The 60,948-nt window shown below is 53.3% G+C and overlaps 3 protein-coding genes across 5 annotated transcripts; 2 read left to right on the forward strand and 1 right to left on the reverse strand.

Annotated features, from left to right (window-relative positions):
• Window positions 1-33,197: 33,197 nt before the first annotated feature.
• On the forward strand, window positions 33,198-42,007 carry LOC110477964 (endothelin receptor type B). The gene is made up of 8 exons (XM_021544232.2): window positions 33,198-33,315; window positions 35,728-36,234; window positions 37,075-37,187; window positions 37,634-37,838; window positions 38,405-38,554; window positions 39,218-39,351; window positions 40,188-40,296; window positions 40,903-42,007. Exons 1-8 carry the CDS (start codon window positions 33,301-33,303, stop codon window positions 41,050-41,052), a joined length of 1,383 nt encoding a protein of 460 aa, XP_021399907.1. The 5' UTR covers window positions 33,198-33,300; the 3' UTR covers window positions 41,053-42,007.
• A 151-nt stretch (window positions 42,008-42,158) lies between these two features.
• On the reverse strand, window positions 42,159-45,130 carry LOC110477965 (DNA-directed RNA polymerases I and III subunit RPAC2). Its single transcript, XM_021544233.3, has 5 exons — window positions 45,064-45,130; window positions 44,370-44,467; window positions 43,335-43,411; window positions 42,937-43,019; window positions 42,159-42,341 (listed from the first exon to the last, which is right to left on the reverse strand). The coding sequence occupies exons 1-5, from the start codon at window positions 45,091-45,093 to the stop codon at window positions 42,294-42,296; spliced, it is 336 nt and encodes a 111-aa protein (XP_021399908.2). The 5' UTR covers window positions 45,094-45,130; the 3' UTR covers window positions 42,159-42,293.
• Window positions 45,131-45,232: 102 nt separating this feature from the next.
• On the forward strand, window positions 45,233-60,612 carry VAMP7 (vesicle associated membrane protein 7). Of its 3 annotated transcripts, none has more exons than XM_077786578.1 (8): window positions 45,233-45,270; window positions 50,192-50,350; window positions 52,535-52,592; window positions 53,103-53,240; window positions 56,029-56,119; window positions 56,399-56,466; window positions 57,944-58,036; window positions 58,886-60,612. In XM_077786578.1, exons 2-8 carry the CDS (start codon window positions 50,205-50,207, stop codon window positions 58,952-58,954), a joined length of 663 nt encoding a protein of 220 aa, XP_077642704.1. In that variant the 5' UTR covers window positions 45,233-45,270; window positions 50,192-50,204; the 3' UTR covers window positions 58,955-60,612. The 3 variants fall into 3 exon arrangements, with proteins under 3 accessions (XP_077642704.1, XP_077642703.1, XP_021399912.1); XM_077786577.1 differs by having other exon boundaries at window positions 50,195-50,350; XM_021544237.3 differs by lacking the exon at window positions 45,233-45,270 and adding an exon at window positions 47,379-47,461 and having other exon boundaries at window positions 50,195-50,350.
• The last annotated feature ends 336 nt before the right edge of the window (window positions 60,613-60,948 follow it).

Below are 60,948 nucleotides of genomic sequence, written 5' to 3' on the forward strand. Positions count from 1 at the left end.
AGGGGAAGGCTCCAGCTCGTCCCAGGGAAGACAGCCCCAGGAACAGCTTGTTGGTGTCTCACAAGAGCAGCTTCCAGGACTGTTTTGGCACAGCCCAGCTGCTGCTGTGGGCACTGTCCCCGTGTCCCCAAAGCCCATTTTGGTGGCCATGCACACAGCCAAGCCCTGGGGATCTGCTCTCACAGGGTTCAGCCCAAGCACAGAGCTCTGAGGTGACTTCTCAGCTCCCACTCTGCCTCCCTGCCCCAGCTCCCCCATAGCTGGCCAGAGAGGTCCCCTGGCCAAGGAAAACGTGCAAAAATCAAGCTAGTGAGTAAAAACTCCACCAAAAAACAACTTTTAGATGTATTATTTAATTTACAAATGTCTTGAGAAGAAACATTTGAGAAGGAAATTAATAAAAGCACCTGAGTCCGGGTGACCCTCTGAGGCAGCTGGGGGGTCCTTCAGGGCTCTGGGAGACCTCCACCACCCTGGCAGGACCTCTCCATAAAAAAGTGGCCAACTCAGAGCACTCCTCACTCAGATCTGTCCCTGCAGCCAGGGACGGGGGCAGGAGGGTTGAGTTTGGGTTGTGAAATGATCCCACTGAAAGTGGAGAGGGAAAAGCCCCTTCAGACAGCGAGTGTTTAAGGAGTTCTGGACAAGACCCCACTTTTCCTGAAGCTGCTTTGAGAGAGCCAAACTCCTCTCTTCTGTGAATTATCATTTCCTGACACCCTGTATCTCCTTCTACTGCAAAATCTCCCTTCAGTGCCAGCAGGAGATGGATAAAGTTGATCCAAGATTAAAAGAAGCCCCACAAGGAAGTGTGATGTGAACCTGATGCTGGAAAAATATCCCTGAAGGAATCTTTTCCCTCCCTTGCACCAGGAAAGTTTGAAAGGAACCTCCTCTCCTTTTCTCTGTTGTGGGGTGGCTGGGGAGGGCATCGGGGGCAGAGGGTTACAGCAGATGGTGACACCACGAGCAGGGACAGGACTGAGGAGGGGAAGGAGCTCCACTGAGGCTCTTGGTCTGCCCAGGACTTTTGACCTGAGGAAGAGCAGAGAGGGCTCCAGGGGCAGCTGCCACCCCTCAAGTGTCATCTTCAGGTGAGTCCCTGCTCACAGAGCAGCTTTTCAAAGGGACACATGGAGCCTGGGACAGCAACACTGATGGGGAGGTGGATGGAGGGATGATGGATGGATGGATGACGGATGATGGATGACGGATGATGGATGGATGGATGGGTGGATGGATGGATGGATGGATAATGGATGGATGGATGACGGATAATGGATGATGGATGATGGATGGATGGATGGATGGATGGATGATGGATGGATGGATGGATGGACGGATGGATGATGAATGGATGGATGGATGGATGGATGGATGGATGATGTATGTATGCATGTATGTATGTATGTATGTATGGATGGATGGATGGATGGATGATGGATGGATGGATGGATGGATGGATGGATGGATGGATGGATGGGTGAATGGATGGATGGATGGATGGATGGATGGATGGATGGATGGGTGAATGGATGGATGGATGGATGGATGGATGGATGGATGGATGGATGATGTATGTATGCGTGTATGTATGTATGTATGGATGGATGGATGGATGGATGGATGATGGATGGATGGATGGATGGATGGATGGATGGATGGATGGATGGAGAAAGAGCTGAGTTGTGTCTCCACCCAGCAGGGTGTGGGTGGTGAGAAGGGGGATGAGCTACATCTCCTTGGTTGTTCATCCAAGAAGAACAATATCTGCCATGCAAAATGGGGTCTAAGAAGAATTCCAAAGGCCATTGTGGTGTGGGAGGGTTTGGGATCCACCCAAGGGTCCATGCAGAAGCCAACTGGAACTTCCTGCTGCCAGGGAGAGATACAGCTGTGTGTCCTCAGCTTGCTTGGCCTCAGACTCTGGCACCTTTCCCAGATGTTTGCCTTGCCCAAATCCTCAAGTCAGACAAGTTTTACCCCAAATCATGGATTTTTCTCCACTAAGAGGAAGCGCAGCTGGTTCTGGATGTCAGCAGAAAAACATTTTATCTGAGGAATTTGGACCTTGCCCTAAACCTCTGAAGGCCACATGGGCTGTGCCTTGTGTGGTGATGCCACTGAGGACACAAAGTACTGCCCAGCTCTGATCCTGCTGAAGGCTGGCCTCACTGCCCAGAATTCCCACTGTCCCACACTTGGGCATGGTGTGGAAGCCCAGCAGGCAGTAGAGGGGCTGGTGAGCCCCTGGAAAAGCACTGAAATCCAAGCACATCCTGCCCTGGAGCTGCTGTGTAAGCTCCTTTTGGGAAGGATTTTCCTGATCCAGGGGGATTAGGCCAGGAGCTCTCCTCCACGGCACTGCTTCGCTTGGGATGTTGGACAAGCAAATCAATCAGTCTCAATCCAGCCCTGAGGAGGGGATAAATGTTCCTTGCCTTTATCAAGGAGGCTGGGAAACTGAGGCACAGGGGGATTTAAGTGGTTTTAAAGGAAATAAAAGAGGAAATCGGGAAGATAATCCCAGAGCAAGGCAGGCACAGGGAGAGGGAGGGAATACAAAGCTCCCACTTTTCAGCCATCGGTGCCCAAGATGTTCCTCTGGTGGTGGAGGGTCCCTACTTCTGTCACTGCTGCAGAGCCCTCAGCTGTGGGATGAGAGAGGCTCCAGCCTCTGCATCCCCTTGGGAATGGGCTGAATCAGAGGGCTCCTGGCCAAGGACACATGGGCAGGAATGACAGACAGACAGATGGACAGAGCTGAACTCCAGGCAGGGATGGGAAATGGGGGGAGAAGACGAGGTTTTGTTAAGACAGTGGCTGCACCCTCAGGACTGAGAGCTCATCCATATTTCAAACACCAGTTAGACAAACAAAACAAGAACCAGAGAGCCAAGCAAGGAGCCCGTTTGTCATATCAAAAGGGGTTTCAGTGGTACCTTCCTTGCCCTCCTGTCCCCTTGAAGTTTGTAGCTGGGGGGGAGAAGGGACAGCTCCCTCTCCAGCCGAACGGCTCCGTGCCACAGCCGGAGCCGGGCTGTGTGTAATTAACCCCGGAGCCAATCCCCCAGTGGGGGCTGCCAGGCAGATCAAAGAACTCACACATCTTTGTCTGCAGCCAAGGGGAGCTGGGAGGAAAGCAGAGCAGGGGTGGGAGAGAGCCAGGGAGCCGCGTGTGTGCTCCTAATTGATAAAAAGGGAAGAGCATCTTCCTCCGAGAGATCTCCAGCCCCATCAAAATGCAGCAGGAGAAGAAGAAGGGGAAAGAAAAAGGCTTTGCTTTCCCTTGCAGGAGCCGGCCAAAACCCAGCTGCTTCCAGCAGGAGAGGTGGTCAGTGCCCTGGGCAGGGCTGGGGGCAAAGGATGCCTCTGGTGTGGGGGGCACATGCCCAGGGTCAGGGGGTCTCCAGGGTTTACCATGGGAGCCCTTGGCAAGGTGGGGCATTCCAGGAGGACCCAGAGGGCTGAGAGGAACCCTCTGCCTCACCTTGTCCTGCAGCACCAGGAGAAAGAAGGGTGAAACCAGCACATCCCACACCTGCCCTGACCCAGCACATCCCACACCTCTGACCCAACACATCCCACACCTCTGACCCAGCACATCCCACACCTGACCTCCAGGATGAGCTCTGGTCCATCTCTTTGACACCAGCCTATGCTTTTTGGAGAGTGCCCCAGACAGGTGAGCAGACCATGGATGAGCACCTGGCTGGAGCTCATCCTGCTGGTGTGGACAGAAGGAGTCACCAGATGTGCCAGATGTGCCAGAAGATGATGGAAGGAAAGCATCATGAGGGGTGGGGGGTTTTCAGAGGTGGTTAAAGGGAGTTGAGGTGAGAAATGGCCAAACTCCACAGACAGCCAAAGGGAAGGGAGGGCTGAGGACCTTCTGGGTCTGACAGTGGCCCCAGCCTCTTGTTCTGACCATGGCATGGGTGTCTCAGCTGCTTCTCAGGATGACCAGGTGTCTTTACCTGCTGGGACAGATCAGAATCCTGGTGTCACCAAGCATCTTCCCAATCAATTCCAACACTGGGGCTGCAGGACAGAGCCCTTCCCTAAGGCCTCCCACAGCTCCACCCACCCAAAAATGAGGTGTCTGAGCCCAAGCATCCCTTTGTCCCATGGAGAGGGACAGCAGTGCTGCCCAGAGCTGATTCACTCACCCTGGACTGAGGTGTGAGACAGAAAGAAAAAAACACCTGCCAAAAGGGTTGGTCTTCCAGGAATTGCAACAAAAAAAGCCTGGATTTCCCAGGGATTGGGAGGTACTCCAGGCTTTTCTGCCCCACAGACCATAGGGCTGCCCCTGAGCTGAGTCCCACAGTTAGTGTTTGGCTGAAGCACAACTTCAATAAATTGCACATTCCCTGATCCACAGGATTCAGTGGGGTTCGTCCTGTCCTGACAAAATGCCAAAGGCTCTCTCCACAGCAGGGTGTGGGGGTGGAAATGCAGGAATCTCCTGATGGCCCCTCCTCATGTTCTGCAGCCATCCAGGGGCAGAGCACATCCTCACCCCAATCACCCCTCACAGCGTTATCTACACTTGGTTATTTTCCTGCACACAACGCCTCACTGGGGAGCCCAGCAACATGATTTGGTTAATTTTTAAGTTGCTATTTTTAAAAATGCACAAAACAGAAGAGTAGGAGCAAAAATTTCAATTATTTACCAGAATTCAAATTGGGGTGAGCACCATCCCAGCATCAACTGGCTCCAAGCATGGGGGAGTCTGTGGTTTGGTTGGTGGTGGTTTCCAGGGCAGGAGTCTCATTGCAGGAGCCTCTTGGTTTGTTTTTAATCCAAGAAGACACAAATAGAAAGGGAAGGATGCTGGGCACTAGGTGATGGAACATTTGGATTGGGGATGTGAGTGAGAAAGGAGAAAGTGGGAATTGTTTGTAGATATTCAGCTCTAGAGACAGCCAAAGGGACTTCAAAGGGAGAGGGTGGTCTGATAAAAGAGCAGATTAAAACAGGGCAAAGGGTCACTGGGGAACTCCCACTGCTGGACTGTCCCAGTCAATGGTGAGGAATGGGATTGCCAATACACCTCAGCCCTGTGCTCTGGAATTCATGCTGCCTTTGCCACTTGGGTCAGGAAAGAAAGGGAAAAGAAATAATTGAAATCCAAACAGAACCTCACAATGGTTGGCTTGGAAGGGACCTTAAAGCTCATCCATCATCCATCTATCATCCATCCATCCATCCATCCATCCATCCATCCATCCATCCAGCCATCCCTCCATCCATCCATCCATCATCCATCCATCCATCCATCCATCCATCCATCCATCATCCATCCATCCATTATCCATCCATCCATCCATCCATCCATCCATCCATCCATCATCCATCCATCATCCATCCATCCATCCATCCATCCATCCATCCATCCATCCATCATCCATCCATCCATCCATCCATCCATCCATCCATCCATCCATCCCTCCATCCATCCATCCATAATCCATCCATCATCCATCCCTCCATCCATCCATCCATCCAGCCATCCATCCATCCATCCATCCATCCATCATCCATCCATCCATTATCCATCCATCCATCCATCCATCCATCCATCATCCATCCATCATCCATCCATCCATCCATCCATCCATCCATCCATCCATCCATCATCCATCCATCCATCCATCCATCCATCCATCATCCATCCATCCATCCATCCATAATCCATCCATCATCCATCCCTCCATCCATCCATCCATCCATCCATCCATCCATCCATCATCCATCCATCCATCCATCCATCCATCCATCCATCCATCCATCCATCCATCATCCATCCATCCATCCCATCCCACCCTGCCATGGGCAGGGACACCTCCCACTGTCCCAGGCTGCTCCAAGCCCCAGTGTCCAACCTGGCCTTGGGCACTTCCAGGGATGGGGAAGGGCACTCAGTGGTTTGGTGGCACCCAGGAGCTCACGTCAGCTGGTTGGGATTTGACAAGTTAAAACTCCCAGCTTGGTCTAGAAGAAAAGGCATCTCCTGGATCAGAGCCTGGGCTTGGGGATAGTGCAGCTTTTCCAGTGTCATCCCTGTCCCTGCTGAGGGAAAACCAGGAAACAGCATCCAGTTCTTGGTTAAAAGAAGTAATTTATTCTTGTAGTTTCCGGACAGAAATCCCCGGGGTAGCAAAACCAAAAAGAGCTTGGTTGGGGTTTCTGTGACTTCCCAAGCCCTGACAAGGAAGAGCCAGATTCCCAGGAGGAAAAGGCAGAGTATTTTGGTATTTCACCTGGTTTCACCTGCTCCTGCTGATTTTCCTTCTCCTGTGTTGGGATCCCAGCCCCTCCTCAGTTAAACTGCAGGAAAATCCCTCTCCCAACCCTGATGTTGCCCCAGGTAGGATTTGCAGGGAATCCCTTTTAAATGATATTAATGAAACAACTTGGACTTAATTAAAGCCAATTATTGACAAACCCATATCCTCAGTCACTGACCAGTGTGAAATGATTGGATTTCCTCTCTCACCACCTGACTCCAAGCATGGATTGCAGATATTTCCTGGATTTCTAGAAATCACTGTGCTGCTCATGGCAGGCAGCCAGGCTTGTGGAGAGCCAGAGCTCCGTGGCTTCTGTCAGGGTGGAATTCCTGGCTGGGAGGGTGGGCAGGCCCTGGCACAGGTGCCCAGAGCAGCTGTGGCTGCCCCTGGATCCCTGGCAGTGCCCAGGGCCAGGCTGGATGGGGCTGGGAGCAGCCTGGGACAGTGGAAGTTGTCCCTGCCCATGGCAAGGCAGGAGATGAGATGAGCTTTAAAGTCTCTTCCAAGCCAACCATCCTGGAATTCCATGACCTGTGATTCCATCAATAAGATCAAAACTTGCTCCTCTTCCTTCTCCAAAGACGTTGCTTGTTGCTCCCTCAGGAGGAGCCAAACTGTGGCACCAACAGCGAACTGCGAAGCTGGCAGAATTCCTGGTGGGAAAAGGACAATGTCCCCAGTGCAGTGGCAGTCTGGGAGCACAGGAGGGCTGTCACTGGAGCAGATGAGGAGGAAGCTTGGTGTCACAGTGCGAGGATGGGGTGTGGCCCTTCCTGTGGCGAGGAAGCGTCATTATCAAAATCAATAGCTGCGGTCCTTAGGCAGGGGAATGATCTGAGCAGGGAGCAGAGCTTCCCTCGCAGCTGGGAATGGTTGGGGTAATCCATTATTGATGCTTGGCTGCCAGGCCTGGCACTCGGAGGTGGCCTTGGTGTAAAAACACATCTGCTGTCCCAAACATTCCGCTGTTGCCGTGGCCAGGGAAGTTAAACTGGGTGTTTCTGTCAGGCTTTGCCTGGGGCCTCTCTCAATGAAGGTCTCCAAGAAGCCTGATTCAACAGCCCTGATAAAATCTGGGCATGAGGATTCCAAACCAAGACCCACCCCATCCCTCTGGGGCTGCAGGAGGAGAACCCCATGAACAGAATTTTGTCTTTTTTTCCAGAGCTACTGAACAGTCTTCAAGGGAATCAATGGCATTATAGACAGGGAACCTGAACAAGAGACCTCAGGATGCAATCAAAAGCAGGGATGAGGAATTTGAGTGAGGTCATGGCTGAGTTGAGGAGTTTTGATGATGTTTAGACCCAACTCACCTGCCCTGACACCAAACATTTCTGTGGCTTTGAAGCAGGTGGGTGAAACGCTCTTATATAATTTATTCCATCAGATTTCCTCTGCACATCTCCAAGGAACATCTCCAATTTTCCAGGAGCAGCTGTGTCACAGCATGGAAGAGTTCCAAACTAAAATCCCAAACCCTGATCCTGCCCCAGGCCAGGGCCTGCTGCTCAGTCCTGGTTTTGCTGTTGAGCAGCCCCAACAAACCTGAGCTCTAAGAAATGGTCTCTCAATCTGAGTTCAGAAAGAGAAGAGAGAAGCTCAAAAAAGCTCTTGACTAATCAATAAATCAATGGAATCAGTCACAGTCTAAGGAACTCTTCAGACCCAAGCCTGAAGTCACAGTGCCAGGCTGTGCAGGGTCTTGTGCTGGTACCCAGCTGGGCACCAGCCCTGAGCTGAACTGGGCACAGAGGGTTGGGAGGTGGGAGATCCTGAAGAACAGATTCTTAGCTGGCTGTGGTTTAGGTTTGATCCAGCTTCACAATAAAGGAAGAACTTCCTGAGGTCATCGGCACCATTCACCAGAATTTCATTGAGTTAGGAAGTCCTCCCTCTACAGAAGCTGTGGACAAATCCCATCTCCACCAGCATTTCAGGCTTTGTGCTCAGCCCTGCTCAGGAACTGATGACTGAACTCTGCCTACAGAATCCATATGGGATGGGGGGACAGAAGGGAGAAACCAACAAATCCCCCAGTTTCCATGGAGAAGTGGAAAATAGAGCTGAGAGCAAATTCCAGCCAACTCTTTGAGCACATTCTCCCTTTTCCAGAGGAGCTGGTCACTTCCCCTGCAGCTGTGCTCAGAAATCTGCTCTTATCAATAGCTGAATATGCTCAGGGCAGCATTTAAATGCCTCACATCGGTGTCCCTGTCCCCTGAACCATGTCACCAGGTCACCTCCTGCACATGTTAATGACCCCCAGGGTGAGGAGATGCTTTCTGCAGGCTCACTCACACTCCTCTTTATTCAGTCCCTGTGCATGCCCCAGGTTTGCACCCTTGTCACTTATTTTATTCTGAATCCAAACACTGCCACACAATGCACTTGACCCTTGCCCTGGAGAGAACACTCCTGGGACGAAGGAAGAATTCACTCTTTATTCCTTTCTAATTCAAGTTGTTCCTCCACCATCCTGGACAAATCCCTGCTTACACAATAGGAATCCAGGCGTCTGTTCTCCCCAGAGCTGGGACTCTCACAGGGTTCCTCCTCCTGCCACAGACTCTTCTGCCTTCGCCCACCTCAGTTTTCACGAGCTGCATCTGTCCATCTGTCCTGAGTGACCCCGGTCACGCCAGGGCAGCAGCTCCAGGAGGGGTGGCTGGGATGGGCTTTGTGCCCCTGCCAGGCTCTGCCATGGGCAGGGAGAACACCAGAGCCATGGAAAGGTTTGGGCTGGAAGGACCTCAAAGCCCCTCCAGTGCCACCCCTGCCATGGCAGGGACACCTCCCACTGTCCCGGGCTGCTCCCAGCCCTAGTGTCCAACCTGGGCAACCTTGGGCACTGCCAGGAATCCAGGGGCAGCCACGGCTGCTCTGGGCACCCTGTGCCAGGGCCTCATCATCTTCCCAGCCAGGAATTCCTTCCCAATATCCCACCTATCCCTGCCCTCTGGCACTCAGTGGAAGCCATTCCCCATCTCCTGTCACTCCATCCCTTGTACAAAGTCTCTCTCCATTTTTCTTGGAGGCCCTTTTCCTGGAAGGCCATGATAAGGCCACCCCAAAGCTTCTTGCTTGCAAGAGGTCAAGCACTGAGCTACTTCTGAGGATGTTTAAACTGAGCTCCTCCATCTGCTGGGACTCACCTGTCTCCACAGCAGATGGGTGGAAATGTCCCAAACACCACACCTTGGGCCATTCCACCTGCACCAAACCAGCTGATGGAGAGCCTTGTATTCCCTGACCTCTTAACTGCCCATGCTCTGCGTGGGACACCCCATGGGAGACTCATCCAGAGCCAAAACACTTCACTGCTGAAAGACCAGGCCCCTTTTCCCAGAGAACCTGGGAGCAGCCTTCTTCAGCTCCAAGCATTTATTCATCCCCCTTTTTTTTTTTCCTTCCTGTTGTGTTAACAGAGCATCTAATGTGACTAAATAGGACAACCTGCTCTCCCATCCCCATGAAAAATAAATTATGTGCTTTCCCTCGACTCCCTTCCCCCTCCTGCTGGTGCTTTTCCCACCAGGCAACTCTGGGACCTGGTGTCCCTTGGGCAGAGCCCATGGAATGGCCGGGGAGCCTCCCCCAGCCATGGTGGGAGCTGTCAGCTGGAGGCAGGGAAGTGGTGGAGGCAGAGTTTGGGGGAGCAGAGGAGGGTGGGGAGGAGGAGGAAGGGGTGTGTGTGCATGTGGGGGTGGAATCTGTGCAGAAAGCAGCCAAGTGGCAGCTTACCCTGTGAAATATTAATCATCCCTGCTTCTGCAATTTCGGCAATGCGTTCAGGCCCACCACTGCTGAATATTTCATTAACACCACTCACTTCCCACTGCACTTCTCCCACTTTTCTCTCTCCCGTAGACCCCTCTCCCATCGCTGCCCCCCAGTCCTTGCCTGGCTGCCACCAGCACCAGCCATGGCCATGAGCTCCGTGCTCCATCCCCATCCTGGGCATCCCAGCGGTGAGCCCAGCCCAGCCCTGCCCCAGCCACAGCTCCCAGTGGTGGGGAGAGAGCAGAGATGAGGAAGGAAGATCATCAACTCCACTGGGAGCAGAATATAAGTGTGCATCAACAAGTCCCATGCTGAATAATCCATGAGGCAGGGCAGGGCAGAAATGCTGACTCTGGGCTGGGAGCTTTTTAAACCACGGAGTCTCTGTTTCTTCATCCCTGCCTGGCTCAGCGGGAGCACTTTGGGAGCACAGTCAAATGTGCCAGGGTGAGCTTTGTTGAGGCTGAGCAATTTCCACCTCAGCTTCCCAACTGCAGCTTTTCCTGCCTGCTTCCAGCCAGGATGGAAGGAGCCACCAGGAGTGGGGTGGAACCAGCCAGGGCAGGAGTTGGGGCTGGAGAAAGACCATGGAGCACTTGAGGATCTGCCAGGAGACCAAAGTAAGGCATGGTGTTGGTGCTCTGATCCACACCTGGGCAGGTTTAACCCTTTGCTGCCTCCTCCTGTTAACACCCACAGTGAATCTCCACCTCTCCCATCCCAAACCCTCCTTTTCCATCCATTCTCTCCCTCTGTCCCACTCTTTCTACTCCACTCCCAGACTTTCTCTTTGTCCCATCCATACAATCTTCCACCAAAACAATGACCGAGGAAGCTCAGGCTGACCAATGGACACTGCACTTCTGAGCACTGAGATCCAGGGATAAAGGTTTGTGGGATCCCCGTGGATTGTGAGGAGCTGGAAGAAACAGTGGGATCAGATCAGCCTGCTCTGGGAGCAGATCCTCTCTCCTCACTCCCTGGGGGAGATTTCCTGCCCTGATGGGGAGACCTGAGGAGCTGTGGACTCACAACCTCTCGCTCCAAGGGGAGATGGGCGTGGTGGGAAAGAATCCTCCAGGAAAGATGGAGTGACAGGACAAGGCAGAGTGGCTGCAAAAGGGCAGGGTTGGGTGGGAGCTCTGAGCTGTGAGTTCTGACATCATCTCTGGTTCTCTACAACCTGCAGAAAGACACACAGGCTCCTCTTCCCACACACAAAGTGAAAAATCCCAGCCAGGCTTCAGTGCTGTTATCTGAGAGCCAAAAATTGGGATTTTGATCAGTAACAGAGGGAATGCCTCCAGCCAAGGGCCTGTTTGGAGCAAGGCAGGGTTTGCTCTGCAAATCTCACTGGAGGACCAAGAAGCTCCTTTGGTGCAATACATGAAATAAAATGTGTGCTGGAGAAGCCACTTGAAAATATTGAATGAGATAACTTTGTCTGATTAATGTAGTGTGCTTCCTTCCCCCTTTTTATTAAAAATTCACAAGGCTTCCCAGCCCTTCTCTCAATTAAGCAACTTGTTTGTCAGGATTATTTGTTACGCATTTTCATAAACATTTGATGAATTATATGCAAACATCTCACTAATGTATTAACAAGGCTGAGGTTTTAATTACACAACACTCAAGGAAAGTGGGCTTAAGGCTCCTCCAGTGGAGTTAATTGTGCTTTCTGCTGTGTCTGGGCATTGCAGGGGGAATTTTCCTCTGGGGGAAATCCCATTACGATGGCTCCCTGTGAACCCCAGCAGGAGCCCCATGGAATTCAACCACTTCCAGAGCTTCCCTTCCCTTGCTAAAAGGCTGTGGCTTCACCCAGACTTTGGTAATGAGGAGCTGGGAGTTGATAAAATTGGTTTTCCATCAGTCCTTGGTTGTTGTTTGTCACATGGAGATGAGATTTTAAAGGGACTTGTGACAAAACAGGAGAAAGGCCATGCTTGATGCCCCTCTTGGCATTTCCAGTTTTGGAGGGTGTGGAACATTTCATGGAATTATTTGGGTTGGGAGGGACCTTAAAACCTGTCCAAGTCTTTAGAATATTGCACTTCCCAAAAATAAGTTACAAATCCCTGAAAGTCTACTTTATTATTATTAATTAAATATTAGCTGTTATTATATGAATATTGTTATATTAGCTGATATTTGTGATGGAATTATTTGTTCAGTATAATTTATTTCTATTTTGTTCACAGCAGTACATACTCAGTACTTGTGACCTCTGTTGACATGTCCTGACATATTCTGGTACGGACAGAATGGACAACTATATCAAATATTATTTTTTAACTTTATTTTCAAGCCTCTGATTTTATCTTCTGTTCTTTTCACTCCCAAAATGGGAGATTTGCAGTGTTTGATACTCTTATTTCAGCCAAGCAATAATTTAAGATGTTTCTTCTAAAATCAGCTTCTCTAATTAGTCCTGAGCCCTTTTCTTTTTTCCCTTTTTCAGAAATATTAAAACATCAAACTCTTTCATTAGGCCAGTGAATGGCACGGCCTTTGATTAATAAAATAGAGTGAATTGCTAATTAGCCATTCATCACTGGGCCATTTACTTTGCGACACAGGAGCAATAATGGGTCTTGCAGGACTCGTGGATGTCACTCGTCCCTCACTCAGATTTATCACCAGTGCACAGGTGCTCAGTTCAGCGACAACTGGAGGAGCAGGAACTGAATGGCTCTTCGGGCAAAATTAAAAAGAAATTAATTGTTTCAAGGTTCGTATTCCATGGACACAGAATTCATAGAGTTGTGGAATGATGGAATGGTTTGGCTTGGAAGTGACATTAAAGCTGATCCGGTGCCACCCCTGCCATGGGCAGGGACACCTCCCACTGTCCCAGGCTGCTCCCAGCCCCATCCAGCCTGGGACAGTGGGCATCCCTGGGCACTCCAGGGATCCAGGGGCAGCCCCAGCTCCTCTGGGCACCTGTGCCAGGGCCTGCCCACCCTCACAGCCAGGAATGCCATCCCAAATCCCATTGAACCACCCTTTAATTCCTAACTATCACCTAATGCAAACCTGGCTTCCAACTCCCCTTGAATGAGCCCAAAATGCTGTTTCAAAATGCCTGGATTTCCCTGGGAAGGGATATTGAGTTTTGACTGTGCTGGTGGTGACCCCACCAGTTCCACCAGCACGGGGATGGCTTTGGAAGTGCCCATCCCATTCCCGTGTGATGGGAGGGGCAGGGCTGGTCCCTCCACCTCCCACATCCCTGCCAGGGTGACAGCTCCAGCCAGGAGTGAGCTGTGCCTCCCTTCCCCACTCCCCAGCCTGGCCGGGCTGGCCGGTGAATACAAATCAAGGCAGCAGCTTTAATATTCTCATTACATTGAAATCCAGCGGCCTTTTTTAATATTCAGAATCAAAGGCACCTCACCACCAGTAGATTCTTTTATAATATTTTTTTAAATGGAGCCCTGCATCTCATTCCCCATTTCCTCCTCCTCTAATATATATATATATATTTTTATTTTTTAAAAAAAATATTTTAAGCCAGGCTAAACCACCAGGGAAGGGCCATGTCTATAAACAGATGCCACTCACAGAGGGGCTGGGAGGCCTTCCCATCATTAGATGATGCTGAACTTTGAACCTGTGATTTGGAGGCTGCTTTTTCCGGAGAGGAGGAGGAGGAGGAGGAGGCAGGCGGGATGAGGCCGGGGTGGAGGGAGCTTGACGGGGCCTCTCTGGTGAATTGCTGCTCTGCCCAGCCCAGGAACGCTCAGCACTTCAAATCCTCTCCAGTCACTTTGAAGCTCCTCTCTCTTAATCTCTCTCTCTCTTTCTCTCCCTCTCTCCGCCTTTTCCCCCCCTCGCATCGATGAATCATTCATGCCCTTTTTTTTCTCTCCCCCCTCCACCTCAGAGGTTCCTTTAGGGAAAAAAAAAAAAAGGAAAAAAAAGAAAAAAAAAAGAGAGAGAAAAAAAAAACCTTCTTCACACAAAGCCCTGCCTGTGTTTATGTTCTTATTGCTTATTATCACCAGTGTAGAACAAATTACTGACATGATGCTGCTGAGGCTCCGGCAGCCCTCGGAGGGAGGCTCCTGATGGAGCTTCCCGGCTTATTTCAAATGGAAATGCTCCGTGGGGCTCTGCTTCCCATGGAAATGCACCAGGAAGAGTTTGTGGGAGCAGGGAAGGAGCCTGGACTCGGCTGGAGCTGCCAGAGGAACGGTGGGAATTGCACACGTGGCTGGAGCAGCTGGTGACTGGAGTGACCATGGGCGGGTGGGAGGTGGGATTTTGATGGGATCACAAAATATTTCAGGTTGGAAAAGCCCTCCAAGACCATCGAGTCCACCTGTTCTCCCAACAGTGCCAAAGCCACCAGTAACCCATGTCCCCAAGTGCCACATCCACAGGTCTGGTATTGCCCTGGGGTGGGAAATCCACACTGCCCAGGGCAGCTGTGCTGGTCATGAACACCTTTCCATGCTTTCCACAGCTCTTTCCATGAAAATCTTTTCCCTAGTACCCTAAATCCAATCTAAACCTCCCCTGGCACAACTTGAGGCCGTTTTCTCTTGTCCTACAGGAAGGGTTTGACAGTCTTTGGGAAAGCTTTTGAGTTTCTCCAGTGGTGCAATACCTTGTCCGGAAAATGGGATATTTGGGCTTTTGGAACACGTTTCTGCTCCCAAACCAACCCAGGAATGGGTCAACCCCACGTTTCTGGTTGCACCCACATTCACTCTGCTGAAGAGGAAGGTTGGACCTGCTGCTCCTGCTCTGGGCCACCCCAGGTGCTGCCGGGACCAGGGGTCCCCACCCTCCCAGGAAGGAATTCCTTCCCAATCTTTGTAGGGGTGGCTCGACACCCCCCAGCTCATGGTGAAGGGCAGAGCCTGCTGCTGCATCCCACATTCAGGTCAGGGATTAGGGGCTGCACTGCCCTTGGAAGGAAATTCCATGGGGATACCCAGCTTTTCCCAGCTCCTGGGAGGTCTGGGGAGATTGATGTGGGGTTAATACCACTGGAAGGGGGCTGAAGTGATGGGGGGTTGTGCAACACTCGTTTCCCCCCTGACACCTGGACTTGGCAGCAATTAAGTCCTGATGCACTTAAGCATCCAGCAAACTTCAGGAATTCAGGCTCTGCAGCTTGGGAAGCTTCATAGATATTTGCTTAATGATGTCTCAGAAGGGGGAAAAGAGCTTTTGCTGTCACCATGTGCGTCCCAGTCACTCCCAGGGTCCCAAAGGGCTGCTCGGTGCAATCCCATTTCCAGACTCCAGCCCAGTCTAGGGTTTAAGTGGTTTATCCATCCTGACACAGGGAATCCCTGGATGGGCTGGACCTGCATCCCCACCTCTTGGTCACATTTCTACACCATGTCTTGGGAGATGCCAGAAGCAGCCATGCAGTTACCCAGGCAGGAATCTTCCAGCCCTCCTGCAAATCCAAAGGTTGGAACTTTGGAAGTGATCCTAGCACAAGCAGGAACTCCTGTATTGCCTCTTTCTGCTCACACCACAACTGCAAAATCCTTTGCCTGGCGAGCAGAGCCAGCACTGAGGTTTTATTAGATGAGATATGACCTATTTAATATGTAAAAAATAAACAGCTTTGCTATTAATAATAAATATTTAGGGCTCATTCCAGCTGTTCTTGTGGAGCTCTGTGATAGAGTGTTTACCATGGATTTGGGTTCCCAGGAAAGTGTTTTTACTGATGCAATTCTCTGTAAACCCCCTGGGTGTCTATTATCATTAATAATAATATTAATATAATTGTTATTATTATTGTTGCTGCTGTTGTTATTGTCATTATTTTTCATAAAACCTAATTATTTTCCCAATAAATTTAGGACAATAAGGGTTATCAGGAAGCACATGAAGGGCACTCACTTCTCCTTCGAGGTGTGCTGGGTAATTTCTCTCCATCCCTGGCTGATTTTAACCCCAAATTCCAAGTACAAACTCCAAGTTCACCACCCAGGGAAGCCGGTATGGGATGGAAGGGGGTGACTTGCCTGGCAGCAGGTTTAATTAAACCTGCTTTAATTAGACACTGCCTTCCCACTCCATAAAGATGCTGGCTGGGAGTTGTCACAGGATGTGAGGATCACAAGAAAAGGACACGCATTTGGAGCAGAGATCCAGAATTCCCAGCACTGGAACTATAAAAACATGGAAGCATTTTCTCTAAACACTTTTCTTTCACTCTTCTCTGCATGGCTGTGATCCACAGTGGGAATGGGAGACCTCCAGGTCCAGCAGGGACATCCACCAAGGAGGCAGCAGGACAGGGCAGAGGCTGCTTCTCCTGCCTGGAGCACCTGCAGGGAGAGAGGGGTGGAGGGGGCACAGAGCAAGAATGGCCAGACACTTGTAGGGCACCAGCCAGATAGAGCTACACGGGGGTAGGGACAACAAAATGCTGTTTGTCCTCACCCCAAAGTCAATAGGAGAGAGCTTTTCCCAAGAGATTTCGAGGAAAGGTGTGTTTGGGTACTGGGTTTGAACATCAGTTGCCAACATTAGGGAATTATCACATCTCCCAGCCCTTGGCCCTCCCAGTGTCTTTAGCCTAGAAGTGAATTTTGTGACGATGGGATTATGAAAAACTCATTTTCTTAGACTTCCCGCTCTACAAGAGAGCCAGGCACACACCCCCACCCCTTTTTTTTTGGGAGAAAATGTGATTCTCTGGGAGGATGGCGCTGTGGGAATCCCACCTTGGGAGGGAAAACTGGGCTGGAGGGGAAAACACACAAGGGTTAAATACCAGACTTTAGGGGAGGCTCCCAAGACTTCCCTGCTCTCTGCACAGAGCTGGGAAATACATGAAGGGCTCGTGGAAAGCATCAGATCTTCCCAGGCTATTGATTCCTGACCTTCATTCCACAGCCCTCTCCTGGCTCGTTAGCCCCCGAGCAGGCTAATCTGAGCTCATTCTGTGATCTTCACTGACCAGGCTAAAGGCAAATTCCCCTTCCCAGCCCTAAAACCGAGCCCAATGGGCCACCTGCCCCCCTCCAGGGACTCCTGGAGGCATCGGGAGCTCGTTAGGGCCTGGAAGGGGAATCAGCATCTGAGGGCTCCCCACACTGGGGAGCAGCTTCCCCTGAGCTCCTGCAGCCAGGCACGAGTTTGGGTCAAGGTTAAGGACAGGCTTTGGAGCTTAAACTCCAAGTTCAGGTGCAGAAGGGGCTCTGTGAGGTGCTCTCCTTCCCAGAGGCCAGTGTCAGACCCACAGACACCCAGGAGCACTGGTGATCCCAGGCTCTGGCATCAGCTGGAAGAAGAGCAGGAGCCACAACCCTGCAGTGTGCAGGTCCATTTATTTTCAGGTAGAACCAGACCAGACTGGTGGATTTTTTGGCAATTTGGTCAAAAAAAGAGAGAAGCAATTCGGCTGAAAGGACCTTTGGTGTCTGAAAGTTGGAACAGCATTGCTTTAGATCAAGTTTGAGCTGCATATCCCAGCTTGAGCTTCCAGGCAAATAACACAACCCACCTGCCCTTTTCCCAGGAAGTTCATTTCCACCCTTCATGTCTCAGTGTCCCCACCCACCCCACAGAGTTTGCCTGGGGTTTTCTTTTGCTCTGATACCTTAACAAACACCTTGAGGCTCTCACTGCGAGTTTTCAGTCGGTGGCTTTGGGCCTCCAGCTCTGTCCTGTCCAGCTGGGGACATCACTGTGGACTCCAGCCTTCCTCACCCCCGCTGCCAGGCTGGAAAATTGCCTTTATTGCCTGGAGTGTGCCAGAGGCAGGGAGTGGAAGAGGAGAAAGGAGGAGACGGGAGCAGTTGGTGTGGCCAAGGCAGTCATGTCCCACCAGGACATCGAGGGCAGACCTGTCCCACTCGGGTCAGACCTTTTTCCCCACTGCCCAGCTGGGCCATCCCTGGAAAATCCCTGGGGCATCCATCAATCCCTGGGGCATGTTCTGACCCTGCATGGAGAAGAGGAAGATTTTCCTCAATCCTTTTAAACCTGCACCCACGCGACCGATGCAGGTGGACCGAAACACTTGTGGATCAGGAGAAACTCTGGTTCTCTCCCTCCATCCAGGGCTCTCTCCTTCCCTTCCCCACAGCTTTCAATTATTTAATTTCCCCTCCCCCTGGCAGCATCTGAAAGCCGAGCGCCTTAAATACAAATCACCTCCAAATCATTACGAGCAGGACCTTTCAGCCCCGTTCAGAGCAGTGGGCCCGGAGTAATGAGCTCTGCTGAGAGTTTGCTGCATTTCACATCCTACAGATGTAAAAGATGGGGCTGGGGAAGGGGGAGGGAAGCGGGAAGGAGGCCAGATCCAGCTGGGAGGGGAAATATTCGCCACTCCCATTTTCCTCCCTCTGCAGGGGCTGGAAGATGCTCAGGTTTTTGGGAACCTCGGGCTCCTGAGCTGGGATCAGGAGGACAAACAGGGAGGTTGCAGCTGGAAATGGAAGCCCTGAGGTGCTCAGACACCCTTGCAGGGCAGGGGTCCCACCCTGGACCTTTCCCCCAGCAGAACCTGAGCAATCCCTCATTCCCAGGAGCTGTCCTCCCTCTCCTTCAGGCAGCTTCGTCCCTTGAAGGGGTTGGCATGGACCCCAGGGTGCCTCTCCCACATCTCCATCCTCAGTCCCTCTGCTGCAGGCACCAGCTCACCACATCCCATCCTGCCCTCCCACCTTGGAATGCTCTTTGCAGGTGGGTGTCCCTCCCTGCAGGACCCCAGGACACAGAGGGGCAGGACATCAGGGCCTGGGGGTCACCAAGGCCTTGCACTCAGAATTGGGATGCTCCAGACTCAGGTCCTGGAGGTATCGAATGATTCCTGGAGTGCCTGGAAAGAGCAGAACAGGAAAACCAGCAGGGACCTCCCTGCCATGGAAATGCTGCCCTCAGCTCCTGGGGGCTCCCAGGGCACCAGCAGGACCAGGTGAAGGTCTTCACTGCCCCTTCTCCTTGAGCATCCACGTCCAGGCAGCTGCTGAGCTCTTCCCAAAGCCCATCCTGTTCCCTGGAATCAGCACCCAGAGCTTTCCCTGTCTCCAGCAGTGCCATGGAGCTCCCACACAAGGACCAACACACCCTCCACACCCTCAGGCAGGACCCCATCCCCTGGGACAGCCAGACCCAGCCAGGACTCCCCTGCCCTCCCTCCCTGCCTGGGAAAAGGTGTGGAAGGAGGGGATGGAGCAGGGAGGAAACGAGAGCAAAGCCTCGCACCACAGACTTCAAAGTCCTCGTCAGCAGGAGCCTTCGGAACAGTTTAAGTACAAAATGAATTGTTTTAATATTTAATCAGCCTATAATAGGCCCGGGGATCCCAGTGGAGATGGTTTGCAGCTGAAAGGATGTCCAGAGTGAGTATCCCCCCCTCCAGAAGGGACAGTGGTCCTGCAGGAGCCCTGAGACACAGGGAGGGACAATCCCCTCCCCGCTGCTGTCCTGGATGTCACACAGCACCTGGGACCAGCCCCCACCCCTCACCTGCCGGGGGCCGAGGGCTTGGAGAGCCACAGCCATCAGTCCTCACCCTGCAGGAGGATGATTTCATTCTCTGACGAGCTCAGAATAAATTCCAGCCTGCTCCCACCCCCTCGGTAACACTCATCCCGACGGGTCAGCGCCCCTCAGTCCCTGCTCTCCCCCTGCCAGTGGGAGTGTGGGGGCAACCACACACAGTCCCAAGTGCTGGCACTGCCCAGGCTGGGGAGAAGCCCTTGGCCTTGGGAATTGAGGTTCTCAGATATGCAGGGATACAAACCAGCTTTGGCTCAGCTCAGCCTTTCCCCTCCAGCATCACTGCTTGGCTCCACAGTTGGGAGCTGGAGGCTCAGACCCCAGAGCCACTTTCCCGTCATCCTGGGGCACATCCCAGCCCCATCCACTCACACCTCGGGGATGGGGTGATGATTTTAAGCTAGAAGAGGGATGGATTATATTAAATGTGATGAAAAAACAGTCTTACAGTGAGGGTGGGCAGGCCCTGGCACAGGGTGCCCAGAGAAGCTGTGGCTGCCCCTGGATCCCTGGAAGTGTCCAAGGCCAGGCTGGATGGGGCTTGGAGCAGCCTGGGACAGTGGAGGTGTCCCTGCCCATGGAGTAAGGTGATCTCTAATGTCATGCCCAACCCAAACCACTCCATGGGTCTCTGCTGCCAGGCTCCTGCCAAGCCCAGCAGGAGGATGTTGGTAGGAAGGAAGGAGCCTGCCCTGGGATGGTTGATGGCTTTGGTTCCTTTTTCCTTTGCACTGGGGCAGCTTTTCCCCCTCATCTGGGAATAGAGATCCCTGTGGCATTGCCAGACTCTGTGGGCAGGGAATCAGGGAGCAGCCAAGGGCAGCAGCTCCAGAGGCACCAGAGATGCTCCTGTGGCTCCAACAGGGATTTGCCCCCAGGACAGACTGTACCAGTCCCGTTCTGCTGTGAGAGGGGCAGTTGGGAAGGATTCTTTTTGGTCGATAGCTCAGAAGAAAATAAACACAAACACGGCAATATTATTTCAATATTGATATTAGTATTGATAAAAAAGGGTAAGCGTTCCTACTAAACCAGGATAGGGAAAAAAGAGCAGAGAGGGGAAAAAGAGACACAGAGAAAGAAACAACAGGCAGGGACAGGTTCCCAGAAGAAGCCTGGCTGTCTGTCAGCCTGGTCAGCCTGGCCTGGCAGACAGAGCGTGCTGTGAACCGCACTGTGTCCGTGCTGGGCTGGGCACCATTTCCAAACAGCAGCAGGCTGCGTGGTCCTTCCGTCAGGAAAATCCACAAACCAGAGGTTTATGCCCAACAAGGAGACAGAGAAGTCCTTCAGCTTTATTTGGGTAAAGGGAGAGAGTCCATTGGGGCACACTCTGTGGGGTTTTCTCTCTCTGGGTTTTGGAGGGCACAGCATCCTTTTATCCTGAACTCCTGGCTGCACGTTGCCCTCTTCCTTCCCCCACTGGCTGAGGTACTAGGAAGGTGCAGCCTTCCCGAGCTGCCTACCCCACATTTTCCCCTTGAACCTACATTTTTATCCCAGAGTTCAGAAGATCAGACTTGTGCAGACCTTTCTCTATCAGCCGCCCGAAGTCCGCAGAAATTCAGACCCACTTCAGAGGTTAACTCCCATCCCTTACACACAAATTGTTGGTGAAGACATTAGCACATCTTTCCTCTCAGGTGCAGACAGGGACACGGGACCACAGGGAGGAAAAAGCGAGGGGTGAAAGGGCCGAGCAGAGCTCCCAGGTGAGCCCTGCTCCCTCCCAGGTACGTGAAGATGCACGGCTCCCATCGTGTGGCTGCTGGCTTTTGGTGGCCTTTTTTTGGTGGGTGTTTTTGGAGTTTGTTTTTTTTTTGGCAGGAATTTTTGGCGTGCTTTTTGGCGCACATTTTTTGGTAGGAATTTTTGGCGTGATTTTTGGTGCGCATTTTTGGCAGGAATTTTTGGTGTACATTTTGGCATGCATTTTTGGCAGGAATTTTTGGTGTGCTTTTTGGCATGAATTTTTGGTGTGATTTTTGGTGCACATTTTTGGCAGGAGTTTTTGGCGTGCTTTTTGGCATGCATTTTTGGTGGGCATCCGGGCATTTGCCTTGCCAAGCCGTGGCGGGTGCCATCACAGCCCGATCCTGGAGGCTTTCTCTGCCCTGGCTGGCTGCCGGGTGAAGCCCTCCCAGGAACATGTACAGCCCCTATAAGAACATCACATATGTTGAGGCATAAATAAAAATAAGCCTGGTCCCTCTCAGTGCCCCAGACTGCAGCAGGATAAACCAACCCCTGCTTTTACAGCCTTTGCCAGAAAGGCAAACCCTTAAAACCCCCAAAAAGCCTTTCCCCAGGGTGAGGTGTCCCCCTGTGCTGCTTTTGGGGGGAAATCCCCAGGGTTACCCCACTGTGGGGCAGCCTGGCTCAGCCCAGCCTGTCAGGAGGATGTTCTGAGAAGGATCCTGGGGAAAAATAAATCAGCTTAAAACCATTATCCATCAGGGCTGTGCTTCCATTAGAGAACCCTCTGCCCAGAAGCTGCCAGAGCCTCTTGGGTCTCAGGTTACTGCAGTTGAGCTCTCAGGACCCCGCTGGATGCAATAAATAACCCGGTGGGTGCTGTGGGGTGGGATGGGGACCATTAAATGTGCCCAGTTATCTTCACGGGGATTCTTCGAGGAAGAAGGAGGGGAAGCAAAGCAAAGACCTGAGCTCTCCTCTGCTGGCAGGAGCGGGGTGGACCGAGGGCTTCATCACCTTCCTAGCAGCACCATCTTCTGGCCAACAGCAGCCCCTAGGCCAGAGGCTGCAGTCCCTGAATGTTTTAAGATGGGAAAGAACTTTAAAATCTTTGATTCCAGCCATCCCCCCAGCACTGCCTAAGCCACCACTGCCCCATGTCCCCAAGCGTCACATCCACATCCAGGGATCCCTCAGTTTATCCAGGCAAGGAGCAGGGGTGGGATTGACTCTTCCCTTTGGAGCTGCTGGCCAACCCCTGCTCTGGGTTGGGGCAGGACCTGCAGCGTTTCTGTCTCTGCAGGCCTGGTCCTGCTTTGGAGAATCCAGGGAACTGTCTTTGGCTCCAGCAGAAATGAAGGAAGGGATGTGATCCATCCCACCCGAGACAGGCTGAGGGCACTGGGAATGAGCTGCAGGTGGGGTTGGATGTCTCACCTTGGCAAAAGTGAAAGGAAAGGAAGGAATTCCTCCCTGTGAGGCTGGGGGGACCCTGGCACTGCCCAGAGCAGCTGTGGCTGCCCCTGGATCCCTGGCACTGCCCAAGGCTGGGTTAGATGAGGCTTGGAGCAGCCTGGGATGAGCTGTAGGGTCCCTTCCAATCCAACCATTCTAAAAATCCTCAGTGCCTAAAGAAAGGAAATGAATGGACACAAATGATGTACAAGCCCCTGTGGATGTGTGATGGTTTGGCAATTTGGGGTGGACCCACACCCACCTCCCCAAAAGGCCACCCCAGATGTTTGTTAGAACACCCCAAAGCCTCACTGTCCCCTCCACTCTGCTGCCACCACCCCAAGCCCTCGGCCCCGGGAGTAATTATCTCCTTGCCCAGGAGGACCAATCCCAAATTTCCAAGGAGGGGTGTCGGAATCTGAGGTATTGATGGTTCTGAGATTGTAGAAAGTCTCTGTCTGTCAGCCCCACTGCCAAAGCAGAAGCCATAATTGGTCTGTGCTGTTTCCAGGTTGTTTATTCTGTTGATCTCTCACATGTTCTGCTGCCCTGCCCAGCTCTGTCCTGCAGGGCAGCGTGTGGGGCTCTGCCCTCAGTGGGATGTGACAAACATTCAATACCAGAAACTCCCTGGGCTGCATTTACAATAACGTGCCAATATCTGTCACCTACGTTGGACAGTGTGTCCCCAGCCTGAACCAACAGAAAAATGCCAACACCACAGTGAGACATGGAGGGCATGAAGAAGGAGAAAAAGGACAAGACACACCCAATTTCCTCCATCTTGTCCCCTTTGGACCCCTAATCTAGAATCCTAAAATTTTACTTTTGCACCCGTGCCACACTTAATTATTACTGATATCAAACACTCAGAGCTTGTAATTGAAGATTGAAAACTCTTTTCCATGGCCAGAGATCACAGCCAGTGTCTCTGGGGGCTCTGTCCAGGGGGGTTCCTGAACCCTGCCAGGGTCCCAGGGCAGCCAGAGGGATACCCTGGATTCCCACAGAGGGGAGAGGAGGAAGGCAGGAGGAGGTGAGTGGCTGCCCCAGCTCCCGGGGCCCCACGGCCCCATCGCTCCCCGTGGACGGAGGACGTGAGCAGCCGGACACAGTTAAATGTCCTGGGGAGTGAATTCCACACGGGCCTTTCTTCTGCGCAGTTCAGTGACACATCAAAGCCCAGATAAGCCTTGCAGAGCGTTGCACTCTTCAGGGGGGCTTGGGGTGATTTATCTCCCTCCAGCTCTGGCCTCTGCATTTCTGGCCCATCACGTGGCTGTGGCCCATGGAGACGCTTCTGCTCCTGCTCCTTTTCTCTCTGCTGCCCATCCTTTGCCCCAGGTCTTCCATGGGTGCCCAACTGCTCCTAGAAGTGCAGCAAGGTGTTCATCATTCCCACTGGACACTGTGGCCATGGCATCTTATCCATGCTTGGCACTCATGGACTTGTTCCAGGTGGTGACAACAAGAAATCAAACTGCAATTCCTGTCATAAATTCCAAACCTGCACCAGCTGGTCTCATGTTGGTGGTTCAGCTCTCACAGGTGACAGAACTGTCTCCTCTCAGAGGTGGGGCCAGGTCCCACCATACATTGGCAGCTCCCAGCAGTTCTGTTGAAAGTGTGGGTCATGGAATCATGGAATGGTTTGGGTTGGAACGATCTTAAAGCCCCTCCAGTGCCACCTCTGCCATAGGCAGGGACACCTTCCGCTGTCCCAGCTGCTCCCAGCCCTGTCCAGCCTGGCCTGGGGCACTGCCAGGGCTCCAGGGGCAGCCACAGCTGCTCTGGGCACCTGTGCCAGGGCTGCCCACCCTCACAGGGGACAATTCCTAATTCCCAATGTCACATCTACCCCCGTTCTCATTCAGCTTAAGGCATTCCCCCTTGTCCTATCCCTCCATGCCCTCAGGGGAAATCCCTCTCCAGCCTCCTTGAGGTGAAATCAAGGGACCAGTCCTTGATTTCATCTGCACCAGTATTTGAGGTAAGAGGAAAAACAGGAGCTGATCCAGCAAAGAGAACACAAAACATTTTTTCCCCATTAACTGGGACAGATTCTTGTCCCATACAGGACAATCCCGAGCATCTGGAGTGATATTCCCTTGAGCAGGGAGGATCAGAGAATCCACTGTGGTCCCTTCCAACCTGACCCATTCTGTGATCCTGCTCTATCTGCCAGGTGGGTGCAGGGGCAGCTGTGCTCCCAAACCACCACCCTGACCCTCACAGAACCAGGGAGCATCCTTGCCATGACCAGCTGGAGTCTTCCTTGTCCCACTGGAAGCCTGGTGCCAGCTCTGTCACCCTGCTGCCATCACTGGGATGATGAGCAAGCAGATTCCCAAAATCCAACACCACGGAGCTGGGATCCCAGCACTGCCCTTCTCTGTGTCACAGGAATTAGCTGGAATCCAGGCAGGATTTCAGCCTGGCATTGCTGGAGATGTCTCCTTTAACCCCGGGGGCTGCTGGCAGAGGACGTTCCTGGGCAGGGAGTTCTTTCTCAGCCTCTCTGTGCTTCAGGGCAGGAGGTTAATTAGGTAGCAGGGTAATGAGGAGTCATTAAATCTGCCTGCACCGTGCTGTCAGCATAACAAGGGCAGCCCAGGAAAGTTAAAGCCAGGATTCTCCTTTTCCCTTTGCCTTCAATTAACCTTTCCATGTTTTTGCAACACTCCGGGCCCCAGAGATGGGGTCTGGGTGTTCTGGTAATTAGCAGAACACAGAAACAAACTTTTCTTTGAAGTCACCAGCAGGAGCCTCTTGGCTTCCAGCTTAAAATAAACAAGAGGACCCAGCTTTCCCTCTAAACACTGCCACTGTCCCATCCGTGCTTGGGTGGGGGGAATGGGGTTTATTGGGAATTGTTGTTCCATTTTTGCTTTCCCCTCCTCAAGTGGGAAGCTCTGGGGCTCAGCCCCCAGCAGCGAGACATCTCCTTCCACTTCCCTGCTCTCAGGTGGGGCTCCTTCTTTCCGTCCCTTTGACCTTCTGACAGATGGGTGGTGAGGCTCTCAGGGCATCCCAGCTCCCTGAATGAGGTCCTTCATTCCAGGGCTGTCCCAGGAGTGTTTTCAGGGTGCTTCCATTGGTGGAGAGACTCCTCAGCCTGGAGGAACCTCCCACATCTGGTGGATGGTGTCCCGTGGTGAGGGGATGGAGCTTGGTGACCCTCAGGCTCTCTTGCAGCCCAAACAGTTCTGTGATGTGCTCAGCAGGTGACAGAGGACATCAGCTCCTGTCCACGTGCTGCTTTCCCTTCCTGAATCCCAGAGGAGATCTGGGAGTGACAAATGAAGAGTCTCCACAAGGAGATCCTTGTCCTCATCCACCCATGGCAGCAGGTCTCCTGTGCAGGAGCCCACAAAGCTCCCCAACATTTAATAAAATGGGATATTGGGAGTGTTTTTAAAATGAAACCCTCTTAAAAAACACAAACCCAAACAACATTTCTATTCCCTCTCTACCTCTCCTGCTTAATTAATGGAGCAGGGAGGGGCTTCCCAAAATGCTGTCTTTAACTCCCCGTGCCGCTGGCTCGGCCGCGGTGGGGTGGCAGTGTCCAGTCACATGTGGTGCTTGTGACCCGGTGGCTCTGTGGGGATGTGCAGCCCTCACAGAAGGCCCAGTGTCCCCTCACAGAGCCCCATTGAGGCTCCTCACATGGCCCGGTCAGCCCTAACACGCGTGACTGCTCCTCTCCCCAGGCCATCCTTGGTTTACAGGGCAACTCCTCTTTCCCATCTTTTTTCCTGCCCTCCATCAGTGGCACTCCAGCTCCACTCCAGCAGGGTGGAAACCCCTCTGAGCCCCTCTGTCCCTCCTGTGTCATCTGACCCACCCTGGGCTCCAGGGTGAGCTCCACACTGTTCCCCCAGCACATCCCCTCCTGCAGAGAATCCTGGAATATCCTGAGTTGGCAGTGACCCCAAAGATCGGGGATCCAGCCCCTGGCCCTGCCCAGACCCCCCAACAATCCCACCCACCATCCTTGGCAGTGCTCTCCAAAGGCTCCTGGAGCTCTGGTAGCCTCAGGGCTGTGCCCATGCCCTGGGGAGCCTGGGCAGTGCCAGCACCTCTGGGGGAAGAACCTTTCCTGATCTCCAGCCTGACCCTCCCTGACACAGCTCCAGCTGTTCCCTAATTCCTGTCCCTGTCACAGGAAGCAAACGCTGCAGCTGCCCCTCAGCAGAGGTTCCAGACCCCCGTGAGGTCTGACCTCAGCATCCTCTTCTCAAGTCACCTCTCCTGGGCTTCCCCTCCATCCTTCACCACCTCATAGGCCTCCTTGGGATGCTCTCCAACAGATTTATTCCCACTCTGGTTGGAATGCCCTTCCCCATCAGGAGGCAGGATGGGAAGATTAGATGTTCATGGCATTAAATCCTGGACTGGAAGTGCTGAGGACAGGAAGATCTCCCTGGGACACTGAGATGGGATGATTCCTGTGCAGAGATGGATTTTTAGCTGATGGTTCCTTGCTAAAGCCAGCTCTGCACATGCTCTTCCCACCTCTCCTTCCAGGATTCCCTTGAGGCAGCCAGGGAATTAAAGATGGGACTGTTCTTGTCTTCCTCAAATGTTTTTGGGGGCACTGATCTCAACAGCCAGTGCCTGACCCAGAGGCAACTGTCCCAGGCTGTGGTGGGGCTGCCAAGCTTCAGGGCTCTCACCTGCAGCAGGAGACATCCCCTGGCAGGATTCCAATGCTCCCAAAGCAATTTCCATCCTTCCTTTGACTGTCTCTCCGGGTGGCTCCAATAGGCAGAGCTCTAAAACTCAGCTGGTTCATTCATTCCAAGCCTCCTCCAGATCCCTGCTGGAGGTGCCACTGCAAAATTCATCCAAAAGAGGTTCAGAGCCTCTTGAGGCTGTGGGGACTCCCAGGGATTCCTCCCTTTTCTTGGATGGCATCCATGTTTTTCTCTTCCCACAGGGTCCAGGCTCTGGGGGGAGTTTGAACTCAGCAGTGCCCAGTTGTGATTTTGCCACCACCTGTATTAAATTCGGGTTTCTCCTGGCTCATCCCTTAGCTGGCCACCAAGTTATGGAAGTGATCTGGCAAATCCCAGAGTGAGGGCAGCCCGGAATTCCTGCCTGTTTCACCCTCCTTTCCCAGGGATAACCAAAGCCCAGACCCCAGGAAGGATGGCTCCTCTCCCAAATGCCAGAGGTGATCCCCACTGGTGTTTTCCTCTCCTTTCTCTCATTCCCAAGGCATTTTTCCACTGCCAATGTGGCATTTTTCACTTCCCCATTGCCAGCTTTCTCTGGTGAGCATTGAGGGGGTTCCATGGCGTGAATATGGGGAATCTCAGCAGTCCTGCCCTCCCAGAACTTTGAAGACTCTAAATTCCACACTGTTTATCCAGCCCACTTCCTGCTGTCTTTCCTCATTCCCATTTCCTGGAAAGGTCAAGAGTACTCGAAGCTGTCGGTGGCTCTTCGAGGAGAAGCCATTAATCTCTCTATAATTATCTGCAATCATTTCAGGAGCAATAACCCATTTGTCCCAGCTTTTCTCAGAAGCTTGTTAAGCAGGAGGGAATGGAAGGTGGGAGACGCTGGGAAATAATCCAGGGAATGTCCCATTGAGCTTCTGGGCCTTTTGGCTGTGCCAAAGCCACCGAGGATCTGCCCCACCTCATCAGCCACTGGGAAGATCTGGAGATCTCCACAAAGGTTCTTCGTGGGTTTCAGATGAAGTGTCTGGATCCACTCCAGTACTGACAGTGCTTGGATTTCCTTCAATTCCAATTTTTCAGGAAGTTTGGACCTGAATTCAAAATATTCACAGTTCTGGAGCTGAACTACTTAAATGAAGTAGCTTTACCAAAATAAATGAAGATAATAAACAGCATTCAGAAACTAAAAATCCCAAATTCACTCACATTTTCTATCAATCAACAGAAATACTTTTTACATACGTAGGTGTGAATAAGCAAAGGACAAATTAAAGGTTAGAACAATTACACAGAGCAGGGGAGTTTGCTCAGGTTTAAAGCCCACAGTATTTCGGATTCAAAGATCTGCTAAAGAGAAATTAATGTAATAATTGCATCCCAGCTCTGCTGCAGGAGCCAGAAGACCACCTTTAGTCAAGCTCTTTAGCAAATGGCATCAATGCTTCCAGCAGAGGGAGGTTTGTGGGAGACCTCCCCAAAGCACCTCAGGGAAATGCACCTTGTGACACACAAAAACCCTGGCAGAAATCCCATTTCGGTGTCCATAGGTCTCACTCCTGTGTCCAGCCTGGCACCAGAGCAGCTGTGGAGTGACCTATGGATCCTGAGGAACCGCAGTTCCTCATCCAGGAGAGCAGGGACCTTCTTGGGAGCCATGGCAAAGCTCTGGGTGAGGAGGGACAATGTCACCAGCACTTGGAGTCACCAACCACCTTGGGAGCAGTAATCCCGACCTTGTGCTGTGAGCACCTGGGAGGTGCTTCCCTTCTGCCTCTGGAGAGCCCTTAGGACTTGTGGGGCTCCTGGAGACACCAGGGAGGGAGCAGCCAGGCGGGGATCGGGCTCTGCTCCCAGGGACAAGGGACAGGAAGAGAGGAAACAGCCTCAAGCTGTGCCAGGGGAGGGTCAGATTGGAAACTGGGGAAAGATTCTTCACAAAAAGGGTTGTCCAGCCCTGGCACAGCTGCCCAGGGCAGTGGTGGAACTCCCATCCCTGAAAGTGGATTAAAACCACATGGACATGCTCAAAAACCACATGGATGTGGCACCTGAGGACAAGGTTTAGCAGTGCTCATGGTGCTGGCTGGTGGTTGAACTTGATGGCCAGAAAGATCTTTTCCACTTTAACAACTCCGTGATTCTGTGATTTTAAGCCCTCTTCCCACCAAGCCGGGATCAACATCCTCCCATCGCTGGTTTCCACATCTTTGGGACACAGAGATATCCCCAGCTCCTGCGACTTCCTTAAGGCTCCTGCACCCCAAGGGACATGGTGACCCCAGCCTCTGATGCTTTGCCATCGGGGCCAGCTGACGACAGCGAGAGCTCAGCAGAAGCTCCGGTTTATCCGAATCGGGCAGGAGCCCAGGCACGGCCACAGCCCGAGCCGTGGCTGCGAACGCCCCGTCCCCCTCCAAACAGCTCCAAACAGCTCCAAACATCTCCAAACAACTCCCAAGAACTTGACTTCGCTCGGCCCCGGCTGATAAGAAAGTTATGAGCAAAAAAACTTCAAGTGCGGGGTCAGCGCGGGCTCGTGGGAACAGCAGGGATCTGGCTCCGCTTCCCGAGGCATCCCCTCCTCCAGGGAAGGGAAAGTCCCGTGTGCCTGAGCAATCCCGTTCCTGCACTCACCCAGCCCGGCTGCAGACACTGAAATAATCCCAATTTCCCAGCTCTTTGCACAGCAGAACGTCCCCGGTTTGGGGGATCCAGCCTGGAGTTGCTGGAGGTTCCGGTGTTAAATCCGAGGAGAATTACCTGGAGTTCCTGTTGGGCTGATGGGGCAGGATGGGCATCAGGGGCAGCAATGGGGGACAAGTAGGGGTTTGCATCCCACTGCTTCCATGTTTTCCAAGCCACTGGGGCGTTTTTCCTGGCTCACCTGAAGGGCAGCTCTGAGATTTCTCTCAGTTCTCCATAGGATAGGAAAGGAATAGAGGGCAGCACGGGGACTGGCACCACCTCTTGCTCTCCTCACTCTTCACTGCTGCACTGCAGGGTTGCTCCAGGAGATAGAACTGATAGGGAATATCAGCCTGGAGGGGGCAAGGAGAAGGGGAAATTCAGAGATCAGAACTTGACGTGAATGAAAATATTTGCAGCAGAAAAGCACTGCTGGAAAGATGCCAGAGCTGTTCTCCAGCACTCCAGATCCCTCTGGCATAAGAGGCAGGGCAAAGGGAATGCTGGCAGCAGGACTTGAGGAGTATGACCAGAAATGCAGGCACTTTTATTCTATTTATTTATTTTAAGTGATGCCAGTGGAGGTGTCAGGCTGGGAGGCAGTTTCTGAGCTTTCCACCTCACCATTCCCAGTGCCCCAGAACTAAATCCAAGCCTTCCCAGAGGATGCCTGAGCAGAAATACACCCAGCATTTTTCAGTCAGATGACACCAGGCCTCCCCAAAGCAGGATTTGCCAGCTGACAACCCTGGAAAAACATCTTCCTGAAGGATTTGTCCCTGCAGGTCCCCAGCAGTCACTTCTCTGTAATGTTTTACCTCTTTGAATTCCCGAGGGACTCTCTCGGAGTTTTCCTGTTCAGGTCCCAGAGGAGAGGCTCTGTCTGTGATGCCTCCAGGGATGTTCCCTCCTCGCAGGCATCCCGGCTTCCCCACAGCCCCCTCCCTGCATTTGGGATAACATAGACACACACCTGGACACTGGGGCTCCTCCAGCTGGACTGGAACGGGGTCTGGGGCCTGGCTGGGGTTCAGGACTGTGAAGAGCAATTAGTGCCTTATTAGTGCCATAATTAAAGCAATTAGTGGGAGGCAGCTCCATCCCCTCCTGTGCACATCCCCAGGCACACATCTGCATTCCCTCTGCCATGGGGGGAGCACCCAGATGTTGGGAGGGGAAAGGAGAACCTCCCAAATGATTCTCCCAGATGTTTCTCTGCTCCATGACCACACCTGTAAATCGGATTCCTCTCAATTTCCATTCTCCAAAGCAGAGCTCAGCTGAGCCTCTGTGGGGCTCCACACTTGTCCACCTGCAGGCTGAAGCCCGTGATTCCAGCTGGAAGCAGCAGAGATGCTCCTTCAGCAGCCCTTGTCTGGCAGAGCTGTTCCCGTGGCTTGGATTACAAATTGGATTACAAAGCCATTGGCACGTTCCCACAGCTGGCAAAGCTGTGAAGGGTGGGTGCCCTGAGCTGTGGCTCTCCCCAGGCCTCAGGGATCCCTGGGCTCCCCAGGAAGCTTTCCTGCTTTCCTGCTGTGCCACAAAGCACGGGACGTGGCGTGGCTTTGGGGTTTCGTTCTCATCACTGAAGCCACTCAGCGCCAGCCTTGGACCCAAATGTGTGTCAGGGCCACTCTGGCTGGGCAAGGCTGGGTTTTCCTGGGGTTGTCCCAGGGGTTGGAGCCATCCTTTGTCCCCATCAGAACAGAGAGGGCCATTCATGCCCTGTCCCGTGCAGGAACGTGACTGGCCCAGAATAGACTGCAGGAACCCCCAGGGGGCAGGGAGGGGGCCCCTGCACTCCCCAAACTTCTCTGTTTTGGGAAGAGAGCCCAGGAAAAGCTGCAGCTCCTCGCAGAGGCCAAAGGGTTAAAGGGTGGTTCAATCCATGGATTCTGCCCCGGGCAGAGAGCCCTTTGAGGGGCAGCCCCTGCTCTGCCTGGGGATGGAGCCAGCAGAGGGGACAGGGCCAGGTCACCTCCTGCTGCCCCTCAGAGCCTCCAGCTGGCAATGGACTTGATTGCTCCTGTGTGAGCCCAACAAAAAGCCCAGCCCCAGAGTCCCAGGAATGCACCAAGGTTCAGGAATGATCCACAGAGCTCCAGAGTCAGCTCTGGGACACAAGAGGTGGAAACGTCTCTGGGTATTACTGGACAAAAAGGGGCAGCAGCTGGGTGCTCCAGGCAAGGCCAGGCATGGGCTGTGTCCATCCAGCCCAGCCCACCAAACCTCTGTCCTTCCCACTTAAACCTGGCTCTACCTCTGTGTCCTTCCCACTTAAACTTGGCTTTACCTCCATCCTCCCCACTAAACCTGGCTTTACTTCCATGCCCTTCCCACTTAAACCTGCCTCTACCTTTGTGTTCTTCCCACTTAAACCTGACTCTTCCTCTGTGTCCTTCCCACTAAACTTGGCTCTACCTCTGTGTCCTTCCCACTAAACCTGATTCAACCTGCTGTCCTTCCCACTTAAACCTGGCTTTACCTCTGTGTCCTTTCCACTAAACCTGGCTTTATCTCCATGCCCTTCCCACTTAAACCTGGCTTTTTCTGCTGTCCTTCCCACTTAAACCTGGTTTTTCCTGCTGTTTGTCCCACTTAAACCTGACTCTACCTCTGTGTCCTTCCCACTAAACCTGATTTGACCTGCTGTCCTTCCCACTTAAACCTGGCTTTACCTCTGTGTCCTTCCCAGTAAACCAGGCTCTACCTACTGTCCTTCCCACTTAAACCTGTCTCTATCTCCGTGCCCTTCCCACTAAATCTGGCTTTTCCTGCATACACACATGATTTCTACCCTATTTACAAGCCTTGACCACTGAGAAAAGCCAGGCTGGCCCAGTTCTCATCAGCAACTTTGAACAAATCTTGAGATGGGGATCCCGTCACTCACGGAGCAGATAGTGCCACCCCCCGTGCAGCTTTATTTGTTTGTTATTTTCACTCCTTCCCAGAGCTGTCCCGTGTTTGTGCCGCTTTTCCCTCCTCCATCCCCATCCCTCCCTCAGCCATTGGTCGCAGGGGCTGCGCTGGGGGAGCCCTGGGATGTTCTATAAAACCTCCCACTGCAAGGAGCATTCCCCGCAGCTCCAGCCCCTCCCAAAAGCCAACTCCAGCATCCAAAGCAGTGCAGCTCCCCCAGGACATGCCCAGCGTCCCGGGCAGGGGGAAGGAGCCCTGAGGAACAGCTCCCAAATTCCATGGTCAGCAGGAAGGTAACGACTCCGATGGAAAGCTTTGCTGTTCTGTGCATTAATCTGCAGACAAAACGATTCCTTGTGTCAGGGTGATTTTTTGCAGGGATTTTTCCCTCTGGGGAAGGCGTTGGAGGGACCACGGTGCCTGGACAAGGTCCAGGAGGTGGCAGGCAGAGGAGGAACCCAGCACACCTGGGATGGAAAGTCCTTCTGCTCCCGGAGCAGGCTGGGCTCGGGGCAGGGAGCGGTGGGATGTGCTGCTGTCACCTCCCTCCCTCCTCTCCTCCATCCACAGAGATTGTGCTGCAATATTTATCCACAAAAAAGCTGGGTTTGGTGTCTGGAGAGGTGAGTCTGGAGAGGTGGAACTGCTCTGGTAGGGAGGGAGAGGAGGAGGAGGATGGAAGGAGAGGCTGCTGGAGGTGAGGATGCTGCCTGGGATGTGCTGGGCTCTCCTGGGCTCCCAGGGAAGAGGGATTCCAATCCCATCACGGCACCTTTCAGGGGGATTTAGGCTCTGTAGAGCTGAGGTGACTGAATCAGTTTTCAGTCTGATTTTCTCTCTGGGAGTCTCTCCCTGATTCCCTGAATCCATGCCAGGATTCCAGTGGCTTCAGCTGCCATTTGGGCTGGGCACAGTTAAAATTCCCCCCGGGATGGGTGAAAGCAATTCTGGATCTGGGGTTTAACCATGCTGGTATTGGTTTCCCAGCTGAACAAGCTTCTTGATACTCCTGTGCCTCAGTTTCCCTCAGCTGAGGAAGGGCTGTGCTTCCAAGCACTCCAAGATAGGAAGAGCAAGGAGTAAATGGGCTGTTAGGCAGGAGAGAACCATTCCTCTTTGCCTAAATTCTTTAATTAATTCTTTAATTAAAGATTTAAATCTTTAATAAAAGATTTGACTCAGTTTAAGGCGAGATGGGGAGGAAGTGTTTTTCCTCCCCAGTGCTCTGCCGCTGCGCCGTGGAGGGGCTGGGCAGGAGCCCTGTCCTGTGATCCTCCCTCACATGAGCTCCTCTGCCAAGCCCCAGGGTTTTTATGCTTCCACATTTTTCTTCAGCAGAGCTCTGAGGTCAGGCTGGGCTGATGAAAGAGCCCAGGGCTGCGGGGAGCTCTGGGCACGTTCCCTGTCCCAGGGCTGCTCAGGCACCCTGTGCCAGTGTCCCCGCTGTCCTCCAGCCACGAGTGGCTGTGCCATCCAAAGCTATCAAAGGTAGAATTCCTACCTCAGGCAGGAATTCTGAGCTGGGTCTGCCCTCTCCTGAGAGCTGCAATCCTGTGGGCACGGTGGGGAGGAGAGGCTGGGACACCCCCAGTGGACTCCTGTCCTGGGCGTGCCCCAAAACCACAACCTGAACCTGTCAGGCACAAAATACCCCAAAACTAAACCCTACAGCTCCCTGACAGGAGGGGACAGCCGGGGGAACGGGCTCTGCTGCAGGGAACAGGGACAGGAGGAGAGGGAATGGCCTCAGGCTGGGCCAGGGGAAGCTCAGGTGGATACCAGGAGGAATTTCCCCATGGAAAAGGTGCTCAGGCCTTGGAAGGGGCTGCCCGGGGAGGTTTGGAGTGCCCATCCCTGCAGGTATCCAAGGAACACCTGGACTCGGTGCTCTGGGCTGGTGACAAGGTGGGGATTGGGCACAGCTTGGACTCGATGATCCTGGAGGGCTTTTCCAATGTCAGTGATTCTGGGATTCTAAGTGAGGGGTGGGATGGGCACAGAAGGGAACTGGGACTGTCCACAGGAGCAGCAATGCAGGAGGTGCAGTCCCTGCTGCCACACTCACTGAGCACAGGCAGGTGTCCCAGCCGCTGCAGGGCCACGTCAGAGGCACAAGGGACGGTTTGTTCCCCTTCCAGTTTGTTCTGCTGAACTGTTTAAATTTAGCAGCACAAACCTCACCCTCAGGGTCAACAGCTCTGGCCTGGTGGGATCCGATCTGGCATCGTTTCTGTTTGCTGGGATGATGGAGCTCTCCAGCAACTCATAAATAGAATTGACTCATAAAATAGAATATCCCAGCTTTGAAGGGACCCACAGGATCAGTCCCTGGCCCTGCCCAGACCCCCAGCAATGCCACCCGGCATCCCTGGCAGTGCTGTCCAAAGGCTCCTGGAGCTCTGGCAGCCTCAGGGCTGTGCCCATTCCCTGGGGAGCCTGGGCAGTGCCAGCACCTCTGGAGGAAGAACCTTTCCTGATATCCAGCCTGACCCTCCCTGACACAGCTCCAGCTGTTCTCTGGGGTCTGTCCCTGCTCACAGTGAGCAGAGACTGGAGTTACCTCTTGTGAGGAGCTTTCAGACCCCCATGAGGTCTGACCTCAGCCTCCTCCTCTCCAGGCTGAGCAACTTTTCTTCTCTCCAATATCCCACCTCTCCACCCTCTGCTAAACAATTTCTCTCCCTGATCCCTTTCTCCACTGGCAGATCCCAGCAGGACCCCGAGGACATCCCAGAAGCACCATGAGGACTCCTGCCTCCATCTTCACGGCCTCAGCAGGACCAATCCCAGCTCCTGCCGCTCTGGCCATTGTCCTGAGCTGCCTCTTCTCCGGGGGGCACAGCCAGACCCCGCGGGCCTTCCAGGAGAGCACCGTGGCCCTGGAGGGGCTGGGCCACGAGCAGGCCTACAGCCTGGTGCTGCGGGGTGTGCCAGCGCCCAACGCGTCGGACGGCGCCGGCGGGAGCGGCCCCTCGGAGCCGCCGCTGCTGCCCGTGTGCGCCCGGCCCGCCGACATCCGCCACGTCTTCAAGTACATCAACACCATTGTGTCCTGCACCATCTTCATCGTGGGCATCATCGGCAACTCCACGCTGCTGCGCATCATCTACAAGAACAAGTGCATGAGGAACGGCCCCAACGTCCTCATCGCCAGCCTGGCCCTGGGGGACCTGCTCTACATCCTCATCGCACTGCCCATCAACGTCTACAAGGTGGGCTCCGCCTGGCATGGTGGGGATGGGGGTGATCCTACCTCGGGGGCCTGGGAGTTGCTCCTGGGAGGAGATAGGGCTGCCCCTGGATCCTTGGAAGTGTCCAAGGCCAGTTTGGATGGGGCTTGGAGCAGCCTGGGATGGTGGAGGGTGTCCCTGCCTGTGGCAAGGGGGAGGGACTGGATGGGCTTTGAGGTCCCTCTGAAGCCCTTCTGGATTCCATGGTTTGTGTTGGTGCTGAGGCCGGAGGAAAGAGCTGGAATGGGTGGGTGGTTCTGGGCTCCAGGGGCCAGGGGGACAGAAGGGCTGTGAACTCAGTCTCATTCTCCTCTGGAAGGAGTGGCCTGGATTTCTCCAGCTGTCAGGACACATTGTCCCCACCTCTGCTTGTCCCAGCTGAGCGTGGGGCCACAGAGCCTGTGTTCAGTCAGGAAAGTGAGTGTGCTCAGGGGTCAGAGTCTGCAAAAGGCTTGGGACACATGGCTTTGAAGATGTCCAGGCTGGACTTCGGCTGTGTCAGAGCATGACTTTCATTCTCACTTTCACAATAACCCAAAGGAGCCCAGTGTGGAGTTCAGGACTCAGATCCATTCAAAACCCCCCAGGGTCTGGAGTCAGGGCCTGCTGTCTGGACCATCCTTCATCTCTGTGTCCAGTCAGGGAAATCAAAGTTTCCCAGTGCCAGCAAACCATGGGAAAGTGGCCACATTCCCAGTGCTGGGAAGCTGAGGGTGCTCTCCCTGCTCTCTGTGGGCTCCCCACACCTCGTGGGTGCACCCACAGATAGGGAGCTGGGAGCACATTCCCAAAGCAGCCTGGTAACCTGTGGATCCTCCCCAGCTCCTGGCCAAGGACTGGCCCTTCGGGGTGCAGGTCTGCAAGCTGGTGCCCTTCATCCAGAAAGCCTCCGTGGGCATCACGGTGCTCAGCCTCTGTGCCCTCAGCATCGACAGGTAAGACACAGGAGCCACCCCTGCCCTGCCAAGCCTGCCCCTGGCCCTTGGCTGGGACCAGAGGCAGAACCAGGAGCTCGTTCCCAGGCCAGTGCCAAGATGGGGACAGACTGCTCTCATGTGGAGCTGGAATCCAGCAGGAACTCTCTGGTGGACAAAGCTGAAATCCTGCTGGGAAAGGCTGAGGGGAGGATCATGGTGTGGGTGGGGTGGTGAGGAAGGGTGGCCAAGGACAGCCCCTATGCTATGCCATGCCACGCCATGCCATGCCATGCCATCCACTGAGCCCCTGCTTCCCATTCCCACACTTGGGAAGGTCCCGAGGTGCAGGAGGAAGGTGTGAGGGACAGAACCTTTGGTGACAATTCCAACCTGCACCTTCTGCTCCCCTCCCTGGCTGCTTTTCTCCCTCCCATCTGCTCCTGTCCCGTTCCCACCCCGGGCAGGTACCGAGCCGTGGCGTCCTGGAGCCGGATCCAGGGCATTGGGATCCCCATGTGGAAGGCCGTGGAGGTGCTGCTGATCTGGGCCGTGGCCATCGTGCTGGCAGTGCCCGAGGCCATCGCCTTCGACATGGTGGAGCTGAGCTACTGGGAGCAGCACCTGTGGGTGTGCATGCTGGCCTCGGAGCAGAAGTCCCGCTTCATGAGGGTACCCATGCATCCCCACCCCAATCCCAGCTCCGACCCTAATCCAATCCTGCTTCAGGAGGATACGTGTGCATCCTAATCCCAGTCCCAACCCAAATCCAATACTACCTATCCCAATCCCACTTAATGAGGGTACCTGTGCATCCCAATCCCGACCCTAATCCAAATCCTGCTTCAGGAGGATATGTGTGCATCCTAATCCCAATCCCAACCCAATCCCAATTACAATACCCATCCCAATCCCAACCCTAATGCCAATCCCACTTCAGGAGGGTACATGTGCATCCCAACCCCAACTCTGGTCCCAATCCCAATCCCAATCCCAACTCAAATCCCAATCTCAGTTCTGCTTCAGGAGGGTACGTGTGCATCCCATTCCAAATCCAAATCCAAATCCAAATCCAAATCCAAATCCAAATCCAAATCCAAATCCAAATCCAAATCCAAATCCCAATCCAAATCCAAATCCAAATCGCAATCCTGCTCCAGGAGGGTACGTGTGCATCCCAAGCTACCCCTGCTGCCCTTTCCCCATTTCCAGCTGTTCCTTCTCCCTTTCCCCCGCAGTTCTACCGGGATGTGAAGGACTGGTGGCTTTTTGGCTTCTATTTCTGCCTGCCCTTGGTGTGCACGGGCATCTTCTACACCCTCATGTCCTGTGAGATGCTGAGCAAGAGGAACGGGATGAGGATTGCTCTGAATGACCACATGAAACGGGTGAGAGAGCCAGGGAGGAATCCTGACATTCCCCAAGAGTGCTGTTGGAGGGGGGACACTTCCCATCCCTGTGAAGGACAGGATGAGCTGGCAAAGCCTCACAGAGGAACTTGGCACGTTGATGCAGGGATTACATCAGGGAAAAGGGCCTTCAGCTCCATAATCTCCAGCCTCGGGGATGACCCCAAACCCTTCTGGCCACAGCCCAGCTTCATTAGAGCTCTCCTGGTCATTTATCCCAGCACACACCACACTGGACCAAAGGCTGGATGTGCCAAATCCCAGACAAGGGGTGCAGGAAGAGTTCATTGTCCCCTCCCACGCTTTGGGAATGATTCCCTGAGGAGCTCCAGCTGGTTGTCACCTTAACAGTGTGATGGGTGGATGGAGGAGGCCCCGTGTCCCAGGGAACACCATCCCAGCAGAGCCACCAGGAGTGATGGTGGGGAGGGGTCTGGCCCACGTGGAGCTACTGCTGCCCTGCCCTTTTCTACAGCCTGGACCTGATGCAGAATTCCAGGAGCAACCTGGGCTGGTGCAAAATGTCCCTGCCCACAGCAGGACAAGACGAGCTTTAAGATTCCTTCCAATCCAAACCAAAGCATTCCACGATTTGGGACCTGCTCCCCTGTGCTCATCCTCCCCCCTGCTCCTGTCTGGCAGCGCCGGGAGGTGGCCAAGACCGTGTTCTGCCTGGTGGTGATCTTCGCACTCTGCTGGCTGCCCCTGCACCTCAGCCGCATCCTCAAGAAAACCATCTACGACCAGATGGACCCCAACCGCTGCGAGCTGCTCAGGTAGGGCCCCCAGCAGGTGACACTGGCCTGGGAGCCCCAAAGGTGACACCAGCCTGGGAGCCCCAGAAGGTGACACTGGCCTGGGAACCCCAGAAGGTGACACCAGCCTTGGAGCCCCAGAAGGTGACACTGGCCTGGGAACCCCAAAGGTGACACTGGCCTGGGAGCCCCAAAGGTGACACCAGCCTTGGAGCCCCAGAAGGTGACACTGGCCTGGGAGTCCCAGAAGGTGACACCAGCCTGGGAGCCCCAGAAGGTGACACTGGCCTGGGAGCCCCAGAAGGTGACACCAGCCTTGGAGCCCCACTGGCACCAGCACAGGCCCTGTCGGGTTGGACCAGACTGGGGGAGCTGCCTTCCACCTCCTGCTTTCAGTAATTCCCTGCACTGCCCTCCTGATGGGCACAGAGAGGATGGGGGGACATGAGAAGGGTTAAATTATATTTTGGAATGTTCCTGTGAGGCTGAGGTCTCCTAGGCATAGGAACATTTCCAGCAGGGCTGAGGGCTCCTCACTTTCTGCCAGGTGGGAGGTGTCCATCTCCCTCCCCTTCCACCCATCAACCAAAATCCAGCCCAGGCCAGGGGCTGCTGCTGTGCTGGGGTTTGGGAACATCAGGAGCACCAGGAGAAATCACAGCTCATGTTCTTGGCTTCCTCAGGGAATGCTCCATACAAGGAAAAGTGTTTGTTCTCAGGGAAGGATGGATTTGTGCTCAGCTCTGTTATCAGTCACTGCTCCTCCATGGAAGCAGGATCCCAGGCCAGGCAGTTTGGAAATTCCCTCTGTTCTTCACGAGCTTCTGACATATCTGTTCTCTCCCTTCCCATCCCAGTTTTCTCCTGGTGATGGATTATTTTGGGATCAACATGGCCTCCCTCAACTCCTGCATCAACCCCGTGGCTCTGTACTTTGTCAGCCGGAAATTCAAGAACTGCTTCCAGGTAGGAATGATCCCTCCAGAGCTCCTGGCTGCACTCACCAGGCCCAGGGACACAAGCTGATCTTATTCCTCATCCCAAATTTTCCCCATTAGATACCTACCTTCTCCAAGTACACCAGAGCTCAGTACCCTGCTGGGGGGAGGCTTTTGTGAGAGCAGGATTTAGGATAAGCCAAAAATTCCCTGTCACTCTGGGACAGGAATATCCCCACAAACCCTCAGACCAGGAGCTGGGGCTGCTGCAGACTTTGAACCCAAGACGCTGGGAGGTAATTTTTAGGAGTAGTGAAGCCCTGAGAAAGAAAGGGAAGGCGATTGGGATGGGATGGGATGGGAGTTGGGCACAGCTAAGCATCACCTGTATTTTCTGTTCCCTAATGAAAAGAACACACAATTATAAAAAATGCCCCCAAATTTTAGTGTCCTCATTTCCTACCCTCACCAGCCCGATCCTGGAAAACCTGCTCCCAGCAAAATGCAGGACAGCAGTGCTCAGCAATTCCCAGCCTGGCACTGTTCAGGGACACCTGCTGGCACGATGTGGGAATATTTCCTCCTCTTTTCCCATATCCCACGTGTGTGACCTCTCCCTCTTGTGTCTCCCCAGTCCTGCCTGTGCTGCTGGTGCCAGAGGCCAGCCCTGAGCATCACCCCCACGGACGAGAAGGGATCTGTTGGGAAGTGGAAAGCCACGGGGCAGGAGCTGGGGCTGGACCGGAGCAGCTCCCGCCTGAGCAACAAGTACAGCTCTTCCTAAATCCCTGCCACTGTCCAGGACACGGCACAAGGACAGCAGGACCCCTCTGATCCTCTCCCAGGCTCTTCCTGGCTGGGCCTGAATCAGCTTTGCCTTTGTGTCCTAACCCAACTGGAAGGAGCTGGGGCATTCCCCAGGACCACCTCCAAGCCCAGCTCCTGGCCCCAGCGGTCACCCCTGCAGGAGAGGGAAGGACATTCACATCCTCACAGGACTTTTCATTTCCTTCCAGGAAAACCAAAGGACTTCTGGCCACTGCCTCGGGGTGGAACGTGGGGTGGAGGGATGCGTGTGGGAAGGGAAGGAATGTTGGGGTGAGGAGAAGAGGGAGAGTGACAATTCCCAGCTGTAAAAGCCAAGCAAAGCCTGTGAGGGACAGAGATGTCCTCGTGGTCATGTGGAGGTGGGAAAGGCAGTGGAGAAGATTCAATCTCAGCTGGAAGAGCCACTAGAACCAAGTAAAATATGGGAAAGGGCTCTCTGGAATTTATTATTGGCAGTAATTCATCCCCCAGGTGATTTGCCAGCAGTTTTCAAGGCCAGGTTGGACAGGGCTTGGAGCACCCTGGGATAGGGAAGGAGTCCTTGCCCATGGCAGGGGTGGGAGGAGAGGGAGTGGGAGTCCCTCCCAACCCAAACCAGTCTGTGAATCCATGTGATTCCATTCTAAGTTCTTGCCAAAACTTTCAGAAAATCTACATGAAAAAGCTGTATTTATCAGGTTTTTGACGATTTTTTGTTGGCTTTCCTACATCTCTCTTTTCCCTCTCTCTCTTTTCCTTCTTTTCCCCTTCTACCTTGTCACAGAAAAAAAAGGGAGAGAGGAAAAGGGGAGAAGAGATGAGACCTGCAATTAAAACATTTTCCAGGTGTTGGGATGGACTTGTAGCTTAACTGTCACTGAAATGTAAATGTTTTACAAATAAATCATGAAGACAAATGGGTTTGAGGAAAACAGACTGAGGAATATCAAGACCAGCCCATTTTCCCAATCTGTGGTGCAGAAATTTTCCCAAATATCCCCAATCGGTGGAGCAATCTGTCTCCACGTTCTATAACTTTCCATCCCTGTGCTGAGCAGAACACTTAATGAGCTCTGCAGTATCTAAATTAATAAACTTTTTATTATTAAAGAAAATACAATTTGCAACAAAGTCATAAAAAAACCCAACAAAAACGACCTTGTTTGGACACAGGGAATTCAACACACAAAGGTTACACATCCATGCCACTCCCAAAGGCTACTGCATCTCCTCCTCCTTCTGTGCCCTGAACTCCTTCATGCTCCTCTGAAACAAAAGCAAAGAACAAGTGTCACCAACATGCCCCTGGGGTGGCACAGAGCCACCACCCTGCTGTGCTGGGACTGCTCTGGCTGGAGCCTGGAAAGGCTGGGAAGCTCTGACAGAGCTCCAGGTGGTTTTTCTGGAAGTGACTGAACTTTACAGTCACTCCAAGGGAAAGGGAGCCAGGCCATGCCACAGACCAGGCAGAGCCTGGCCAAAAAAACTCCCAGGTTTTCCTGCCAAAGGTGTCTCCAATACAGGCCTCAGTTTCCCATTCTGGGAACAAGGGACAGAGCTGACCCTGAGCTCTGCAGGAATGGCCCAAGGGACAGAACTGACCCTGAGCTCTGCAGGAATGGCCCAAGGGACAGAACTGACCCTGAGCTCCCCAGGAATGACCCAAGGGACAGAGCTGACCCTGAGCTCCCCAGGAATGACCCAAGGGACAGAGCTGACCCTGAGCTCCCCAGGAATGACCCAAGGGACAGAACTGACCCTGAGCTCCCCAGGAATGACCCAAGGGACAGAACTGACCCTGAGCTCCCCAGGAATGGCCCAAGGGACAGAACTGACCCTGAGCTCTCCAGGAATGTCTCACCTCAAAGGTGTTGAGCACGTGTTGGCACACACCCATCAGGTCATTCAGCCCCTTCCGGAATGGCTCCACAGCAGGAAGGGCCCCTTCGGGAAAAGATGGGAAAAGGTGGATTAGGGACAAGGGGGGTGGCTTCTCAAGGGCAGTCCTTGCCTTCCCAGGGGTGTGCCCCCTCCCCAGCCCTACAGCTTGCAGTGCCAGGGATGCTGCTTCCAACTGCAGCTGGAGCAGAATTCTGGGAGCAGCCTCTGAGGCTCAGCAAAGGGGCTCAGCACTGTGCCTGGCAGAGGGCAGGGAGAAAGGGCTTTCCTTTATTTCACAGACTCCTGGGAAGCTGGCCTGAGCAGGGGGAGTTCCATGAGAACAGGGCCCCAGGCACAGAGGGCCAGCCCCAGCCTCACCTCTGGTCTGGATCCTGAAGTTGATCTTGCTTTCCGAGGGGTGTGTGATGCAGTAGCCACAGAACTCCACGTTAGGGCTGCAGGAGGGCAGAGGGGAGAGGGAGCAGTGAGACCCAGCCAATCCACAGCAAATCCCAGGGAATTAGAGGCTCAGGGCACACCAGGCCTGCTGGGGCTCTGGATGTTTCTAGAATGACTATGGGGAGGGATGTGCTGAGGGGAAACTCCCTGTGTGTCCTGGTTCCCTCACACCCATCTCTCTCTGAGCTGAGCTGGAGCTCTACAGGGCAAAGACACAGCTGGCACCGTGCTGGCACCACAACCAGAGCAGTGCCAGCTCTGCAGATCCAAACATGGGGTCCTGGATACTTGCAATTCTCTCTGTAACCAAACCTGCTGCTGCTCTGCTGGGTGGAATAGGTCCAGGGCACTGGAGGAGTTCCCAAAATGTTGCAGAGCCTCTCCTGCACCTGAGCTGAGTGCTGGAACTTTGCCCTCAGCTTCGGCCACCAGCTTCTTTTATGTTGCCACAGTGATTTATCAGAGGGACCTTAAAGGCCACCCAGTCCCAGTCCCAGTCCTGCCATGGCCAGGGACACCTTCCACTATCCCAGGGTGCTCCAAGCCCCAGTGTCCAACCTGGCCTGGGACACTGCCAGGGATGGGAAATCCACAGCCCCTCTGGACAGCAAATGGAGTCCAGGACTCAGTTACTCCTCCAGCAGCTCAGGAGGGACTGAAAGCCCTGGGCTGAGCTTAACTTGGGTTCCTGGGCAAGGGGAGGGTGTGGGTGGAGGCTCAGGAGAGGCTGGTCAGGCCCTTTGAGGGCTGTTGGTGCTCTCAGGGTCCTGGCATGGCACAAGGAAAAGGAGGAGCAGCAGGTGGGAGCAGGGCTCCGTGTCTGACACAAAGGCTGGAAGGGCGAGCACAGAGGGGATTTGGGATCGTTTGCCTCATCCCAGGGACAGCTGAGGTGTGGATCAGGAAGGAGAAGGCCAGAGCAGGGCAGGGAGGTTCCTCAGAGGCCCCACTCACTTCTTCATGACCATGTAGCGCAGGGAGTTGCCCAGGGTGTGATCCTCGTCGTGCAGCACGAACGTGATGCAGTTCCCGTCCGTCCCATCCGCCTGGATCTGTCACCAGTGCGAGAGGAGAGAAGCTGTGACCTCCCTGAGGTGGGGGACCTGAAGGGACAGGATCAGCTCCCGTGCTCAGCTTCCCAGAGTAGCTGGGAGGGTTATAGATCTCACTGAGCCACCTCTGCTGCTGCTGTGGGACCAAAACACCTTCAGGGAGGAGGGAAAGCTCCAAAATTCCACCTAGTTTTAAACCAGTCCTGACCTCCACTTGCTGCTGTTCACCACAGCATGACAGAGTGCCCCTTGGAGCCATCCTGACACCATCTGCCCTGATGCCAATGCCACCCTACAACTAAGCCAAGCTCGGGAATGACAGAACCACGGGAGCACGGAATCGCTGAGGCTGGAAAAACCCTCCGAGATCCCGGAGCACAGCACTGCCGGGGCCAGCCCAACCCACGTCCCCAGGGCTGCAAACCCCTGCAGGATTTAAAGCACTCCTGCCCGGCAGGCCAGCCCTGTCCGTGGAGGAATTTCCGCTAAGTTCCAGCCTGACCCTCCCCGGCACAACGCGAGGCCGCTTTCCCTCAGGAGCGGGGCCCCGCTCCGGCTCCCGGCCGCGACCCCAGCCCGCCCCCGCCGCCGCTCACGGTTTCCAGCGCGGGCCCGCTGCCGGCCATGGCGGCTCGGCGCTCCCGGCGGCCCCGCGGCCGGAAACGCGTCGGGCCGGGCCGGGCGGGGCCGAGCGGGGCCGGCGGGGCCCGGGAGCGCCGGTGAGCGCGGGGCCGGGCCGGGCCGGGCCGGGCCGGGCGGGGCCGGGCGGGGCCGAGCGGGGCCGGCGGGGCCCGGGAGCGCCGGTGAGCGCGGGGCCGCGCCGGGCCGGGCCGGGCCGGGCCGGGGGTCGGTGCGGGGCCGGCGGGAGGAGGCCGCGCTCGGCGCAGGCACGGGGGGCACGGCGGGGTGGCCGCGCTTACCGGGGCTCACCGGGCTGTATCGGGCTGTATCGGCGGGTGATGGGAGAGCTGCTGTGGCCTGGTGCGCTACTGATGGGTACTGGTGCGCTACTGATGGGTACTGGTGCGCTACTGATGTACTGGGGTGTAATTAGGGTGTTAGTGGCCTGTTACCGGGGGTGTTACCTGCGCGTTGCTGGTGGGTTATTGCCGTGTTACCGGGATGTTATTGGTTTGTGATTTGCTGTATTACTGGGATGTTATTGGTGTGTTATTTGTTATATTACCGGGATGTTATTGGTGGGTTATTGCCGTGTTACTGGGATGTTATTAGTGTGTTAATTGCTGTATTACTGGGATGTTATTGGTGTGTTATTGGGGTGTTACTGGTGGGTTATTGCCATGTTACTGGGATGTTATTGGTGGGTTATTGCCGTGTTACTGGGATGTTATTGGTGGGTTACTGCCGTGTTACTGGGATGTTATTAGTGTGTTAATTGCTGTATTACTGGGATGTTATTGGTGTGTTATTGGGGTGTTACTGGTGGGTTATTGCCGTGTTACTGGGATGTTATTGGTGTGTTATTTGGCATATTACTGGGGTGTTGCTGGTGGGTTATTGCCGTGTTACTGAGATGTTATTGGTGTGTTATTTTCTGTATTACTGGGATGTTATTGGTGTGTTATTTGCTATATTACTGGGGTGTTATTAGTGTGTTCTTGCTGTGTTAGTGGGGTGTTGCTGGTGGGTTATCGCTGTGTTACCGAGATGCTATTGATGTGTTATTTTCTGTATTACTGGGATGTTACTGGTGGGTTATTGCCGTGTTACTGGGATGTTATCGCTGTGTTACTGGTGTGTTATTAGTGTACTAGTGGCCTGTTACCAGGGATGTTACTGGGATATTACCGCAGTATTACTGGGGTTATAGCACTGTGTTACTGGCCTGTTACCGGGGATGTTACTGGGATATCACCACGGTATTACTGGGGTTGTATCACTGTGTTACTGGGTTGTTATTACCATGTTACTGGCCTGTTATCAGGGCTGTTACCAGTATGTTGTTGGGATGTTTTTAGTGTGTTAGTGGGGTGTTGCTTAGTGTGTTACTGGCTTGTTACTCGGGTGTTACCCATGTATTACCTATTATTGAGGTGTTACTAGTGTGTTACTGGTGTGTCTGGGAGTGGACGGTGTTGCGGATGTAGCACTGCATGGCTTAATTAGTTAATTAATTAAGCACAGGTGTGCTGGCAGGGGGTGCAGGGAGGCTGGAGGGAGTTGGGCTCTGCTCCCAGGGAACAGTGACAGGATGGCAGGATGTGCCATGGAGGTTTAGGTGGGATATTGGGAACATTCTGGCCTGGACAGGGCTGTCCAGCCCGGGCCCAGGGCAGGGGTGGAGTGCCTGTCCCTGCAGGGATTTGAAGCCGGCTGGAGGTGGCACTTGGGGACATAGTGTGGCTTTGGCATTGCTGGGAAATGGTTGTGCTCGATGCTCTTGGAGGGATTTTCCAACCTCAGCAATTCCCTGATTCCATGCTTTGGGCTGCATGTGTTCCCTTGTTAGAGAGCTGCTTACTCAATCACCGTTGTGTTGTGGGTCCTTACCCTCCTCCAACCCTGCAATGCTGCTTCCAGGAAACGTGATGGGGCTGGAAGACCACGTGGATTCATTTCCTTGGTGATTTGGCATCCGTAGGGATGCAGTGGGGGAACCTGAATTAAACTGTGTGCAAAAGGGAGGCTGAAATTGGGATAAGTTGAAGCACAAATGGCACAAATCTCAGGTTCAAAATGAACAGGAGAGCCCCAGGACTTCATGGTGGAATGTTCTGTAATGAAATAATGATTTTTCCAACTGCCCAGCAGAGGTTAAAGGGAAGCCTGGGCTGCTTTCTGCTGAGCTCACCCTGCTCAAACGATCTCTTTATTGCAGCAGTTTGCAACTCACTGAGTTGCAACACCTCCCCTTGTTCCGCGGTGCCCTTTGCTTTCTGTTAGGAGGATTTCTGGAAGTGCAGGCAGGGACTTTCCACTGCTCACTGGCACTGAGCTGGGAATCTTTTGGGCCAGAAGAGTTGCTGGAAAACGGTAAATCACCCCTACAGGAGTTTTAAACATCATGCTGAGACTGAGCCTGTGTTTCTGATGTTCCTTAAGAGGTTTTTTGGTGCCTTTTTTCCATGCCTATGTATTGGGAAATGGGAATTGTTCCCTGGGAGGGTGGGCAGGCCTTGGCACAGGTGCCCAGAGCAGCTGTGGCTGCCCCTGGATCCCTGGCAGTGTCTCAGGACAGGTTGGACACTGGGGCTGGAGCAGCCTGGGACAGTGGGAGGTGTCCCTGCCATGGCAAGGGTGGCACTGGGTGGGCTCTGAGGTCTCTCTTACCCAAACCCTTCTGTGTTTCTGGGATCCTTCAGTTCAGTCCCCAGAGGGACCTCAGACAGCAGCTCATGCATCTTGCATTGTCTTTTTGGAAGGTTTGGTCTTGGCTGCTTCCAGCTGTGTAACATTGTAAGTTTAGATAGAAAAATGCTCTGCAGAGGGGTTGATTCACAGGGATTTCATTCTCCTGTAACTGCTGAGGAAGGACGTTCTGTGGCAGTTTAGCAGATTTGTGATACTAACAGGAGTAACACAGGCTGGTACAAAAAATATTCCTGGTTAATCTGTTGCTGCAGCTGGTGTTGCTGCCAGGCACAGAACTCCTGTGTCCTGAGCACAGCAAGGGCCAGGAATTTGGGGAGTCAGGACTGTGAACTTGGGAGATGAGGCCTGTGAATCCGGGGAAGTGAGAGCCAGGAACTCAGGGAATTGAGGGCTGGGGGATCCTGCAGTGCCAGCGAGTGCCACCTCACTCTGCTGCTGAAGTGTCACCTTGGGTTCCATTAATATCCAATATTAAAAGAGCAGAGATTTGTAGGAATTGTCTAAACCACATTCCTCAGCTGGGGCTGCCCTTGTTCTGCTCAGGGCACTGAGGTGTCTGTGTGTGTGGGCTCTGTACCCTGAGCTTCAGCTGGTCCTTGCAGGGCAGGGGCAGGCTTTGGGAATGTGTTTTCTGCTCCTTTCTGTGGCTCCTGGGTGGCTGCAGGAGCAGGCAGTGGTTTCCTGGTGCTGGACACTCAGCTGGTTGCTCAAGAGGTGTTTGTGATTCCAGGCTGTGCCCTGGTGCTGCTCCATGGCCTGGGACAGCCCTGGGCTGGCCATAGCCTCTGTGTCCAGTGGCTCTGCAGGGGCAGGAGGGTGCAGTGAATTCCCTGGGCTGAGTTAGCTCACAGTCTTATTTCAGACAGGAGCATTTCAACCTGAAAATGAGCCAAAGTGGAGCTTACTCAGAGCTGAAGCATAAAGGAATAAGCAATTCCTTGGAAGCTTCCTGCAGGAGCCAGCATCTCTACCTGAAGGTCAACCAAGGCAGAAACCAGACCCAACAAATTTTTCATGAGCATGAAAGCAAGCTAAGCCTTGGATAAGTCAAATTAAATGCTGCTCACAGCAGAGGGAAGGGCAACCCCAACAGCCAGAGCAGCTGTGGCTGCCCCTGGATCTCTGGAAGTGGCCAAGGGTAGGCTGGATGGGCTTGGAGCCACCTGGGACAGTGGAAGGTACCCCTGCCATGGGGATGGTCTTGAGGTCCCTTCCAGCCCCACCCATTCCATGGTTCTGTTCCCCTTGGCAGTGCTCCCAGGTGGTTGTGTGGAGTCTGTCCTGTGAGTAAATCCATGCCTTCATCCTTTTCCCCTCCAATGCTGGGCTCAGACCTGTGGGAGGTTTGGAGATGCTCTGGTCAGTGCTGGCCAAACCTGGATCTGTAGGGCTCAGCCTGCCCAGGTGAGCCCTGCTGGGGTGGTGGTTGGATCTCCCTTCACGGCCCTGTTAATCCAGAAGAGATCCCTGATTCTCACCAGGCAGTGCCAGGGAGATGGAAAATGTGGATCCAGAAACTCAGCCAGCACTCCTGCTCTGTGGCTGCTCCCAGAGAGGTCTCCTGGGGGGTTCAGGGGAGGTCTGTGATCGTGCCAGATCTGTTGAGGCACAGAACAGAGCAGGTAATAAGTAGGATCTAAGTGCAAAGTGAAAAATGAGATTTTTGGGTTTTGCGGGGTCCAAAGTCGTCCTAAGTCCTTCCTGAGCAGAAAAGAGGCTTATGGATGTGCAGGATGAGCAGGGCAGCAGTCCCAGCTGGGCCCTGACATGTGCTCCATGTGTTAGATCTGGCTCTGGCTGTAGATTAACTTGCTGATACTTGAGCTGATTAAGAGTGTCCCTTTCTGTGGCAGCAGGGATGTTTTTCCAGCTCTGGAGACTTAGGGAATCCCACGATGGCTTAGGGTTAGAAAGAAGCTTGAAGCTCATCCAGTTCCAACTCCCAGCACCTTCTGCTACCCCAGGCTGCTCCAAGCCCCATCCAGCCTGTCCTTGGGCACTGCCAGGGGCAGCCACAGCTGCTCTGGCTGTTGGGGTTGCTCTTCCCTCTGCTGTGAGCAGCATTTAATGTGACTTATCCAAGACTTAGCTTGCTTTCATCCTCATAAACTTCTTGGGTTTGGTTTCTGCCTTGGTTGCTCTTCAGGTAGGGATGCTGGCTCCACAGTTTCTCTGGGCAACCTGAGCTTTGCCACCCTCACAGGGCACAGAGCTGGTAAAACCCCTTTTTCTAGAGGGTTTTGTGTCATCGTGAGCAGAGCCTAAAAGGGGAAATGAGAGAACTTTGTGGTTGTGGTGTCCTGGCTGAGTCCTGGCCACGGGACACTGTGCTGGTCCTTGTGCCACCCTGCAGGTGCCCCCAGTCCTGATGTCACCCTTTTGTGTCCCAAGCAGGAGAGCAGCCATGGCCATCCTGTTTGCAGTCGTGGCGAGGGGCACCACCATCCTGGCCAAGCATGCCTGGTGTGGAGGCAACTTCCTGGAGGTGACCGAGCAGATCCTGGCCAAAATCCCATCCGAGAACAACAAACTGACCTATTCCCATGGCAAGTGAGTAACCCCTCCCCTTGGCTCTGGGGTGTTGGAATCTGTGGTATTGATGTTTCTGAGATTGTAGAAAGTCTCTGTCTGTCAGCCCCGCTGCCAAAGCAGAAGCCATAATTGGTCTGTGCTGGTTTCCAGGTTGTTTATTCTGTTTATCTCTAACATGTTCTGCTGCCCTGCCCAGCTCTGTCCTGCAGGGCAGCGTGTGGGGCTCTGCCCTCAGTGGGATGTTACAAACATTAAATACCAGAAACTCCCTGGGCTGGATTTACAAGAACGTGCCAATATCTGTCACCTACGTTGGACAGTGTGTCCCCAGCCTGAACCAACAGAAAAATGCCAACACCACAGTGAAACATGGAGGGCATGAAGGAGGAGAAAAAGGACAAGGCACACCCAATTTCCAACATCTTGTCCCCTTTGGACCCCTCATCTAGAATCCTAAAATTTTACTTTTGCACCTGTGCCACACTTAATTATTACTTATATCAAACACTCAGAGCTGGTAATTGATCCTGTAAGATTGGAAACTCTTTTCCATGGCCAGAGATCACAGCCAGTGTCTCTGGGGGCTCTGTCCAGGGGGGTTCCTGAGCCCTGCCAGGGTCCCAGACCTGCCAGAGCAGCCAGAGGGAAGCCTTGGACTCCCACACTGGGGGACTTGTGGGGATTCATGAGGACAGGGAGAAACTGGGTGGGGTGTGTTTGGGGGTGTTTCTGTGATTCTGCAGTTTTCTCCTGTCCAAATTTCCATTTGATGGAACATGCCACCAGCTCAGTAGCTACTTCTGACCCCCAGAACTTTGCAGCACAACCAGGATTTGAGTTCAGCTCCAGCAGCAGCACAAGGCAGTTGATACAAAATCAACTTTTCCATTTTTATACAATTGCAAAGTGAGCTGGGGGGTGCCCTGCTGTGGAATCTTTGGCTTCTGGAAACTTCCCCTGGATTTTCTGAGGTTTGAAGGTGGCTTTAGGTGAAATGTCACCCTTCCTGGGGGCTTTGAGACAAGCTGTGCTCACAGATCACATGGGGTCATTCTGAGCTGCCCCAAATCTGCAGGACAGAGAAGTTTCTCCCAGGACTTTCCCAGCTCTCTGAACCCTTGGTCAGTGTTGGTAGGACAGGGAATAATGGTGCTTCATCACCTGTGACTGCCTGCATGTGGAAGTGGCTGAGTCAATGGGAATAAACTAAAACAACTGTGGAGAAACCAGATTTTTGAGGCGTTGGGGCCCATTTCAGCTTTTTTAGGAATTGGCAGCATAGCTGGATCCTCTCGGTGCCCAAGGTGTTGTATCAGAGCTGTTCTGAGGATACAGAACTGAGCTGGGCTTCCCACATGCTCAGGAGCACAGCCAGTCCCTGTGGGAGATGTCTTGGAGGCAGTGCCTCTCTGGAGGCTGACACACCCTGGATGCTGCAGCTCTTCTCTCCTGCTGGAATTTTAAGGATAAATTTTAATATTTTAAGTTATTCCTTGAAGTGAAAGGAAATAAATTTGCCTTGAGTGCTGTTCAACCAAGTGAAAAGTTGAGTTTCAGGAGTGCTGTGGTGCATTTTTGGAGGTAACTGGGCAGAATGTGGGAGCTGTGAAGCTCAGTGAGCACTTGGAGTTGTTCCTCCTGTCTGGAGCCTCCCAGGGATCCTCTGCCTCCCAGCCTATAGGCTAAAAAACTCCCTGGGTTCTGTCCAGAATAGTTCATCCTGTTCTGAAACAGGAAAAACTTGAGGAACTTTGAACTCCTTACATTCATTTAATGAGTCCTTTTTGTTTTTAATAAGAACTTCTGTGTCTTCTGTATGAATCTCCAAGGAAAAGCAGCCCTCTGGCATCAGGAGTTCTTGGGATTCTCTCTCTCTGCTGTTGGGATCCTTCTTGTCCTCTCTGAGGAATCTGCAGGATGATACCAGACAAGTTTCACCTCACTCCTTCCTGGAGAGTTGTGGATGTGCAAAGATTTTTTAACTTTTTAATGGGAACAGACCTTCAGGGCAGAGAGTTTATCCTCACTTCCCTGGACATTTACCTTGGACCTGTTTATCTGTGCCAGCTCCGTAGAATAGCTGGAATATTCTCTTGCCAGCCCCCAAAGGCTCCACAGGCAGCAGTGGCTTCTGGAAAACAAAATTCTGGAAATGCGTCAGCTTCCAGTGACATTTTGTTTGTTCCTTTCCATTCCCTGCAGTTACCTGTTCCATTACATCTGCCAGGACAGGATCATTTACCTGTGCATCACAGATGATGTGAGTACTGGGAACACAGCTACAGCCTGGGCAGGCCCTGGGAAATTGGGGGATTTTGGTTTCCATATGGCAGTTTTTAGTAAGGGCTGCTCTGAGGTGCCTTTTCTCCCACTGGAGCTGCTGTCACCTCAGTTACAGCTTTGAACTCAGCCTGGAGCTCAAACTGGAGTTGTGGGATGCTTTGGGTCCAGAGTGACCATCAAAATCATCCCATTCCAACCCTGCCACGGGAGGGACCTTCCAGTCCTGTGGATTGTGAGTTTTGGGGTGAAGTTCTTGGCTTTGCCCAGTTTCTCTCTCGGTACAGAGACCATTCCAGTTGCTGGTGGAATTTGCCTGGCGCTCCTGAATTCTGGAAGCGCTGCAGGGAATCCTCCCCCTCAGAGGATGGAGGTGGCCCAGCCCTGGGGTGCCAGTGTCACAGGCAGTGTCAGAGGCAGGCAGAGCTGGGAGCTGCAGCCCCAGCCCTGCAGGCTGTGTGTCCTGACTCTCTGTGCTCTCTGCTGGCAGGACTTTGAGCGTTCCAGAGCCTTCACGTTCCTGAATGAGATCAAGAAGCGGTTCCAGACCACGTACGGCTCGCGGGCGCAGACCGCCCTGCCCTACGCCATGAACAGCGAGTTCTCCTCCGTGCTGGCTGCACAGCTGGTGAGGCTGCTCCCCAGAAATCCTCCTGGCCTGGGGTTCTGGGGGGTTTGAGGAGTCCCTCAGATTAAAGACGAGGTGTCCTGGGAATGGTGGCTTTAGGGCTGTCCCCAGCCTGCGGTGGGGTGGGAGGCTCTCAGAGCTCTGCTGGGGCTGTTCTCCAGGGAGGGCTTGGCTCTTTTGCTGCTTACCCCATGGAAGGGCTGGATTTGGGGGTGTCACAGCTGCAAGGGGAGGTGTCGCAACTCAAAATGTCTCTCAGGCATTTTTAGAGGTTCCAGGCCTTGGTCAGAAGCATTTTAGACCCTAGCAGGCAGCTGGACACAGCTGTGATTTTGGGTTTGAGCCATGGAATGAATTACCAACTTTGGAGGTGGAACAAGCAGTCACAAAGGGTTAGATAGGATAGTAAAAGTAATTACAAAGTAGAGGGGAAATTTTTTTAGTATTGTACAGGGGGGTTTTAGCACATGTACAGGGGGGTTTTTACTTTGTACATGGGGGTCAGAAGTTCTAAGATGGAGGAAAGTAGGCTGATCCTGTCCTTCCTCTTTCTTCTTCCTTACCTCCATGTTCTTGGTGATGTTGGCACTCACAGATTGGTTTAGAGTAGAAAAGCACTTTGTAATATAGGTAGTAGGTATTGGGGGAAAACTATAAACATGTAACACGTAATATATCATATAAAAGATAGCAGCAGCCCTGGGCAGGAAGGGAGAAGAAGACACCAGACAGTCAGGGTGTCAGGAGTGTGTGCATCCCTGCCTGGGCCGCTGACCAAACAGCCCGAGAACATAATCTGTTAGATAACTAGCAATAAATCGTCTTGAGACCCAACAGCAAGAGACTCCAGAGCTTTTCTTTGGAAGCACGGGTTGGAGGAGGAATTTCACCACCACATGGGAACCCAGAATAAGGCTGGGGTTCCCACAGGGAGAGTTTTGCTGTGGGGACAGCAAAACTCTCCCCAGTGTAGGAATTGTGGAGCAGTTCCAGCTGTACCAGTTGTGTGGTGGTTCAGGGTGAGGCGAGGGCTCTGAGGAAGGATTTGCACCCGCACTGCTCCTGCCTGAAGTTTGCACTGGAATTTGGGGCTGTGCAGGTGGTTTGGAGCAGGGAGAGTCACTGGAGTTCATTCCAGGAGCTGCTCCTTGCCTTCCACAGCAGGGGAGAGCAAGGAATAACAATGCCAGTGTATAATGAATAGGATTAACTTGCTGTGTGTGAGGAGGGAGCTTTTCCTCTCCTCCAGGCTTTGGTGTGTGGGGACTGAAACTACCCGAAGTGCTGACTCATCACTTTATAAGCTCTTCAGGGCTGGAATAAGCTGGAATTGCCTTATCAGAAAAGCCAGGCTGTCTTTGGAGCCATGGGGTTGATATTCCTCTAAAATCCCAGCCTTTCCATCTCCCTCAGCACAGGAGGAGCTGCCTGAGCTTCTCCACATTGCTGGGATCCAGGGGTCAGCTGAGGGGAGGTTAGTGCTGACAGAGCCCTTCCCTCCCCTGATCCCATGGGATGTGGGGGCTGGCATTCCCTGCTGTGCAGGAGCAGGGATGTTCTCCAGGAGGTTCCTGTGTGAGGCAGAGATCCAGCCCCAGCTCAAGTGCAGCACTCGGATAATCCTGGAGAGGGAGGCCGTGCTTCCAGTAAAACCAGAGGCCAGTGTGAAACCTCCTGGGAATCTCCCCCTGAGGAGAAGGTGGAGGAGCTGCTGGATTTGGTGCTGTCACCATGAGCTGTGACTGCCCAGGTGGCAGTGGCAGTGGCAGAAATTGAGTTCCTGCCAGAAGAAAATCAGGATTTAAGCAGTTACATGGGTGATCATGGAGCAGAGCTGTCGTGATGTGAGCAGTGAGTAAAGTCCATGCAAAAAGAGCAGAGCTCAGTTCCCTGATGCTGACTGGGCCTTGGATCCTGCAAACACTCAGGCTCCTTTAATCTGGGGTTGGCTCATGCTGCTCTCACCCATGCCGAGCTGTGCAGTCACCAGAGCATCCCTGGGATTCCCAAACTGGGGAAGCAGTCTGAGAGAAGTCCCTGTCACTTGTGAAGGGAATGGAGGGGGTGGAATGACAGGGATGGTGCTCAGGATAAACACCAGAGGGGCTGGCAGCAGCAAAGCTGTCAGTGAGGGCTCAGCTGTACCCAGGAGGTGACAGGGGACATCCTCTGGGGTGGCTCTGGGACATGGGATGCCTCCATTCCTCTGGGGAGAGCAGTCAGGGCACTCAAAGTGGCCACCTTCACCATCTGGTGCGTCATTCCCAAACTGTTGGCTTCATGAGGCTCCTGTTTTCCCTGACTCCTGGTTTCTGAGGCTCCTGTTTTCCCTGCCTGTTCTTGTAGGAATGTGACCCCTGTTGACAGAGTGACCAAATTATTCTTTGTTTGCTTAAAAAGCCCAAAATTGTCTCTCCTCAATTTAGTAAAAAGACACCTCATTAGACCTTTAAGACTTCACCTCAGACCTAGAGCTACCCAATTAGACAGAAGCCAAGAGGTCCAATCTAAGTAACTCACTAAAAAAAAAAAAGAAAACAAAAGAAATAATCACTTTTATAGAGTGTTTTACCAAGAACACAAACCTCTTACCCCTAACTCAAGTTTTCTCTGTAAGACCTTTGTTATTTTGCCTTTTATTAAACCTTTTTCTGTTTCCAACACAACCTCAAAAACCATCCTACTAGTTTTGTACCATTCCAAGCAGCAGAGCTATCTCAAGTGTCATAAATTCCTCTCAGAGCTCATGAGACCTAGCTGAAAGAGTAAAACATGTTGTCTGTTGCAGAAATACCACTCGGAGAGCAAGGGCCCAGACCAGGTGGCAGAGACACAAGCCCAGATCGACGAACTCAAAGGGATCATGGTCCGGAACATAGGTACTGCTTCCTTGGGAAATGCTCTCTGCACCTGCTTTTCTTTTGGGTTTGGATTGCCAAGTTTGACCATTCAAAAGAGAGGGTGAGATCTGGAGTTGAGCAGAATTCAGTCCCAGAATGCAGCCTGTTTGATGTGAGGCTGTTCCCTAAAGTCCTGGTTATCCCAGGGAGGGTAGAAGCTACAGCCAGGAGCTCCTGGCTTGGGCTTGGGTGTTGGGAGCAGTTTTTTGCCCTGGGGTTTCACCTTCAGAGCTGGATTTTTTTGTCTCTTTTCTCCAGACCTTGTGGCACAAAGAGGAGAGAAACTGGAGCTGCTGATTGATAAAACAGAGAATCTCGTGGATTCGGTGAGTCTGGGGAAGTTGTGTTACTGCACCAGGGAGCAGGGAGGTGGGGACAGCACCTGGAGACTCTTAAATCACACAGAGGAATCGAGACCTGCAGGGAATCCTTCACCTTCCAAGCTGTTTCCCAGCTGCTTTTCAGTTTGGGAAAGATCCAGCTTCCCTCTGCTCCCTGTGCCACAGCCAGCCAAGGGTGACACATCCCTGTCCTCATCCCTTGTGCCCAAGGTGGGGAAAACCCTCTCATTATCTGCAGTGATAGGAGACATAAAATCACCATTTACATTTCCCTGGAAGCCTGGGCTGAAGGCAGCTGGATGCAAATAAACTGGAAAATGTGCATGTGTGGAGTTGTTCTGATACTAGCAGAGAAAGTGTAGCTGATTTAAAATTAAAAAAGCTGAGTTGTTGCATCTAAATAATCTTTAAAGACTCCAGAGCTTCTTGGAACATTTCTGAGGAAATGAAGACTAAAAAAAGTCCCAAATTAATGTAATTATAAAGCACAGTTATCTAGCAAAGTGCTGTGCACTCTGGAAGCTTTCTGTCTTTCCTTTGGGAATCCCTGGCCCTGGCTCAGCATCCTCCTCTGCAGCATCCTGGCTTGGTGCCCAGCTCCTGTGGCATCCAGTCCTCAGGCTGGGAGAGTGCCAGGAGCTCCCGTGTGGGATCCAAACGTCCCTGAGCTGTCCCAAAGCCCTCCTGCTTTGGAGAGCAGCAGAGATGCCTGGAGTTTATCCAGCAGGGAACAGTCCTGGAGCTCCCAGGTGTTCAGACCTTCCCCTGTCCTCAGGTGGTAGCAGGGCTGAAAGCTCAGGTAAAGCTTTAGATAAAGGAACTGGAATTCCTTCAGCAGCTGGCCTGAGCTCGTGGAGAACCTGTCCCGTGGAGTGTGGGCTTTGGGAAAGCACAGGGAGCTGAAGGGATGGAACATCCTTCAGTGGGAATGTCCCACAGCCCAGGAGGAGGCATCCCTGGAGACCCAGGGCTGGTGTTCCCCACCTTGGGAATGGGCCCCACGCAGAACTGTAGCTCCCAGGGCTGTGGCTCCTGCCTGCTGCAGCCTCATGGAGGGTGGTTGGTAGGAAAAGCTGGCACTGCCCAGTGGAATGAGCTGCTGGAATGGCTGCTTCCAGGGGCAGGTGCATCCTGCCTGAGCTGTGTGGGAATGGCTGCACTGACCTAGCCGTGGGGGGGGGGGGTGGTTTGGGGTCATTTGGTGTCCAAACCCTATTTTGGATGCGTGGAATTGCAGGGACACTTGGGATAGGACAACCACAAGCTTTCCATAACAGGTTACCCAGAGCAGCTGTGGCTGCCCCTGGATCCCTGGCAGAGTCCAAGCCAGGCTGGACACTGGGGCTTGGAGCAGCCTGAGATTGTGGAAGGTGTCCCTTCCATGGCAGGGGGTGGCACTGAATGAGTTTTAGGTCTCTTCCAGCCCAATCCATCCTGGGATTTCCCTTGTTTTCTTTTGCAGTCAGTCACTTTCAAAACCACCAGCAGGAACCTTGCCCGAGCCATGTGTATGAAGAACCTCAAGCTCACCATCGTCATCATCATCGTGTCCATTGTGAGTGTGGAGCCTGGAGCTGCTGTGCCAGGCTGAACCCCTGGAAACTCCAAACCCCTGTCACTGTCCTGGGATCTCTGTGTGCCCAGCTCTGCCTGAGGGGCTTGTGTGGGGAGAGGGTGAAGGGCCTGGGCAATCATTACTGCAGGGAGTGGCTGGGGGGGCTCAGCCTGGAGAAGAGGAGGCTTGGAGGGACCTTCTGGCTCTACGACTACCTGGAAGGAGGTTGTGATGGGGTGGGAATTGGCCTCTTCTCCCAAGCAAGTGGGGAGATGGGGTCAGGTTGCATTGGGGGGATTCAGGTTGGATATTAGGAAAAATTCCTTCCCTGAGAGAGATGAAGCCCAGGGCAGTGCTGGGGTCACCATGGAGGTGTTCAGAAAATGAGTGGATGTGGCATGTTGTGTGATGGTTTAAGAGACACAGGGAGATTTGATCAAAGGTTGGATTTGATGATCATGGAGGTCTTCAACCTTTGTCACCCTCTGAGAGGAGATGGGAGCACCATGGCCAGGAGCTGCCCCTGCTTGCCCCAGGAGCAGCTGAGGTGTCTTGCTTGGGCTGGGATGACTTTTGAGTTCTCAGTCCTGGTGGGATCTCGTTTTGTGACTCTGAAGTGGCTTTTTTTGGTGTGACGGTTCCTCTCCAGCTGTGAGGACTGTGGATGGAGCAACTGCAGGGTCAGGGTGGGAAGCACTTTGTCACCTCCATGGGGACACTTCTCAGCTGCAGGGGTATGGAGGGACAGCAGGGTGTTAGACATGTTCTTCAAGGCTTTGACCATCTGGGGTTTCCAGGTCTGTGCTGTGGCAGTCAGTAACTGCTGGGAATCCCTAATTCCCCCCCCAGGTGATCCTGTACATCATCCTGTCGGTCATATGTGGCGGGCTGGCCTGGCCCCACTGTGTGCAGAAGTAACTGGAGCTGCTCACCAGGAGATGAGGCAGAGTGTGAAGAAGGAACCTCCAGAGTGACTCCCACCTGTCACCACTGCCACCTTCCACCTCCCAATCCCTCCAGGACTTCAGACTTTTTGCCTTATCACCCAGACAGACCCAGCTGGTCGCTGCTCCCACAGCTGTGACCTCAAGAGCGGGCTGGGTTAATTACTTGAAAGGATTTTTGTGTTCCTTTTGCTGTCCCAATGCCACCCCTGCAGAAAGTTCTGTGCATGCTGGCCCCGTGTCCGTGTGGCTTCCTCTGGGTGGGGACAGGAGTGACTGCAGCTCTCCCACCTGGGATGGAGCTGTCCCACAGAGGAGCCAAACTAACAGGGACAGGTGGGTTTGGGGTCCCACAGAGCCTCTCCTGCACATCTGGCCACATCTGGTGGCTCCCTGTGCTGCACCATAGGGAGGTCACGGTGTCACCCTGGTAGGAACAAATGGGGTCTGGGCTTTGTGTACTCACAGGTGGAGGTGCTGCTGCTGGGGACATCTCCCTGTTCCTGCAGTGATCCTGCAGGCAGGAGGAGGGTGTGGGGTCACCTCAGCGTGTGCAATGGCTGCCTCTTCATCCTCACTTCTTCCTCATCTCCCCCTGGGCTGGTGGCTGAATGGACACAGCAACAGGGCTGGTTGCACACGGTTCAGGATCTCCTTCCTCACAGATGATTTCTCCTGCTCTTCTTTGGAGGGTGGACTGCAATGAGTAAAATTCTGGCACTGGCTACGGTGAATTTGGGGCCAATCTGGTTTGCTGAGGTATCAGGGAGCTGCTGCTTGTGCTTCTCCTGGAAGGTATGCACTGAAACTGGAGGACAGAGAAGGGGTGGAGTTGGTGGCTGGTGACTTTCTCCAAGGTCTGAGAGAGAAAGGCTCTGCCAGAGGATGAACGTTCTCCTCTGGGAGGATTTCAAACCAAACCTAAGGCTGGTAACCAAATGCAGGCTCAGGGGTGCTGTTTCTGTGCCAGCTGCACATCTCCATCCCAAGCCAGGCCTGGCTGAGGAGCTGGAGTTGCTGGGGCCTGGGAAAGGGCTGGGGGCACTTCTGTCCTGGAGCTGAGGGGGCTCCTTTGCCACAGAAAAAATGGAAACGCACTTCAGGGGGGAAGGAATCTGCTTTTGGCCCAGGGAAGTCGAGGGATGGAAGGGGAGGCTTCTTTTGGTGTCTGAGCTGGAGCACGAAGTTGGTGTCCCGAGGTCCTGGTGACACTGGCAGGGTGGGGAGGTGGCTCTGCTGCTCCGTCCCTTGTGGCACTGACCATGGAGCTTCCCAGCAGGGCCAGGTAAAGAGTCACAGTCTCCCATGAACAGTAGCTCCTTTGGATGTGTCTTCTGCTAGGCTGAAATTTCACCAAGGGTGATTGGATCTTGATATCCACAAAGTGCCAGTGGCCACTGGCAACTGCTTCTCCTTCTGTTCTGAATGTAAAGTTGGAGCCCACTCCCTGCAGCCCCAGGTCCAGCTGTGCATGTTTTAGGGATCGTGCTGTTACAATGTTCATTTGGATGATTTCTTGTCATATGTACAAACAATTTTTAAAGAAAACCCTTCCTTTCCTTCTCAAGGATGCACTGAGGCATTAGTGTAAAAAACCATTACCTTGATTTCAATAAAATTCCTGTACAGAGAGTTCCATAGTTCTGTGGAACACCTACCTTGGGAATGCTCCATGCTGATGCAGGGGGAGGTTTTGGAAGCAGGCTCATGCTTCGGGATGAGGGAGTTGGATTTCCTCTTGGACTTGCAGAAATTGTTGGAAGTTGTTGATTGTTATCTCAGTTTGAGGCAAAACTGCATTTTAATGGTATCAGCCAGGACATGGATGATAGAGAATACTGGGAACTGAAGTGAGATCACTTGGTGTGAGAACAGCTCAGAAAAACAAAAGGTTAAAATTAAATTAACTGCTCTGAGTGTGATGGTTCTGTCAGAGCTGTGCTCTGTTCCCTGCTGAAGTGGGACAGC

The sequence above is a fragment of the Lonchura striata genome, chromosome 14, assembly GCF_046129695.1.
Source record: "Lonchura striata isolate bLonStr1 chromosome 14, bLonStr1.mat, whole genome shotgun sequence".
Taxonomy (NCBI): domain Eukaryota; kingdom Metazoa; phylum Chordata; class Aves; order Passeriformes; family Estrildidae; genus Lonchura; species Lonchura striata.

Bases quoted from the DNA above. Each gene is read 5' to 3' on its own strand.
- LOC110477964 (XM_021544232.2), top strand. The intron at 38,555-39,217 runs GTGAGAGAGCCA...CCTGTCTGGCAG, and splicing joins TGAATGACCACATGAAACGG to CGCCGGGAGGTGGCCAAGAC. The intron at 40,297-40,902 runs GTAGGAATGATC...GTGTCTCCCCAG, and splicing joins AATTCAAGAACTGCTTCCAG to TCCTGCCTGTGCTGCTGGTG.
- LOC110477965 (XM_021544233.3), bottom strand. From the start codon at position 45,093: ATGGCCGGCAGCGGGCCCGCGCTGGAAACC. The intron at 43,412-44,369 runs GTGAGTGGGGCC...GCCCTCCTGCAG, and splicing joins CGCTACATGGTCATGAAGAA to CCCTAACGTGGAGTTCTGTG. The intron at 42,342-42,936 runs GTGAGACATTCC...CTTTTGTTTCAG, and splicing joins ACGTGCTCAACACCTTTGAG to AGGAGCATGAAGGAGTTCAG.
- VAMP7 (XM_077786578.1), top strand. From the start codon at position 50,205: ATGGCCATCCTGTTTGCAGTCGTGGCGAGGGGCACCACCATCCTGGCC. The intron at 56,120-56,398 runs GTACTGCTTCCT...TCTTTTCTCCAG, and splicing joins GATCATGGTCCGGAACATAG to ACCTTGTGGCACAAAGAGGA. The intron at 56,467-57,943 runs GTGAGTCTGGGG...TTTCTTTTGCAG, and splicing joins CAGAGAATCTCGTGGATTCG to TCAGTCACTTTCAAAACCAC.